Source organism: Lepidochelys olivacea (genome assembly GCF_965140295.1).
Source record: "Lepidochelys olivacea isolate rLepOli2 genome assembly, chromosome: 11".
NCBI lineage: Eukaryota > Metazoa > Chordata > Testudines > Cheloniidae > Lepidochelys > Lepidochelys olivacea.
Genome location: NC_140421.1, coordinates 14,510,674 through 14,582,762, shown reverse-complemented (window position 1 = coordinate 14,582,762; position 72,089 = coordinate 14,510,674).

The following is a 72,089-nucleotide window of genomic DNA, read 5'->3' as shown; positions in this document are numbered from 1 at the left end:
ATGCAGGCATGTCTGTTCCTTCCATAGGGAAATTTGCTCAGCTCAGGAATGCCTACTCAAGCTGCTGTCACACCCAGTGATTGCAGTATAGACATACCCTTTGAGGGTGTTGTAGGATCTGCTCCCAATGGTAGTAATGATTTGAATAAGACCTTAATTAACAGCAGTGGGAGAAAACCAGCATCATAATGCTATGCAATGGGCATGTAAAAGTTTATCGGTAAGAATCCAGAATGCTTGGTATTTATTCTTTGGCTTACTGCTTCGGGTTGGTGCATCTGTACCAATCTATTTTCTTCAGCCTTAGTGCTGGTCACTGTGTACTTAAACTCTCTTTTCAAATAACTGGCTTACATCGCTACATATCTGAAGTAACGGATTTTTTTTTCTATTATTACTTTCTCTTAGGCTGGAACAAAGCTGTATGTTTTTCCTGTCTCTCCACGCCATAGTATGGGTGGTTTTACCATCTAGGCTAGTGTGTACATGTTCTCAAACAAAAATAACAATAGGCAACCCCCTCTTCATTCCTACATACATTGTGTATGTGTGTGTGTATATGTGTATTATATTTAGACAGGTGTATGTGTATTTAAATCAGAAAGGGCAATGTATTTGCCTCCATCAGACATCTGCGTGTGCGTAAATGTATTTATAAAACATAGTGCTTTCCAGTAACTGGTTACACCATGGGACAGAAATCAAGACGACATCTGCGAAAATAATGTTTTTGCCTACAGAGCCTGCTGTGGTTGCTATTTCAGCTGTTCATTAAAGTTATATAGCTTCCTTTATCTCTTGTGCTCATGGAATACAAGCACCTCCATAACGAGCTTAAATCACCATAAGCTAAGAATAGAAACTTGCTTTCAGATCTTGGGAGGTTGAGCTACTGGTGGTGTATGGGTAATCAAGCAATATTAGCTGTATAATGGTGCCAGGACACCCAAGGGCAGGGGTGCTGGAATGCTTTTATGGCAAGAAAGCATGGAAAATATCTGCTTCCCTTTTTTTAATTCTCTCTCCCCCTTGTTTGTACCTTTTGTAAAAGATACTCACTGTTGCCAAATGATCATTTATTTGCCCTTTGTGGAGCTGTCATTACCATGAACAGCACTACGTATTGTTCTAAGGATGTAACAATTAGAGAAGTTAGAGATGGAAAAAGATCGACTGCATCACCTCACCCAATTACTGCTGGACAGAGCCCTATGTTCTAGTGTGGTGTCCCATTCTGTTTTTACTGTCTTGCATGTGGAGGTGACATCACATCACATGTAGAAATGTACAGAAAGCCAGTAGCACCCTCCTCTTGGCATACTATACAAAGGCCAGGCATGAACATAATTCATTTCTCTCTCCACAGCATGATGTTAGTGCCCAAAGTATTGCTACCTTCCTCGAAGGAGCAGGGCCTTAGCTCTTGTCCTGCTTTCACCCTGGCCTGGTGCAAACAAAGCACTCATGCCCTGAAATAGGAGGGCACAGGGGTCATGTTTACCTGAGAAGTGACGCCTTCCCAGAAGTCCCTTCGCTACTCCTGGGGGAATTCTGCGCCACTGTGCATGCAGAATTTGTGCAGAAATTAATGGGTTTTTGCACAGAATTTCTTTTTTCTCCACAGAAATAGGCTGCAAAGCTGCTGGCTGCCACTAGAGGCCACTGGACCCGGCAGAACTCAGCTCGCAAGTAGAAGACCCTGCCAGAGAGAGGGAGCTGGAGGGTTCCTGGCAGCTGCAGTTCTCAGTATGCCCCGAAGGAAAGAGGCAGCAACACATAGGAATTTCCACACAAGCCCAGGACCCAGCAACAGACTTTTTCTCTCTCTGGATCCCTGGGCTCTGAGGGGGAGGGGCTGTGAGTGTCTGGACTGGGGGGGCCTGCAGCTGGGGTCTAGGGTGTGTGTCTGGGATAGGCGGCATCCTGTGACTGGGCTCTGGGGGATGGGGGGTAGGGGGTGTGAGTTTCTGGACTTGGAGGGGGCCCCACAGCTGGCCTCTGGTGGGGAGGGGGTGAGTGTCTGTCTGGGGGGCCATGCCTGGGCTCTGGGGAGGGGGGAGGGAGTGTGTGCCAGTGTCTGGGCTGGGGGACGCCTTGCAGCTGAGCTATGGGAGAAGGGTATGTGAGTGTCTGGCCTGCCTACTGGGCTCTGCTGGGAGGGGCCAGAGAATCAGGAACTGGATTATCAAAGGGGTTTCCTTAACTCTATACTCCTGGAGGAATTTTTTTGTGTGTTTGTATTGTTACAGACATAGTTGCTGATAGTTATTTTTGTAATTTATTTTAAAATAATTGAAACTAGCGTCGTTATATAGGATTATTTTGACAAATAAAATATGCAGATTTTTGCAGAATTTTACAATATTGTGCACAGAATTTTTAATTTCTTTTGTGCAAAATCCTTCCAGGAGTAAGAGTCTTCTCAGATCCTATCACAGGCCAGTGCCCTCTGGCCCCAAGATAATCCATGGTGAAATTACAGCAGTATGTGATTAGATGGCAGGATATTTTATGTGGGTCCATCCTGACGCTCCTGGGGGTTGGATGCAAAGCCCAGTTCTAATGGCAAAATGTTATGGGAGTAGCTGCTTTGCTCTGCTCCGGGGGTGGGAGGAACTCCTGGCCTCAGTGAAAACAATGGCAGTGCTGTCACTGAAACCAGGATTTCACCCTCTAGCTTCTGCACAAGATTCTCTTCGAAAGTTTCAGAAGAGGTTAAACCTACCCTTATACTCAGCTGACTCTTTTTTCCACAATTGCACAATCAACACAAGTTCAACTTTGAGCAGTGAATGCCTCCCTCCCCCCCCCCCAAAAAAAAAAAAGAGACATCAGTGAATGCAGCAGCTAGATAAACACTTCACAGTGCATACAGCTAATCTGCTTCAGTCCACCGGAGGACTGGTATAAAATATGCAGTCTGAGGTGGGAGATTTGCTTACTAACCCTTCAAGGTCAAGTGGAACACTACATAAATACATGCTTCAGCACTCCAAGTGATCTCTCACACCTAAACTGGCCTGTGGACCTCATGTAAACACACCATCCATGAAAATAGTCCTCTGTAGCATTTTGTTCAGAGAAATCCATATATATTTGTACCAAATGACTTCAGATATTTTTCCCCAGACTGTGTACTCTCTCATCTCTCCATGAAGTTGCAGTTCACATTTGTCTTGGAACACCTTCCTTTAAACTCTTTCTAAGGAGTTAAATCCTATCATCTAAGCATGCCTGAAACCTCCTTTATGAAGCAGGCATTAACCAAAGGCTGTTCCAAATGTGGTCCTGAGGATTTGCCACCTATCATAAAGGCCTGAAGTTTCCTTCCCCTGTATGCTTTGACTTCTAGGCACAATCAGTAATATAGCATTTGTTCACGGGACTCACACACATGGTTACATTTATATGTGACATTAGTGCCTCTCAAGGGAAGTGGTACTTGAGATTCTCCACCCGTCTCCTCCTGGATAAGTTCCATCAGTCTAAGCAATGAGAAAGTCTTAGGCTGTTTAAACACGTGTCTTCTGTGCCATAGCATTCACTGCAGCTGCCAAACTGACATGTAAACCCCCAACCTCTTCTTGAATTATTCAGCTGCTTTTTTTTTTCAGCTAATTACCATATCTTGCTTTTAAACCTGCAAAAATAAATAAATTAAAATAGTAACGTCTAGTCAAGACTACATTGCTCAGTTTTTGGCAAGTTTTAAAGACTGTTTGCATAAATATGAGCATTCTATTTGTCCAAAAGGAAGGCAAATTTATTCACACCAAAGTATGGGCCAAATTGTCTCCTGGCATAACTCAATTGACTTTAGTGGAGTGACACCAGTAGAAAATTTGGCCCTAGTTTTGCAAAACTTGTAGCCAATTAATTGAAGAGCCCAATCATAAGTCAAAAAAGAGGAGGTCAAAAGAAGCCATGTCTATTGACAAACTTTGAGATAAAAAGAGCAAAATCAATAGTGAAAGTAGCTAGAAGTCAAGAGGCAGGTTCTCTGCTAGCATACCTCTACTAACATAAATACATCTATGGCAATTAACCCCAGGAGAGATTGTGTCCCAGTATATTTTCCCTCATTCTTGCTATTAGCCTGCATCTAACCAGGTTCCTGAGTAAAATTTTAGTTTGCCGTGCATGCCCTTTGAAGGATATTTATACCACTGAAAGTAAGTTCTGGCATCACGAAGGTGCAGGTCTCCATTAAAAGCTTCAAAGGTGATGGAGGAATCAACAACCTTCTGAGACCACACACAAGGAATAGAGGGAAGAAGCACTACCTTGAAGAAACTGAGAAAAGAACTCCCTTTCCAGTTAACTCTTAGGTTATGTCTACACTACCAGTTATGTCAATATAATTTATGTCGCTCAAGGGTGTGAATTAACCAAAGGGACTAATCACAGAGGAAACTACTACTCATCATGGATCATGTTGGTAGAATTGGGCCTATATTGATTAGACGTTCCAGTTCAATTGTAAGTCATTAAGAGATCTCATTAGCATACATCTAAAAGGGGTCATTGTCCGATATCATCATTAGTAGAGCATCATTAGCAGGTTTAGCAAAAATATGGAGAGAGGGTGAGGGCAGAATGGCAGAGTATAATTTATTCATAACTGATTCAGACAAGGTTGGATTTCTGTCCGTGGGTGTCAAAGCTGACTCGTGGTAACCCAAGAAGGAATCTTGGTATCTTTGATAATGGAAGACCAGAAAAAGTAAAGGATGCCTCCTTAATTATGGGAACTGAATTTTGGCACTTAGTTCAGGTATCTCAAAAATAATCATGAAAGCCAGATTCAGGATACTAAAGAAACATTCATGTTGATCAATATAGGTCCTAGTATACCTGGATATACAGGTACAGTATACTGGTACACTGAAGCCTTCAGTGTAAAAGACAACTTTTCTGTTAATACATTGCCCAATAATCACTGTATTGGGATAGTTTCCTGACAGCCTAGGTCAGTCTCCACTGGTCTTCTTTTGCGACTGCCTCAAAGCTGATGACAAATAACCTTGGTTGGGATTTTCATAGCAGTCTGAGGGAGTTAGGTGCCCAGCTCTCACTGTATTTCTATAGAATATGGATGCCAACTACCATAGGATCCTTTGAAATTCCTTGTATTCTTGTTTAACCTTATTTGTTCTTTTACGGTTTGCTAAGGAAAAGGAACAATTTGGTCATGGTTTCAAAGGGGGCTACTCAAGACCGGTTGGTTTTCATTCCACGGAAACCATGATCAAATTACTTCCTTTTAGAAATTTTCCAGTGGAATGTTTTTTCCATCAGAAAATGCCAATTCATCGAAAGCAAAACATGTTGTGAAAATATGTCTCCTTAGACAAAAATTCATTTAGAAATGAAAATTGAAAGAAAGCTTTTCAATAAGGTTGAAATGTTTGATTTCAAAGTTTTTTGGAATGGAACATTTTGATTTTTCCACTTCAAAATGAACTTGTTTCAATTTTTATTTTACCTTATAAAATGAAAGAATCAAAATCAGAACAAAATATTTCAGGATGTTGAACCCAAACATTTTACTGAACCAAAAAAAATTTGTTTTTGTTTATGGGGAAAATTAAGTTTTTTGTTTTGTTTTGTTCCATTCTGGGATGGAAGAAATTCCAAAATCTCAAAATTGCCCCTCAGAATGATAACTCCAATCCCTGCTGCTTGTGCATTGCAAATTGTAAAAGAGCTGTATAGTCAGAGAAGCTATTGGCAAGTAGCTTGGAGGCTGTGCATCTTACATCTGGTTATGCTTGCCAGATCTGCTCTCCTTTCAGAATTGCTGATGACTGCATTTGACTTCTTCCTGGTGGGGAAGTTCACTTAGATGCGATATGGAGAGATCAGATTTTCACTAATATTTATTAACTTTTTAAATGAAGATTGGCTATTAGCAAATAGCATAGTTCAGTTGTGCAATGGAACAGATGGGAATAGGATAAAATCACTTGTTATCTTGGTATGTTTTATCCATGTTTGATCTGTAACATTCATTATAACTATAGGCTCAGTCCAGAAGCACTGCAGGACGAAGTGTTTATTGCTGTGAGTAAAGCAATTTATAGCAATGGGATTGCTCAGAAGTGTGTACTATGCTTGGGAGTGGTTGTGGGGTTGGGTCATAGTTTTGTTGCAAATTATTAGGAGCCTACTTTTATCATAGGATAGCAGACTAAAGGGCCCAGCTTTTCAGAGTTGTCTCACATGAAGACCCAACTTCTCTGCTGGTATAAATGTTCCTTTAGCTTCAGGATGGCTGTGCCCACTTAAGCCAGCAGAGAATGTGGCTCCAATGAGGCACAGGGAGACCTGGTTTCATGCATGAAGTCTGCAGTAGAGCAGGAAATTGAATCTGGGTCTTCAGCTAGCGTCCTAGTCCCTGACTCATCTTTCCTCGCTGCAAGACTGTGAAAGTTAGACTTTGAGCAGAGGTGGAGCTGGCTTGTATCACATTCAGTTTCACATTCAGCCAACAAAGCCCTAAGATCAAGATCTTCTATGTGAAGGATTTTGAAGCACTGGACAATCCTTCCTCACCAGCATGTGTCTAAATGCTTTCCTGAACTGAGGCCTTAATTTAGAAAATTGTTAATGGAAAATGTAACAAATAAGGGTTTGTTTACACATCCTATTTCTGACAGCTGTTTGAAGTGCCTCTCATGAAATAGGCTTTTACTCATATTAGTCTTCCTAATAAGGTAAAAAACATTAAAACTAAATAACTGTACAGTGTCTGATCATGCAGTTGACACAAGAAACTGCCCACTCTAGTCAGTGGGCGCCTCCCTGAGTAGGGAGTGCAGGATTGGTCCCTAGAAGACAAATGAACAAAGTAGACCTTTTCAAAGTGATTTTCTAAATGAAACACAGTAAATTCCTCTGTAACATGATTCATGAGAACAGGAGATCAAAGCATTACAAGAGATTTATCAAAAATAAATCATACTTACATGTAGTATACGGTAACATCAGATAATGTCATGTTTTTCTAATGATCATATGAAAATGATAAAAGAATGGTGCTTGAAAAAAAATTCTGAATCCGTCAAAAATTTAAGAGGAAAAGATGGCATCAGGAATCAATTTGCTCTTTTCTCATGTTTTCCTTAACATTTCAATGCTGATGCCTTCCTGTTAATTCTACACACTTAGTTATACTCTGCATATGAATGTGTATGTAATTCTACTATAAACACTCAAATTTCAAATCGTCTGCCCTATAAATCTGGGAAAACTCAGTGAAGTGTGAATCTGATAGCTGTGATTAGTACTGATCAGTGGCAAGCCTGAGTTGTGACTGATTAGTCTGACATGCTGAGCATTTCGTTATACATGGCTAAAAGATCACATTCGCATGGTGAAGAATTTATGTTCGTGTTTGTGACTCACTCCTTTCACATCTGGTCCATGGTGACCCTCTGGGAATGACATGGGTAAAGAAAAGGAGGGAAATGTGATTTTTTTTTTCAGCAAAAGCCAAGGCAGAACAAAGACAAGATTTTCTACTCTCTGTACAGCTAGATAGGAACTAGGTTGTCATTATAGAAGAAGCAGAAGGTCAGTAATTACAATCTGGCAATCTATTTATTTATTTTGCAAGGGAATGCCATTTTCTCTTTCACGTATTTTCTCTGTTTTTCTCCATACAGCACTTATTACAGTAGATAGCTGTTAAGATGCTTTATATCGGGTCTTGAAGAGATGGAAATATTGTCCCATTTCTTTTTGCCTTGTCATTGCAAGAACCCTCCTGCTTGTCATCCTCCTAAGCATCCCACTGGACCTAAAGACACAATATAAGAGAAGAGGAACTGAAAAGACGATTGCTTAGAGAGAGAAGAGACAGGAAGTTACAGAGGAAATGTTTATTTTGATGTTCAAAGAATTAATGTTGGCAATGGTGCAATATCAAACCAGTAGAAAATCTTTGGGTAGCGCATACTGTAATATTTTGCAATTAGTCCTCTTTTAATAATTTAAGGCCTACATAACACCACGGGCCATGTTAATGCCTAATACAAAGCACTTAAAATCTATGGCGATACCTCCGGACTGAACTTCACCCAATATATAAATGTTGTATACGTAGTCTGATAGGGAGCCATGTAAATGTGCATGTAATGTATGTACATGTGCTTGAATTCTCTTGCATTTTCAGTCCTCTGCTTTCAGTTTAATATTTCAGTTTGGCCCTGTAGAAATGGGGTGCATGATGCTGGGGAGGACAGCCAAATTCAGCTCAGATGTTAGTGGAAGTAACTTCCTGGAAGAAAACAGAGTTATAGCCATTACTTCTGATGATTTATCTGGCATAGGGGCATTCAGTGTGAAAGGAACCACAGGTATAGTCTTCAGAACTAGAATTTTTAAGAAAGGGGCCTCTATGTGATATGACCTTTTCTTTTTGCCTCTTCTCTCTGAAAAGTTATATGAAACAAAGGAAGGTGGTGGGGAATAAAAGTGCCTTCCTGAACCAAGTGGTAACTTCAAAGCTGGTGAAAGTCTTCGGAGCTTGGAGTGGTTTTACTTCCTTGAAGTATGTTGGCTCTTCGTCCTGATTTTTCTTCACCTTGATGACTGAATCTTCCTTGCTTTGAAGAGCTTGCAATATAATCCTGAATCACAATTCAAGAAGTGTGTGCAATAAATAAACAATAGCAAGGGATGCAGGACAGAGGAGCTGGTAATTAGACCATCCAATGATATGGGCTAGTTATATACACAACTAGATGGTTCAAGAGTTTAATAATAATAGAATCCCCAAATGTTGCTCAGAGTAATCATCATTAGTTGTCTATTTTTTTTTATTTTACCACAATGTAGTTTTAGTTTAAATATTATTTTCTTTTTTCCCTAGGTACCGTATTTAATGCAAACAATCTCCACATGTTTCTATTTCATATAATCAGAGAGTCCAGTATGTCAGATTTCCAGCAGAATCAAGGCTGCCCTGAAATTAAAAGTGGTAGCAGAGATAATGATGTTCTGGGTTGCACCTATGTAGATCAGATACATTCTCCCCACTGGAGAGGAATGTGCAAGGCACATGGGCTACTTCAGGATGTAGTAGTTGCAACAGAATACCCTGGAGTTGGGGAGAAACTCTTCATTTCTGGGAAGATATCCAGTGCACAGCACAGTCACCCAGGCTGGATCCAGGATTTGGCCATCTGTGAGTGAATGGGTGTGTATGATCAGCAAGGCTGATGACCCCAGAAGATGTTAATTTCAAACATATCATGATTACTGAAGCAGATGGAATCAGATCCTGTTGAACCAGCTTGTGGCTATGTTCAATACTGAGAAAATTCACAGCTAGAAAATAGGGTTTATACAATTCCTGACCTGTTGAGGATAGCTGACAAAGGTGGGGATGCCCAACCAGCCAGTGTGGTCACTCCCCAGCTGACAGCAAAGATGTAGATTTGGCTTTTATTGGTTATAGGCTTAGCTTTTATCATCAGTTGTAATTTGCTATATTTTAGGACTATCAATTTATCGCAGTTAACTCAAGCAATAATAGAATCATCATTATCATCATGTTCTTATTATGCCTCTGCCATTTAGAGCCATGACGAAGCTCCTCCACTCCTGTCTGTTTCTGGCAAGTCTTTCAATGGTTCCTCAGCTGTGCCCCAGGTTTTTCAGCTCAGCATCCATAGCTCTTCGCCATGTTGTTTTCGGGCGGCCTTGTTTTCGCTTCCTTTCAGGTGTCCATCTTATTGCTACTCTGGTGATGGAATCAGTTTCCATCCGAAGCACATGACCGATCCATCTCCATCGCCTCCTGGCAATGATGGTGCTCAGATCCTCTTTGATGCACTGTGTCAATAGATCTTGGTTTGAGATTGTTCTGAGCCAAAAGATACAGAGGATTTTTCTGAGGCAGGTTGTATGTAGTGAAGACAGTTTGGACATGTCATACTTTCTCATTCCCCAGCATTCTGCCTACAAAACAGTATTGAAAGTACGCAGCTCTGATGAATCTTGAGTTTGGTCTTGTTGTTGTATTTTGATGATTTCCAGACTATATTTAAGCTCCTGAAGGTGTTCCTGGCTTTATTGATTTTGTTCTGGATGTCCTGGCTTGTTCCACCATCCTGGCTGATGGTGCTGCCCAAGTATGTGAATGTTTCTACGTTGGTGAGAACATAATTCTCTATCCATCTGGTGATGGCGAGGCAATATTAAAGGTCACGAGATATGTCTTATTGCGGTTGATTTTCAGTCCAATTTGCTGGCTGAATGCACTGAGTCGAGTTGTTTTTTCTTGTATATGGTGCTGGATATGTGATAGGAGAGTGACATGACCTGCGAAGTCCAGGTCTTCAGGGGATGAGAAGAGTGTCCATTTAATGCCTCTTGTCTTCCAGTTTAAATTTATTATAAATATTTTTTGATGTTTCCCTAAATTTTAAAATATATTGATTGCAATTGCAACACAGAATACAAAGTGTACAGTGCTCATTTTATAGTATTATTTTATTACAAATATTTGTACTGTAAAATTGATAAAAATACTATTTCTTTTCTTTAATTCACCTCATACAAGTACTGTTGTGCAATCTCTTTATTGTGAAGTGCAACTTACAAATGTAGATTTTTTGTTGTTGTTACGTAACTGCATTCAAAAATAAAACAATGTAAAACTTTAGAGCTTACAAGTCCACTCTGTCCTACTTCTTGTTCAGCCAATTGCTAATTTGTTAACAGTTATGGGAGATAATGCTGCCCGCTTCTTATTTAAAATGTCACCCAAAAGTGAGAACAGGCATTCACATGGCACTGTTGTGAGAAAATGTCAGAGGGAAAGAAACAGGACTCTTCCTTCTGAGGAGATTAAGGAGTTGAGTAATGACCCGAGTACCTAGTAGTGGGGGCAACAGAAGTGACAATTTCTATTCCCAGTGTGAAAATGGTGGTGGCATGGGGTCAGTATGGTTCTGGGGAGAAGGGGTATGGCCATGGTATTGTTACCAGTATCTGTTTGTTTATATTGGGCTAGCAGTTCAGAAGACACACTCCCTTCCCCAAAGAGCTCACAATGTCAATAGCTGTCATAAAAATGCAATAAGGGGGATGGAATGCAATAAAAGAAGTGATCAAATGGTGAAGTCAAGCACTGATCATGTCTGGTTTTGGATGTTTTGTGCTCATGATTTTCAGGCATCGGCACCCCACGTTCCTGTGGATAGAACTAGGGTTCAGAAACCTTTTGGAAGAATATCATTGTTTAAGAGGGTCTTGAAGGAGGAGTAAGGGGAGCGAACCATTTGTGATCCTCATATAACCTTGGTATTGCTGCATTAATGTGTCAGGTTACTAGATGGTAGATGGCATTCAGATGTACTGCCAAAATAGCTTTTGTTTTACTCTGTTGTACCGTTTGGAAGTGCCAGTCTTGTTGTGAAGCAGATGTACACTTCAAAGCTGTGTCATTATCTAATAAGACTCTCCTTTAGGGCTTAACTCCGATTCATACTATAGATAAGAATTCCTCCTAAGAACTCCTCCTTTGTAAGTTGATTCCTTAACTATCTGTGTGTGTGTGTTATGTTTGAAACAGTCACAATTTTCATTTGCTTTGCTTCCATGTGTTGGTAACTAGACCTTGTGATTTCCAGCTTCTAGCCCATGTGGCATGGCAAATGTAGAGATCAAATTACACAAACCATTAACCGAGGACTTATCACTCATTGCCTATTCTCCCTGTGTTCTTAATACACATCTCAATTCTCGTTCTCTCAGTTCTTCCTGTGCCTTGAAACAATTCCATTAGTTAGGGAGGTCATCCAAGATAGCCTTGTAACTACCCATCTTCTGGCAATAAAGGTGAGATCTTCCCGTACAAATTGTCTGGCACCTAGAGTAGCAAGAAAAAATAACTTGAACATGAACAATTTACACCATCTCTGGTGTAATTGTTGCACCCAAATCCCTTCAGTTGCAATCTTGTCCAATCTTACAAGGTAAGCAGAGCTTTTTTCTCATCAGTATAAAGATGGGAGACTTTCAAGGAAAACAAGTAAGTCATTTTTTTCTCAACGGTTGCACTGTACTATCTGAACTGGTACTGCATCAAGGCCAGTATACTGTTAGAGGTCTATGGCCTTTGTGTTCTTTAAAAACCATATCACATTTTGCACAGAAGTTTGGTGTCCAGCTCGAATTACAATTTAGTTAAATTGGCTTTTCCCTCCCAGAATTTCCGTTGCAGCTTCCTCTGGATATGCCATTCATCTCTATTTCCTATCTGATACAGCTGGTTTAAAAATATGAACTTCAACCATTTCTCATTGATGTTTCAAATCTTGATGGAAATAAAAGGATGACATTTCATTCTGTTTTTCAATTTTGCTATTTGAGGCCCTGATGCTACAAGGGATTCTCCTGAATGGATCATTACACATGGAGTTCCATTGGTTTAATTGACACTCCATACAGGACCATAAGAAGTCTGTGAGGACAAAATTGGCACATGTTTGTTCTGCAGAATTGGAACTCAATCTGTTGTGTAGTGTAACTGCATTCATCAGAAGTTGCTCTAGCCCAGCCCAGAGATGGTTGCAGTTCAGTCATGGAGGAAGTGCAGAAAAGACAGAGAAAAAAAAAAGAAATCTGATGAGGTTCAATAAGGATAAGTGCAGGGTCCTGCACTTAGGACGGAAGAACCCAATGCACAGCTACAGACTAGGGACTGAATGGCTAGGCAGCAGTTCTGCGGAAAAGGACCTAGGGGTGACAGTGGACGAGAAGCTGGATATGAGTCAGCAGTGTGCCCTTGTTGCCAAGAAGGCCAATGGCATTTTGGGATGTATAAGTAGGGGCATAGCGAGCAGATCGAGGGACGTGATCGTCCCCGTCTATTCGACACTGGTGAGGCCTCATCTGGAGTACTGTGTCCAGTTTTGGGCCCCACACTACAAGAAGGATGTGGATAAATTGGAGAGAGTCCAGCGAAGGGCAGCAAAAATTATTAGGGGTCTGGAACACATGAGTTATGAGGAGAGGCTGAGGGAACTGGGATTGTTTAGTCTGCAGAAGAGAAGAATGAGGGGGGATTTGATAGCTGCTTTCAACTACCTGAGAGGTGGTTCCAGAGAGGATGGTTCTAGACTATTTTCAGTGGTAGAAGAGGACAGGACAAGGAGTAATGGTCTCAAGTTGCAGTGGGGGAGGTTTAGGTTGGATATTAGGAAAAACTTTTTCACTAAGAGGGTGGTGAAACACTGGAATGCGTTACCTAGGGAGGTGATAGAATCTCCTTCCTTAGAAGTTTTTAAGGTCAGGCTTGACAAAGCCCTGGCTGGGATGATTTAATTGGGGATTGGTCCTGCTTTGAGCAGGGGGTTGAACTAGATGACCTCCTGAGGTCCCTTCCAACCCTGATATTCTATGATTCTATGATTCTAAGTGATTTGTGTACATGAATATAGAATTTTAAAGGTACATCTTCGTATCCTTTGAGATCTCATACATCTAAAGTGGAGCTAGTTGAAAAATGGAATTTCTTTCCTAAGGAAATTGAGAGATTACAAAATTGGGTTTCATCCCAAATTGGGACAAAAAGTCAAAATCTTGGATCTTTCTGTGAAACAAAATGTTCTGAAAATATTTTGTTTTGACCTTAGCCAAACTGTCAGATTTTATATTTATACAAGTTGAAATGACAAGATCAAAATGTTTTATTTTGACTTTATCAAAACTCTTTGTTTCAATAATTTCCTGTAAATATGATACGTTGCTGCAAAACATTCTGATTTTTGTGGAATCAGCAGTTTTTGACAGAAATTGTTCCATGGGAAAATTTTCAACCAGCTCTAATTAAAATTATTTTTTAAAAAACTCTAGAAAGAATAACTGAAATTATCTAATTAAGAGAAAACCATTGGGCTCTGACTCTGACTTTTGCTGAAATATGATTCACAGAGCTCTCTGAAAGGTTCATACTAAACTTGCAGCCCCATCAGAGTTGATCCTTGCATTCTAGGTTTGATGCATTTAAGACCTTCAGTCCATATTTGCAAAAGTTAAGTAAACACAACTGAGGTCGCTAATAAATCCCCCTTCTTTCCACTGAGTCATTCTTCTGTTCTCCCCCATTAATTGTGACCTCTTCTCCCCAAGACTAGGATGTACCTAAGACAATATGTACCACTAGCAATTACCTAAGGTGTGTGGATGTTGAGTGGAGAAAGGTTGTAAGCTGGGAAGCTGGTTGGACAAAAGAGTAAGCAGTGGGAGAGAGGAGCCATTTCTAAGATTTTTGGTTGGAGCTTTGTGTTCAGCAAAGCTAAGCCTCCAAGTAAGACTGTGAGGTCTTGTTCCTATCCAACCATTTCAAAATGAAATGAAGCTTGCAAGCCAAACAACAGGGTCATTTTGCTTTGTGAACTCTTTTGCAAACCAAATCTTGATGATTTCACACAGCCCTAATTCTACACCCATGTGTATGGCAAACTTTGGAGCAGGTTTCAGAGTAGCAGCCGTGTTAGTCTGTATTCACAAAAAGAAAAGGAGTACTTGTGGCACCCTAGAGACTAACAAATTTATTTGAGCATAAGCTTTCGTGAGCTACAGCTCACAAAAGCTTATGCTCAAATAAATTTGTTAGTCTCTAAGGTGCCACAAGTCCTCCTTTTCTCTTTGGAACAGGAATCCTAGAACTAGTAGCTGAGCTTAACCCTATTAATGCAGAAAACTCAGATGAGATGAAAAAAAGTTACCGGTATATATTTTTCTACTGCTTAAGAAATAACAATCAAAAAGAAAATCAGATGTCATAGCAATGAGGTGAAAACTACAGCAGATTCAAATACTCTTGTATCGTTGACTTTGATCCTCCTGAGACAAATCACTCGGAGAAAAATACTGTTTGATTTATCGTCAAACCCTGTGTATAAATAGCTACCTAGCAGGAACAGTGTTTAAGGAACACTTCCTTGCATTCTTAGAGAATAGTGTCTCAATGGACTCAAGATTGATGGGCAAGCTTCTCCAAACACAGAAAGGAAACCTGTTTGACACAGACAACTATTAGGATTAAAGCTTCGATAGTATTAATAGTAATGGAAAAGAGCAGAACTCTGTGTGTAAGTCCAGGTGAGTATAAAATAATTGAACTGAGCAATATGTCATGTGTACCCGTTTCAACTTGAATGTAGCTATTAGTTATGCAGCACTCATCACAACCCGCTTTATCTAAGCATTCACTGTCTACCCTGCACTTTTGTCAGTAAAACATTGCTCGGTCAGCGCTGCGAAAAAAACCACACCCCTGACTGACAAAAGTTTTACTGACGAAAAGCACCAGCATGGACAGCGCTTTGTTGGTGGGAGACCCTCTCCCGCCAACAAAGCTATCACTGCTCGTTGGGGGTGGTTTTATTTTGCTGGCAGGAGAGCTCTCTCAAAGAATGGGAGACCTTATAGGGGCACATCTGTGCTGCTGTAAGGTATGCAGTGTAGACATAGCCTAAATTGTCCTCTCCACTGATGATTCCTGGAGCTGCAGGTGGTCTGACTTGCCAATGGATAAATAGAAGAGTATTGGATAGATAACATGAAGATACAGCAAGGCCAGAAAAAGGACTCCAAAGCCTATAAAACAATAGGGAAGGGGAGGGTGGGGAATTATGAAGATGATCAAGGAAGCAAATTGGCTGAAGATTTAAAGGACACTGATGTTGTGCCGTACATTTTGTTATTTGGTAAGACATTCGTCTAGACATTAGTTGTGCCAAATACAGATGGACCTAAATCAAAATTTGAACCTGTTCCTTCCCTACCATGAAATTTGGGATGAACCTTGAGTTAGGATTTGGATCCAAGTTTTATGGCTTGGGACCATCTCTAATGCCAATAAACACTTGCAACAGCTCGCTCTTCTATTGCTGCCTTGAAGATTTTTACTGAGTGATGCCACAAGACAACAGAGAAGTGGATTTTCAGAGCTCGCTTGGCCCTGACCAATGAGCCGAGCATATCTTCTTCATTTTAGAATGAAGTTGAATCAAAGGTGGGCCTTGATTTTCTAATTGTTTACTCCTGTCTGGCATCGCAGTTGAGAATTTTTCAACATCTCTGAGAATTCCACAGATATCTGGGCTCCCTTATAACGTCCCTGCTTCAGTAGAACGTGTCTGACAAAGACAAAACTCTGTCAAGAAAGAAGTGTGCCCAGTAGTGATCATTATGGACTAGCACAAGCTTGAGTCCTTTCGTGACTGTCTGGACCAAGTATTCTAATAACTTTATTCACACATTTTTGTTACCTCTTTTTGAGAGAAAGGGTGGGGGTGATTAGTGCAATAAGGATGAACGTCACAAAACATGGCTTAACATATATAACATGATAAGAAGAGGGTTGTGTGGAAACCATCCTTCTAGCTTGGTGTATTTTTGCACGTCTTTGAAAGAATTTGCAAAATTGTCCATGGTGAAATCCAACCTGGAACGAATTACAAGGGACCAGAATCTCAGCTGGGGCGTAAATCAAAGAAGCTCTATAGATTGCAATGGAGCTATGTGTCAAATTAGCCTCCTGATTTCTTTGGCACATTTGAAAATGTACCACTTTCCCAGATAAATATCTCCCCACTGGAAACCATTTCTAAGGCTGCTGCAGTCAGTTTTTGTAGAAAGTAATAAAAAGAAAATATCTTCTACAAAACCAGCTGCACAAATTGGTTTACACAGCTCTAATAAGTATGAGCTGATATCTGTAAGGGTACACGCAAGGCTTTGTTGGAATACCACGGTTTCCAATGAGGGGGACCTATCTGGGGTGCTTTATTATGGCTGCATCATCAAAGTGCTTAAGGGGAAAAAAATCTGAAAAATCTCTTGTTCTCATTTACTGAGCCTGACTGTTGACTTGCTTTACTATCTTATTGGATTAGTCACTGCTACAGACCAAGCTTTGCCTCTCTTATGACAATGATGATGATCATAAACTGGTTAAGCACCACTTCTGAATATTACCAGTGTTTACCATGTGCTGGGTAATGACATGAGAGGACTCCATGGTTTTAAAACTAAACTGCCTCTTTATAGACAGAACTATTTACAGAGATGCCGAACTGCAGCTAGCATTCTAGCCATGTGTAAACAGACTGATTCCCTGGTGCCTGCTTCCTCCATCTCCCGCTCCCCCCCACCTCCATCTCTGCTTTTCCATCCAAGTTCTATATGCAGCTATATGTAGGTTGTTACAACCAATAACTCAAAATTAAGTTGGAGAAGTAGTCTACCTCCAGGAGACCCACATAAAATAACAGGGCTACCATTATCAAAATAGGATCTGTTTTCTTGGATATTGTAAATGAAAACATTTACCATTTTAAAGTAGCAGATTAAAAAATTGCAATAGCAGTATAGCATGTGCTCATCCTATTGGATTCAGCTGGAACCATTCATCTTGGTGTCATAGACCCTATAGTGCTGAAAGGAGATTCTCATTTAGCTCAAGGACTAGGGGCCTGTGTTTTTAGAATAAGAGTTCTGAGTTCTAAACTTTCTGTTGCTGTGAAATATAGGTACTAGAGTGAAGATTTTTTGATGGCCACAGATATACTACAATATAGCAATAGTGCCTTTTTCCAGGTTACTTATATTGTGCGTGTGCATAATGTAGACATTTGTGCTTCAAATACCTTAATGCAGCCGGAGGCTGAAAGGTCTAGCCCATTGAAAAGCTCAGAAATGTATTTTCAAACCCACTCCCTGTATGGCAGAAAGGGGAAATGCATGGGCCCCCATCTCTTAGGCAGGCTCCTTCAACCACTGTCACAGATCTTCTTGCCTTGATCATGGTGTCACAGCTCAGAGCAACTGCACCAGTATTTCTCCTCTGTGGTCCCTCCAGAGCACGCACTTTAGGCTCCTGGTTCCTCAGCCATCACCTTGCTTGGGCAGAGACCCACATTTCTCTCCCCCATGACTAGGATTTTCCAAGCTGTGCATTTTCATGCCCACACTGTGTTATTCTCAGCAAGCCAGACTGTCCTAGACCTTTAACTGATGTGATAATCCCCTGCCAACTAACTATTGATAGCTAGGTGGTGTAGTGAGGCAGAGTGGCCTCCCTCCAAGGCTGACCAGGAGGAACCACTTGACGCCACTACAGGGCTATAAACAGTGTAATTACCAGACAGCTTTTTCTAAGCAAGCACATTTATTCTTAAGTGAAAGCATTACAGAGAAAACGTACTAAAAACAATAAAAGACCTGCATGCATGCTAATATGCTCTCCAACGGTCATCCTCTTCTCTCAGCTCCAGCAGAATCTCTAGTAGGAATCTGTCCTTGTTGCACCAAGGGTGTTTCTGTGGTTGCAAGTTCATAACAGCTTTAGCTCAGAACAAGCACGCCCATTACTGGGTTAAGTCTTTTCTTTACACAGCTTGCACCTTTGATCTTCAAATTCTGGGAACAGGTAACCAGTAGACAATGGTCCTCTCCTCAGGGTGTAGCTTCAAAAGGCTGTGTGTTTGCATAACCAGAGGGGGGCATTTGCATTCACCTCCCCTAGAGATTCTTCAGGAAAAGTCCTTGACACAGTCCAAAGGTCCATTCTTGTCTGGCTTATTGTTCAACATATTCCTCTGAAGTTCATAACGCTTCCCAAGGCTCACAGTAACACAATCTTTGCATTGAATACAACAGGTTCCAAAGATACTTAAAATTAATTCAGTAAGGATTTTCAGGATATTGCAGGAAATTGCCACATCTGTCGCACACAGAACTAGGATATTGCCCTTTATCCTAATTGCCATTTGGTTTTGAAGAAGCAGAAGGGTAAAACTCTTCAGACTGATGAGCCCCTCTTGTGCTCCCCGACTGCACTCCAGAATGAGGCTGCTAAATGGCCTTCAGAACACATGTCACCTTTTAATAGGCTTCCTTGGCTGATTTAAAAGGTAGTCATAAACACTTACTAAATTGCAGTTGATGCTCCACATTAGGGATGTCAGAACCTGCATGCACAGTGCTCCCTCTGGCATTGTTTCCGAGAGCTAAACTGACAGCCCAAATGGGCAGTACCTGTGAGTCTGCCCTTGGGAAGGAGGTAGTGTTTGATGGGTGTGGAAGCATCCCAGGACTAGCACTGAGGTGGAGACGGTTCACTTAAAACTGGGAGTGGTCACAGCAGTTAATTGGTTCTGGAAGTGGTGCATAGATGCTAGCACAGTTCACTACTAATACATAAATCTAAAAATGGAGCTATATTTTGCTTACCCTTTTTCACCATTGATTTTATTCACCACTACTAATCTACATACATTAGTAAATAAGAATTCCATTTTTTGCTTAACGTTTGGAAAATGAAAGACTATCTACAGCACCCATTATCCTTCTCCTAAATCCCTCTCATGGAAAACGCCACAAGTATTGCACAGACCCCGACCACTGCACTATCATTTTGAAATCCTTTCATTGGAAGATGACACATGGGGTTAGATCCTCAGCTGGTAACTCCAGTGAAGTCAAATGGTGCAATATGGATTCACACCAGCTGAGATGCTCATAAGTCCACTGTTTATAAATAGCTAAAAAAAAGAGGTGTTCCACTGTCTTTTAGAAAGAGGCTAGTTCTGTGAAGTTAAGGTTGGGGGAAAGCAGAGATTTCTGTTGAATTGGGTAGTACATCTTCTATTTTTGGACCTCCATAGGGTGTGTAAGTGTTTATAAAATAGAGATTTTTGTTAGGTGTAATTAATTTAATTTGCAAGGAAGTTACTAATTTCACTGAAAAGTAAAGATCCTCCAAGCACATGATTCATCATAACTCCACCTCAGCTTTAGGCCACAGGGATAACTAACTCCTTTGGTGAGAAGATAATTTTATTTTAATTCTCATGCAATCACAGAACAACTTCAAGACAAATGCCAGCTATCAATCTTTGAGTAAATTATTGTTCTTACTATTAGGGTGTGGTGGAATAAAGGTTGTCATACTTTAGTACCTATAAAGCTTTTTGGATATAATTTTGTGCATAAGCCATAATAAAGATAAAAATCATATTTTATGACTTACATGAACAATATGTTTCAGAAGACCAAAATTAGAGACTTTGAAAAGTACAGAAGATTTTTTCTGATTTAAAAAAAAATTATTTTTCCTGGCACCTCAATTGCAATTAATAACAGTATATTTTCTGTCCTTTTAGCTATTTTCCTGTTTTTGCAAGTTAGTCTTTTTGATCCCTCCATTCCTATCTTCCTGGTAGCAATCACAGAAGATAAAAAAAATAGAGAGAGAGAGAGAGATCAGGTTTCGTAATTTGTATTTCATGTTTTAATGAATTGATATAGGCAGCTTCAAAGATACTGGGGACTTCAGTGGGAGTACTGAGTGTGAAAGGAATGAAGGATTAGACAGCAAAGTGTACAGTCTTAACTGCATAGTAGTTTGGTGTCATAGTTTTTTAAAAGTGTATAGGAACATTTATTGCAGTTAATCCACTTAACATCTTCCCAACATTAATGCTCTCTTAACAAAATATTTTGTGTGGGAATCATATGACTGATCCTTCAAATCTTAACTCTTTCAAGTAGTCTTTAATCACACTTGTAGTCCCAGAGAAATCAATATGTATATTTGTCTGAGGATTAGTGTGAATAAAAATAAAATAATGGACTTTTTGTTCTGGGTTAATTCCTGAAATTCTTCATTATTCAACACTCTTATTGACTATATCTAAATTTAAGCATATCATGTATGTTTGTGAGTTTCATTTTGTAGATATCTTCTGGAGTGTCTTAGGGATAGTTTCCAGGTTTAAGTGATGTGCAGCAACAAAACCATAATTTGCTTATTTTTCTAATCTTTTTGCTTGGGAGCTATGATGTTGGCCAGCCATCGTGTATCAATGATTCTAGATGAACACTGCAAAAAATTTTACTCAAATAACCAACTGACTTTTAAAACAAGTTTGCTTTGGCTATGTTTCCATCCCATTGTTTACTTTGTGTGAGTGTTACAGAGAAAAAGGTTTATTAGTGCAAATATACATGAAAAGTGATTTTTAAGGTAGAAAGCTTGGAAGAGTGCTGAGAGCCAGCACAACACAAATTGTGAATGTTCAATTGCACATGCTATATTTGAATGTGACACTGAATTTATGCTGTGGTTCATCAGTTATGTCGGGCAGCTAACCAAGGAATGCAAACAATAGCACATGACTATGACATTAGCTAACTAACAAAACCTGCATTCCTCTTGTATTTTGAATATTCATGACAAACTGATAAAAGGTGAGCTGCAGACCAAGAGTCTTTTGCTAACAAAGCTTGCTGATAATTTCAAATAATAAATACACCAGACAATTCCACAATTTTTCAGATAACTTGCTAACAGAAGAAGATGAGAAACTCGTATAGATTGTTTGTTACACATTATTTGTCCAGTTCTAGTTCTGAGATACATTCCTGGTGTCTTAATAGTTTACTGTCATTTAATATATGGGAACTTTTTGTTACCAAGGTCCAGGTTTTCAATTGGTATAAACTGACATCATTCATGTAGGCTAATGGGGCTGCAGTGATTTACACTGATCTGGCCCAAGGGGTCTCAGATTGGCTACTCCAAAAGTGAAAGAGACAAAATTAATCAATACTTCTGAAAACACTGTCCTTAAACTCCAACTACTCTCATTCTTATTGCAAATGCAGGGACTGGAGCTGAAAGAGGCTGCACATGGTCCCTGCTCCAGGCTAGATCCCTAGAGTTGGGGGTTGTTGGACAATCAGCACCCCTTCTCCACTAACTGGCCAATGCCAGAGACTCCAAGGGTGAAGGGGAGGGAGGAGCTATCAGGTGTCCATCAGCAAATGTCTCACTCCCTCCTCATGGGGCTGGCCCCTTTCACCGCTGGCCCAATCAAGTTCCCCCACCCACTGAGGTGGGTGTTTGGCACTGTTGTCCTTATTTACAGATATAGATAGTGGCTGTCTTTTCTTTTAAATGCTCAGTATTGTAGGAAGAGCTTCCCCCCACCCGCCCAGTTAAATCCTTGAATCTTAAAAATTCCAACTTGAAAAGACTTATGCTACATACTTTCCTTACCACTTTTACTGAGACTGCCATTTAGCCACATGTGCACCTTGGTGTTTCTTTGCATTTGCTTTTTTATTTAACAAGCATTTTGTACCATATTGTTCATTCTTTGTCTCTGGCTTTATATGATTACAGGTGGCCTTTCTGATAGGTGATGGTAGCTTGACAAATAAAATTATATATAGCCATGGGACAAACTCACACTTCGTGTAAGGACATACAACTGCACCCACAGAATGAAGTTCAATGGGGCTATGACCCTTCACACCAGCTGAGGCTCTGGCCCCATATTTGTATTTGGCCCTAATTATCCAAAAGGTGCATATGAATTCATTGTTCACCACTATTTTAAAACCCTGTCAGCACTTGAACAAAATAAGAGACAGATTCTGATATCCTTACTCACAGTATCTTCCTCCACAAATAGTCCCAACAAAATCAATAGGACTATTTCAGTTTTAAGGTGCTAGTCAGTATATGTAAGATTATCAGCAATTAGCCCCAAATGAACAGATAATTCCTTTTAATTTTCAAGATTCAATTTCATTGCTTTTTCACTTAATTAAGAAAATATTTTAATAAATATGAACCACGGAGGTAGGAATGAGCACTGTGAAAAATGTGAGCCAGATCTCAAATGCGTGAAACTGAGCACTCTTCATATTTCATATTAAACACCCTGCAATTTTTTTAAAAGAAAAAGTAATATTTCAGACAAACTAAGCATAATGCTTATACCACAGATTCTGTAAAAAATGAACTGCATACACTATTAGCAACTGTATGCGTCATAAACACCTTAAGCTAGAAAATCAGATTCTCATGCCAAATGCAGCTCGGCTCCATCAGTCTACATGGAGCTATACTTCTGCAATTTTATAAGATAAATGTCCGTGCTGTTTTATATGATGAAACTACAGCTAGGGCGAATCTTCCTATTTTTCACCAGTGATTTAATAATGGCAAGCTCAGTGTAAATATTGAAAGGCCACTAGTATTGAAAATATTTTTTTCTCTGGTAGCTGAAATATCTGAGAGCTTTCTTTTTTATATATTGATCATGCACAAAAAAGCTAAGATTTGTCTACACAGAACGTGGGAATATTTAGTAAATAGTGGACTCTAAACATTTCATATCACATATTACGCTTTATGTAGCATTTGCAGAGGAAAGCTTTGTTGAGCTATGCTTTATCTCAGCTACTGGGAACCTCAAAGGCCACTTTAATCTCAGATGAAACAGCCAGTGAATGCAAAACTCCTATCACTTGTTAGAGACTATAGAGTAAAAAAAGGAAGAAATGTTGCGAACTGTACTCCACTGCACATATTTTCATGACACAAATGCCTGTGGTAACACAACAGAGGACCTGCATTTAATTAATTTTTTCCAGAATTCATAAGCTAAAATACATAGGTTATTTATAAATCCCCATTTGCTCTCTCTAATCCACAAGACACTGGAAGATACAGTACATAGAGCAGTGTCTATTGTAAGTGACCCAGGATGCCACTTGAAAAGATTTGCCTGGATCTGAACCTTTACTAGAATACAAGACTAAGCATTAATTTAATCATTAAAAGCACTAAGAAGATAAAGAGTGATGAAAATGTAATCAATATAGCCAGTTAACACTTAAAGAAGTTTCCTTTTTATGACAGTTTAAAATATCTCCTGATCTGCCCTTCCCTGTGTTTCAGAAGTAAACCTACTTTAATTATTTCCTGTTAGAACTTTCCTGTTGCCTTGGTTTTAGTAGGAGTTTACCTAGCAAAAACCAATGCTGTTCATTTCCTCAATGGATTAACTGGGCAATGATGAAACAGAAGCTTCTGTCTGCTTCATTCTTTACACAACCTGGTGTTAAAGAGTGACCTTTCACCCTCAGAGGTTTTAAGGATTAAGGATACTTTTAAATCTCGGTCTGGTTACTAATCCACCACTTTCACTTGATGTTAAATAAGCACTTCCTGATTTACCCTTTAAATCCTGTAAACATAATAAAACCGAGTTTAACCTTTACCTTAGGATTTTACCACTATCTTATGCTCTGTCAAATAAACCTTTATAACAAGCAGGGAAGAGAAAGCTAATAAGCGATATCCTGAATTTTTTTACCTTGGGATATGTAACAAAACATTACAATATTTTTAATATACTCAGGTCAAACACTTGTCAGGAAGCATCAAGGCCTTACGCTGTGCAAATAATGGAATTTTTAAAAAGCATTATAAGCTATCTGAGATAAAGAAATAGATGTTTCATCCACATTCAAACTGCTGTGAGAAAATGAGATTGGAACGAATCAAAATGGATGTATATTGAGACAGATTTCATAAACCAAGGCTTCACAATTTCCAGTGATTGTCCTCCAGTGATTCCTTTGTAAGGCCAGGCCTTCATCTGGTGTAAATGGCATGACTCCACTGAAATTAATGAAACTATGTTGATTTACACCAGTTAAGCATGTGGCCCTGTATATTTTACTTCTCTTACTTTTTTCTTAGATTAAGGAACATATTATTTGTATTGAGAATATTCAGTTCCGCTTATTTCTTGTATCTATACCTGATAAATACCCCCATTTATAGGCACAAAGTTATTAACAGTCTTCCTCAGAACATTTCTTCCAATGTCATGTTCAGAGAGAATATGGGTTTCTCCTTATATGAGTTTTCTATAATCAACTTCAATAGAGTGACCACGATTTAGGGTTTGAGCCAATGCCCATCGGAGTCAATAGAAAGCCTGACAATTAACTTAGTGTGTTTCGGTTCAGGTCCTTACACTGAGATAAATGAGTGGAGAACCAGGCCTGATATGTCTCCAATGAGTGAATTTTTAATTTCTTGAGAAGAGAGATACAGCTGTAAATTGAAATGGACATTAGATTAATGAACCACCATTATATTAAATTTGCTTATGGAAAATGTCACCTATTATTCGGATCTACTGATTTAAGATCTAGATATTATTATTCTATAGTAATAGTCTAAACCACTGCAGCTTTCTATAGTGTTACTGAAGTAATTAATGACAGGTTTCAGAGTAACAGCCGTGTTAGTCTGTATTCGCAAAAAGAAGAGGAGTACTTGTGGCACCTTAGAGACTAACCAATTTATTTGAGCATAAGCTTTCGTGAGCTTGAGCATAAGCTTTCGTGAGCTACAGCTAAGCTGTAGCTCACGAAAGCTTATGCTCAAATAAATTGGTTAGTCTCTAAGGTGCCACAAGTACTCCTTTTCTTTTTGAAGTAATTAATGTAATTAGTATAGGGTACTCCAGTATATTTTTACAAGTTTTATTTTTAGTGAATTTCCAAAATAACTTTTTTTTAGAAATTTTACGCTCTGCACTATGAGATAAATCTTTATATCTCATCCTCATTTTTCATTACTTACCACTCTGCAGTTAACTAGGATAAGAAGTTAATTCCCTCTGTAGGGATCCTAAATCATGGGCCTTATTATCAAAGGAATAGAGTTGTCTTATTTTGATGAGGAACCTGCTCGGCTTTTGGTGTCTATTTTGGAATATTTTATTTTTATTGAATATTTAACATGTACCTTACAAATATTTGCTCGTCTTTGTATCAACTACTGCAGAAGAGGAAATATAGATGGGATAATCACTTATACTTGTGACTGTCTTAATATGATCAGCAGTCCTTTGTCTTCTGCCTTAACAATTTGAAGTAGTCTCTGCTTCTTCTGTGCTTTGATAACGCCATCCACAGTGGTGTGAATGATTCAAGTGCAGTCATTTATCAGGAAGTTTGAGTGAACTTCCATCTGAGCCTTAGAAGTCATCTTGTCCAAACAAATTAGGGAGTTTAATACTCTCTCCATAAATTTGGTTGTAGTGGGGGCAGCTGATTTGCTTGGGGTCTGTTGCGGAAAAACAGAATATAGCTAAATTTTAAAAAGCATATTGGAATTATGGAGCAAGGATTATTCTCAACTTCCTTTCAAAAATATTGAGTTTAATGAATAGGGCCACTTTTGAGAGGCTAATAGTCCCAAAATAGCATATTGTTATAAAAAGACCCATATATAATTCCTTCACTACGAATTGTGCCAGAGTGTGTCAATGTATATAAACAGAGCATGTCATGAGACTTGGGTGGGGGGAAGAGGAGGAATTGCAATAAGGGAAACTTAATTTCTTTTTCTCATTGAAATTTAATTTTTTGTTGAAGATTATCCATTCAACTCGGACACTAAGAAAGCCTGGTCCACAGGCTCTCATGCAAAGGCAGTTGTCTTGGAGAGAAAGTGTCAGCAAGCAGCAAACTGAAACACAAAGAACTAAGAACATGTACTTGAAAAATAGGGAATCAATTGAAATTATATAACCTTGAGTAGTCAACAAGAAAATAAATAATAATCATTCCTTCACATGAAACAAACATGTGGCCAAATTAAATGTGAAGCCAAATTAATCTCTGGCATGACCCATTTAATTTCAATGGAGCTACCCCAGTGATGAATTTGGCCTATTAGTCCAGTGTTTTGTTTTTTAACAGTGAAACAATCCCTGATTATGTTTGTTACTGGAAAATTTAAGAGCAGAAAAGATTGTCTGCCTTCACCTTCATCACCTTTAGAACCTAAATCTTGCTATGGAGAGTTCATCTGCTGGGATAGAATGAAACTGATAACAGAGGAGTTGAAACTAGCTCCCAAAATCTTGTTGACTTGATTAGATTGTGAGCAGGCCAGAAGTTTGGAGTCATCTTGGTATACTGCTTGAAAATCTGATGGCAGAATGAAGTACAGACTGGCATTTATCATAAAGGGAAACTTATGTCTTTAAGCTGAGCTGGCTTTGTAGTAGTGGCAGCCTGCCTCCAGGATCCCTCTCCTACAAGTCAAGACAACTGTTCTTTCTGACCCTGAATCAGTAATACCCCATGGCTGAGGTCACCTTCCATGGGCATGCAGGTGAGGCATGATGTCTTGCTCTGTGCTCATCAGCAGGCACTTCCAAAATCCGAAACTGGAACTCTGCAGGAGCAGTGCATTTACCTGTGCTTCCTTTGAGTCAATGTTTGTCACCCCAGGAGCAAAGCCATGGAAATCCTTAAGAGACGATATAGTTCAAGCTCCAGATATGCACTAGATAGACCGTACTTCTTCCCCATAATTATTGTCTTGTGTAAAATACCCTATGAATTAGCGCCATTAGATATGTGTTGAAAGCTCTTGACAGTCTCTCATTTTCACTCTAAAAATACCTAGAACTTTATTCTAAGTCTCCAAGTATCTGAAGCCGTATACTTTCATTTCGGATGACCACAAACAAGGGGAAAAGCCACCTTTTTACCAAATTCTGATTGACAGCCACAGTTCCAGATGTGCAGGCCCAGTTTGGCTTACATCTGCTCATACACTACTATGAATCGGTTTCTGCTCTCCTTACTCAGTGAGGTTACTCTCTGGGCTGTTGACTATATTCTCTCTGGTTCAGGGTGGGAGAATCTAGTGCTATGAATTCTGGAATTTCTGCAGATCTGTGTGGTTTATAATGGTGAAGAGGGAGAAAGTGGATTAGGGATTTTAAAGTAAATATATGGGTTAGGCATTTGCTTGCTTGCTTTCTTCACTTTCCTGTTCTTCTTTTACTGTTGTTAATGCTTTGAAAAACAGTGCATGTCAGCCACACATTGTTCAATTGCTTTGGCATATTTCACACTTTGTCATTTCCTGCTGCCATCCTACGAATGAACATCGGCATCCAACTTCTTAGAGGGACAAGTGGCGTTCAGCCACCCGAGGTTGAGCAATTACTAGAAATGAGTTTCTCTGTGTTCTAGAACAATGTAAAGTAGTTCAGGTCTGTTAATCTGTAGCAAGTTTGTTGCCAAAGCTTCATACTTGGTGAGGGAACTCCCTGCCCCCTTTGGGCTTATGCTTAATTAATGATAAGGTCATAGTACCTACCTCTTATACAGCAATTTTCATCATTAGATCTCTAAGTGCTTTAAAAGGAAGTCAGTGTGATTATCCCCATTTTTACAGATGGGGAAACTCAGGCACAGAGGTGAGGCAAATTGTTTAAAGTCTCCCAGCAAAGAGTGGTAGAGCTGGGAATAGAATCCAGGTCTCCTGGTCTATTGCTCTAGCCATTATTTCTCACTGCCTCCATTAATTAGGATGCACAAACCAGTTTGTTTTAAGAAAAAAATAAAGAAGCCTGAATCTTGAAGGAGCCCTAGTCCAAAACTGCACCAAATTTAGCCTTTTTAATAGTCTGAGACAGGTTCCCTTTCTACTGGTCCATAACAGGACCTGGCCACATGCTTACTGAGCTCCTTTCTTCTACATGACCTCCTAATTGCCTCTTGGTTCTTTTATCCTCTGCATAAGCCTGCAATAGTGGAACAGGGAGCCAGATTTGTTGCTGGTATATCTCCATTGACAAAAATGGATTTATGCCAGCAGAGAATTTGGCCCAGGAAGTTTTATAAGGTTCATTTAATTTCCTATCTTGCACCATTGAAGTCAATGAGAGTTTTGCCATTGAGTTCAATAGGAACAGGATCAGTCTTTTCTTTTGTGTATGTTGGGCCTACCTATCCTCTCACTTACACCAGTGTAATTCCATTGACTTCAAGGGGGTTACTCCTGACTTACACCAGGTCAAGTAAGATGAGAATCAGACCCTTCTGGTTTAAACATCCAGATTTGAACCAACCCTCTGAATCAGTCGAAGGTTTTCCCATCAATCAAACACAAATCCCAAAAAATAATCACAAAAAAAAAGAACTAAAAGAGAAATGAAAACTGTATTAAACAAGACACGTACAGTACATTTTAATTTAACAATACCCTTGCCTGACACAACTACCATTATACAGTGTTAATTAACATCATTTTTTAAAAAACAAAACGTCTTTTATTGAGTGGTTAGCATTCAGACAGGTTATGACATTTGTAGAGTAATTAGCAACTGTAAATTATGACTAACCAAATCATTATTTTAACTAAAAAATAGGCGCCTGCATTCTTATGTATGAAACAATGTTTATAAGCTGTACATGACCAAGGAATATTTTATGACAGATCCCAAGAGACTGAAAATACTAACAAAGATTTAAGATATCTGTAGTTATAAGCTTGTAAATATTCTTGTCTGTTCAGAATTAAATTAATGCCTTACAACCAAACTGGTGATGCAATGCTGCCAGTGGGTAGGCTGCAAACTTTAAAAAAAGAAGTTAAGAAAATCCACTTGAGAATGGGTTTGTTCCACTCTTCCTTATACCAGAGTGTAATTTTAAATGGCTAGTTCCTTTGCAAATTCCAAACACCAGCATTATCTGCTTCTGTGTATTTCCCCTCCAGCACCAGTCATGGCAGCTTTCCTCCCCTCCTTACCAGGACACCAGGGTCATTCACCTGGTTGCATATCAAACCCAGAAATGTTTAAATAATTTTAATGCGAAACCACCAGACTGTGTCCAGGTCCCTCCAATTGCTCCTGAAATTCAGAGAAGCTGCTGATAAACTGAGTGTCAAGTCAGCAAGGTGTGAGAAACTTGTGATTTTGTGGTTCACAAAACTGTAGTTGTGAGGCTCAATTAATTGACCTTCATAAGGAGCTTTGAAAGCCTCAGATGAAAGACTCTGCAATGGTCACCACTTGTACTCCTGTACACCACTTGTATACTTTACCGCTCTTTTGTAACATCCTGTTGGCTTCGTTTCTTTTATGTTCATGAAGTGTAGAGCCTTGTAACTCGTGCACATACTAAACATTTCTCAAGCTACTGGTTTAAAAAAAATACGGTTAAGTATCAGTGCAACTTTGCCTGCAGCCATATTACCCCAAGCTGTGATCTTGTCAGACTTCATAAGTTAAAGAAGTTTGGTCTCTGGGAATGCAAAGATGGGAAAACACAAGAAAACTACATGCAGTGATGCTGGCAATTAAGAAAATAACACCCTCTGAGTCAGAGGTTCTCTCAGCAACAATGCTCTTGCAGGGCATTAGGGGGCCCTGTGCTCCTGGAAGTGACATCTCTCAAACAGGCTAAAGCTCGGGTCTTGCCTCGTTGTCATTTAGAATCTCATAACACTTTGTGCAAGAATATTATTAATTAAGTATAGCACCCAAAAGTGTGATTAGGACTTCACAGCAGACAAAGAAATCTACCCCAGAGAGCATTCAAACTGAATATTAAATGCGACACAATGCATGTGGCTGAAGAACAGTAGGCAGAGTTTGGAACAATGAATGCTGCTGAAGTACAATTACAAGACTACTCAGTTTAGATATGCCTGACATTTTCCCCCAGTATCTCATGCATTTTTTTGGCCCAGGTTTTTTCAGCAGTGGTAGATTTTCACAACTCCCTGTTTTGCAGGCAGATCCTTTTCTTCAGCCACTCAAGCACAGGATGGTTTTAATTCATAGGGTGATTTCCACAAGACAATAATTATGGGGCAGTAGCATGGTCTATCTAGTGCATAACACTCTATGCTGGGAGTCAGGACACTTGAGTTCTTTCTGTTCCTAGCTCTGCCATTGACTTGCTGAGTGACGCTGGGAAGTCACTTAAATCTCTCTGTGGCTATGTATACACAAGAATTGGCAGGGTGTTTACCAGCACTGGTAGAAAGATATGCACGAGTTAGTGTGTGCCTGTCTTCCTGTGTTGAGGAAGCACCCTCCCCACTGCTGTGCAGACACACCCTGAGCATCCAAATTCCCATTTGCAGGAGGAGGATAATACTTCCTGTCTTCCACCTTTTGTGTGTACTCTCTACTCAGAGTGTAAACTCTATGGGGCAAGGATTGACTATTATACTTTTGTCCAGAGCCTGGCCTAATCCTGACTGAGACCTGTAGGTGTTAGTGGAATACAAATAATAATCATTTAGAAACACTGGGTGTTAGTCTGGATCTCTACAAGGTAGCCAGTGCGGAAATATATTAATGACACATTAAATGTAGAGATTAATGCTGAGGTACCAAGTTCCCAAGCTGAGGCTTCATGCTGATCTTGCAACTGATGACCGATATTTGCATTTAAGACTTGTAGTGGTGAGTAACTGGAGAGTTGCAGTGGATCAGGGTGCTGGAGGGAATAGGGGAAGGGAGCACTGGGGGAATAGGTGGAAATAGAGGTGGTGTTTAGCTGTCAGGATTGCGAAGTGATAGTCCAAAGAATCATTGCTCATATGCTCACAAGAACTTACAGACCACTGCAAATTATGGAAATCCACAGCTAAAGTGCACTATACAGTAGAGCTAGTGGGGAATTTTTCGACAAAATGTTTTTTATTGGAAATAGCTGATTTGTCCAAATCAAAACTTTTTGCAGAAACACACCTGTTTCGATGGAACGTTGATTAGGAAGGTTTCTTAGCTCTAGGATGAAATTTAGATAAAGCAAATAAGATCCTGTCAATAGTGCCGTACTTAGGCCACTCACCTGAAATGTAGGTGACCCAGGATCTCCTGCATCTCATATGAGTGCCCTAATTTCCAGGCTATTGGCTATTCTGGAGTCAATCTGACTTGCCACACACACACACCTTTTTTCATGAAAAATGTTGACAGGTTCCAGTGCAGAACAAAAACAAATTCTGAAATCTAATTTTTTTTTTCAAAAAGGAATTCTTGTTTGCTAACCAAGTCTCACCCCACGCTTAGCACACCATTAATTAACACGCACCCACATAAAAGAATTCTGTCCATGCAACACCCAAATGACCCTCTCCCTGTACTGACACTACCCTTTGATCTTCCTGTACTAACTTCTTTCTGACCTAGGGACATCCCAACACCTCTGGAATAAGTGATTTAAGCTGGCTGGAGCATATGTAAGCATAACTTTTGCTGCTGATATACTAGAGTGATGGGTGCCAGAGAGAATGCTAAGGTCACTGGGGAATGGGGACTGATTCAGAGAGTCTGGACTTGGACTGGGGCTGTCATTCTCAGTGTGAGGCGACATACCTGTGCTAGCTCTGATTGATCGAGCATGCTAAAAATAGAGTGTGACTGCAGTCGTGGAGGGAAGCTAGTCACCCCAAGTGAGTGCCCCACTGAGCTGCTAGACACATACTGGGGATAGCGACCTTCTCCCTTCTTGTGTCTTGCATCACTGTGGCTATACTCTGTTTCTAGCATGGCAGCTCAATCAGAGCTAGCGCGACTAGGTCTTCTCAGGCTGGGAATTACACCCCCAGCTCGAAGGGTAGGAAATCCTCAGTTAGTCCATTCCTGTGCTCAGGGCAGAAGGGCAGGGACAGAGGAGGAAAAATGGCTTTAAACCTTCCATGTGCTCCCTACAGACTGGGGAAGATGAGAGCTAGGCAGGCCCCAGGCTAGGTCTCTTCTAATTTACACTCTGCTTCCCATGTCCTCCCGCTGACCCATAGAGCAGTGCTTCTGTCATCCCCCTTACTCAGTCCTTGCTCGCTGCTCCCTATCCCATCCCATCCCAAATACACTCCCTACAGCGCTGGTTGGGAACCATTTCAGTAGTTCAATGCCAGATGGGGAGGCCCCCTACACCTAGGTTATTTACATTTCCACTCCCTCTAAGCTCCCCTCACACAAAAGAGTCTCATGTCCATGGACTCTTTAATAAAGGAAGGTGAATGAAGACCGTCTGTACACAAGAACATCCAGGATGTTGTGAAACAGCCAATAATTGACAGAAAACAAATATACTAAAGCAGTAATAGTCCACAAGGGAGCTTTGAGAACCACAGAGCTTTCCCCATGGCATTCAAAGGTGTGAACCTCTGTTCTAGACTCCAAGATGAAACCAACTGATTCTTTGCATATTGTAGCTGGGCTTACCTAGCCTTCCACAGCCTTACTCTGAGAATAATAATAATTATAGAAGGTCAGAAAATTGGGGTGTTTTTTCCTGATGGAAAATCTTTTAATTTTCATGGGACCCTCTCCATAAAAACTGGGGAGGTTTCTGATTAAAATTTAAAATTTAGTGAAGAAAGTAGACACTCTTCATGATTATTTTTGTTTCATTTCATTTTCAACCAGCTCTAATAATAACATATTTATATGATTTCTCCATAGATTTTCTTCACATGCCATACTCACAAAAGAACTTTAATTGTGAATATCACTTGTTTGAGTTTCTTATCAGTTTAACCCCTTAATTCCAGATTTCCTGGCTTCTCAATGGTTAACTATTTTGGGTCTGGGAATTTTTGGAGAACCATCAATTTCTTTTTAAATTATGGTTTAACTGTATATTGCTGTAGAATTACCATCACATCACAATGCCCAGGCACTACACTCCTGAGGCTTAGTGGATCCAGTTGGACTTAGAGTTGGTCAGGAATTTTTTACAAAAAGTTTTTTCATTGGAAAATGCTGACTCAGGTTTCAAAACTGAAACTTTTGGCAGAAATGTATCCTTTTCAAAGAAATCTTTGTCAAAAAGGTCCAGGATGGAACTTGTGGTCAAAATGAGTTCAACCCCACAACAACCAGTAACTTGGTGGTTTGAGCACTCCCATGGGATGTGGGACACTCAAGTTCAAGTCCTTGCTCTGAGTCGGGAAGAGCAAGGACTTAAACCTGGGTCTTCCACATCTCTCATGAGTGCTCTAATCATTAAAATGTAGTGTCTCTCTCTTTTGCCCAAAGACTTAATTTACTATACAAAGTAGAACAGCTCCAACTGGAGAGCTTGAGAGACACCCATTCCAGAATACCTAGGGAATTAGGGCACTCACCTGGGATGTTGGAGACTTAAATTCAAGTGCCTGCTCCAAATCTGGCAGAGTAAAGACTTGAACCCAGGTTTTGCACAACCCAGATGAGTGTCCTAACCTCTGCATTACTTTCACTCATCCCCCAGTGTGGAATAAAACCAAATGCCCAAACACACAAATTTTTGGTGAAACAGAATTCTTATTTCCTGACCAGTCCTAAGTAGGAGAGATGTCAAGATTGTATCACCTATGTAGCTTTCACTTCCTTCTAGAAGAAAGTTCAGTACGAAGTTAAACTTACTTCATTTTAATTAAACAATGTTGTCTCAAGGCCAAGTAGCTCAAATGTTCATTTTGATCAAACAGTAATTTCGTTCACACTTTCAAAATATACTTTGTCCAAAGGTCTCATGAAAAGAAATTTCCATTTCTTTTATTAATGTATTTATTTAATTATTTATCCCTCCTCATAAAACAAGTGTGGTATTTGAAAGATTTTGGTATTTGAGATGGAAATGATCCAGTAGAATTTCCATGGTGTTGAGAATATAGCCCAATTGCTTCTTAAAGGAAATGAAATAACTTCTTTAACAACATTAGTTTTTATATATTAATAAGCAGTCATTTTCGCTATCAATAAAATAAAGAAAGTAGGCTACATGTAAACATGAGTAACAAGTTATTGCCTTATGAAAATAGGTTTGGGCAAGTAGCATTTGGTCAGGTATACACAGGTTAAACACTTTAAGTTTGTAGCAATCTCATAAAAATCAAGTCAATTATTGTATGGAAAAGTACAGTACTGTAGAATTTATAATACGTCAGTATAGTTGGAAGTCTAGTCTGTATATCAAAAGACATAAAACAGGCACTGATATTTAAGAAGCGGTGAGTAAGTGCTTGACAGAACACAGTGGTTCTGAAATTTAAGGTGAAATAGTGATTCTTGCCTACAGTTATACAGTTTTGTTTAGTGATCATGTGAATCAGTAGCACACAAATATTTTATGATTGCATTTATTCTTCATAACAATATGAATGTGCCACTGAATAATAGCAAAATCCCTGGTGAGCACGGAAGAAGGGTGATTAAATTATAATCACACTGGATTAATTAATCTATAATATTTGCTCTTTATATGAAAGAGGAAAATCAGCCTTCAACATAAAGGTTATGTACTCTTGAGGTCTGTGTCTTAATAAAGAAAAGGCTTTGGGAAAAGCTTGACAAGCCCCGCAGATATGATATGTTGTAAATGTAGACAGAAGGTTATTACTGATATAAAATACATTCAATGTAATTATCAGCCACAACAAATAATCAGAAAGATGATAATGAATAATTAACATTTTTGTATTTCTGTAGTAATGTGTCTAACAGATAAGTGCACAACATTGAATTAATTTATTATGCTATAGCATTTTAGTAATGAAAACTGTATCATCAAAATATCTCTTCCATGGTAGTGCAAGATATTGGCTTAAATAACTGATAAGGTTTATTTCTTTGGTTTTTTCATCTAATTGTAGTGGAGATGCACTGAATGTGTGTAACTAGCAACAAGAGCCATAGTAAGCTTGAGACTAAACTATATCGCACATTAAAGGTAAAAGATGGCAAGCATAGAACCCAAATGCTGAAAGTCCCTGCTCAGGCAAAATTCCCACTGAAGCCATAACGAGTTGTGTTTGAATAAAAACTCCTGGATTAAGTCTGACATGAATCCCACTTTATGCTTAGGCATACTTATAAGAAATCTAGAGATTTCAGACACCTGACTTAAAATATTCTGTATACTGCCTCGAACGGCAGTTTTGGCCAAATCCTTTACTCTTTCCTTATTCAAAACCCTTGTTGAAGTCAACAGTAATCTAGCTTGTGTCCCAGCAGCATCAAAATAAAATAAGGGCTTCAAGATTTGGCCCAACACATACTACCATACATAGAAAATTAAATACATACAATCTATAACAGACATTACCTCTGGGTTCAAGCTTTTAAAAACCTAATAGCAGAGAAAACACTTAAAGGATTTTCACCCAATCATATATTCCTTGAACATTTGCAAATGATAGAGGAAAAACTAAAGCCTACTGCAAAATATATCTGTAGATTTTAAAAACATATGGGAAGATTATTTCAGAGAATTACATAGGACTACCCTTCCTATCTATTTTAAGGATACATATTTAGTGTTGCATGATGGCTCTATGCCACATATTATATTTTTTGTTTTATTTTGTCTTTTAATAGCAGGAGCTATTTGTTGTTTTCAAGTTAAAATCCTTTCAAACCTTTTGGTGACAAGAGAAACCCTAAATATAAATGACAGAACAATGTTAATGCTAGAGAGGACATGAATGAGAACCCCAGTTCAGTATCCCTTTGAACTCTGAGAAAGGTTGAATTCTGCTGCTGAACTTCACAGCTACTGATCCTCTCTCTGTAATGAGCCCCAAATCGCAGTCCAGTACCTGAACACCCCTGAACCTGTGGTTTAGTTCAGGTCCAAGGCCATAGTCCGTAGCTGAGGCCCATTGCTAGCTTAATACTCAGGATTAATCATGAGGCACTTTAAAGGTGATTGATCACTTTATTAATATTGCTTTAATTAAATGCATTTATGGAAAATAAAATATAATAACAAATAGTAACCTGTATGTCAGGTGTGCCTAATGGCCCCAATTATGGATTGCAACACCATTGCTAGGCACTATGCAAACACATTTAAGACTGTCTAGGTTGCAACAACTAAAACTAAGGGGTTGAGCATGAATGTCCTAGACCGAGCTATTGACAATCCCAAAACAATGGCCCCTGCTAAAGGGAGGATATTAGGCAAGAGAGGATACTATTGCAAATCTCATGTTCGGGTTGTGAATCCCTCTTGTCTATGTTACATGTTTTGTCCTTATATGACTTGTAGTATGCTCCCATGGACATCAGTGGAGAGGAGAAGAAGTTGCATGAGTGGAATATGTAGTGGAGATACATACTCTGACTGAAAGGAGAGGAAGATTTTGCCAATAGTTAGTAACAGAGCTCTGGAATCCATTAGGAAGAAAGAGGATATAAATGTGAGATAGTATTAATATCTGTTTTGACATAACCAAATTGTTGTGACTCCAAATCTGTGGGCCAATCTTGCAAGCCATTAGACACATGAATAATCCTTGTTACGGAAACAGTCACACCCTTCAATGGGATTACAAGTGAAAGTTAATACTGCTCATGTGACGAAGGAATTGCATGATCCAGTCCCTTAAAAAGAACATAAGAATGGCCATACTGTGTCAGACCAATGTTCCATCTAGCACAGTATCCTGTCTTTTGACAGAGGCCAGGGCAAGATGCTTCAGAGGGAATGAACAGAACAAGGCAATTATTGAATGATCCATCCCCTGTGGTCCAGTCCCAGCTTGAGGTAGTTAGAGTCTTAGGACACCCAGAAAATTGGGTTGCATCCATGACCATCTTGGCTAATAGCCATTGATGTACCTACCCTCCATGAAGTTATCTAATTCTTTTTTGAACCCAGTTATATTTTGGCCTTCACAACATCCCCTTGCAATGAGTTCCACAGGTGTACTGTGCGTTGTATGAAGAAGTACCTCTTTCTGTTTGTTTTAAACCTGTTGCCTTTTAATTTCATTGGGTGACCCCTGATTCTTGTGATATGTGAAGGGGTAAATAACACTTCCTTATTCACTTTCTCCACGCCATTCATGATTTTATAGACCTCCAGCTTATCCCCTCTTAGTCATCTCTTGTCCAAGATGAAAAGTCCCAGTCTTTTTAATTTGTCCTCATATGGAAGCTGTTGCCCATTTTTGTTGCCTTTCTCTGCACTGTTTCTAAGTCTAATATATCTTTTTGAGATAGGACAACCAGAACTGCACGCAGTATTCAAGGTGTGGGTGTACCATGGATTTATACAGTGGCATTATTATCTATCTCTTTCATAATGGTTCCTAATATTCTGTTAGGTTTTCCTCATATGGAAGCTATTCCATACCCTTTATCATTTTTGTTGATCATCTCTGTACTTTTTCCAATACACTTTTTTTGAGATGGACTGACCAGAACTGAACCAATATTGAAGGTGTGGGCATATCACGGATTTATAGAGTGGAATTATATATTTTCTGTCTTATTATCTGTCCCTTTCCCACTGGTTCCTAACTTTGTTAGCTTTTCTAACTGTTTCTGCACATGGAGCCGATGTTTTCAAAGAACTATACACAGTGACTCCAAGATCTGTTTCTTAGATAGTAACAGCTAATTTAGCCGGCATCATTTTGTCTATATAATTGGGATTATGTTTTCCAGTGTGCATTATTTAGCATTTATCAACACTGAATTTCATCTGCCATTTTGCTGCCCAGTCACCCAGTTTTGTGGGAACCCTTTATAACTCCTCTCAGGCTACTTCGGGGTTAACGCTCTTGAGTAATTTTGTATCATCTGCAAATTGTGCCAACTCTTTACCCTTTTCCAGATCAGTTATAAACAGCACTGGTGCCAGTACAGGTCCCTGGGTGAACTGCTAGTAACTCTCCCCATTGTGAAAACTGACCATTTAATTCTACCCTTTGTTTCTTGTCTTTTAATCAGTTACTGATCCATGAGAGGACCTTCCCTCTTTTCTGCTTGCTTTGCTTAAGAGCCTTTGGCGAGGGATCTTGTCAAAGGCTTTCTGAAAGTCCAAGTACACTATAACCACTGGATCATCCTTGTCCACATTTGTTGACCTCCTCAAAAAATTATAAAAGATTGGTGAGGCAGGCTACTTTGCTACCCTGCTACCTAAATTAATAGTGGTGTTCATGTTAAAAAATAAAATTACACAGCAGGAGTAATGGAACAAACTTATCTTTTCTTATATTTAAGTTACAGCTTTCCTCAGAGGTGGGTCACAACTGAAATATTGACTGCCAGGGGCTTGGCATAGGCATTCTCTCAGAAATGTACACCATCGGCGGGACTCACAACACAGCTTTCATTCCCAGAGGAAACTGGCCAGTTCCAAAAGAAGTGTCAAAAATATCAAAAGTCAGGGAATTGGGAAGTTAGGAAATACTTCGCTTATAAGGGAGAATTTAAGGGCCTTCATCTTTGGAATTGCCTGCTATTTGTCTGAACCAGGTCAGCCCATGTTAAGAAAGACCTACTGTCTTCTGTCTGTGTCATTCTTTAGATTTCCCAGGCTGATTCTTCCTGAACAGCTCCATCGGTTTCTTTTTCAGAGCAATATTTTAGCATTTCTGTTTCTCTGTCTCTCCTTCTATTCTTATTCTCCAAGGTCTACTTATTAAATTATTATATAACCATGATACTAAATCTTATCTTTCAACTATAATGCTAATATGCGAACAGAGAAGCAGCTAAGACTTGGGGGAAACCATTCATCTATCAGTGGACCCTGAGAAACAGGAGAAAGCGAAGATGAGGAAGATGATGGTGTTGATGAATATATGTAGCTGAGTGAGATGGTGCAGTAAATAAAGATTTATTTTTCTCTTTTTAGTATTGGAATGTGCTTGGATATCTAAAAGGGAAAGTCTTTTACAAGCCTCTAAATCAAATCTGAAGTAAAAAAGAATTTATAACTCTGCCTCCAGCAAGTAACCTATTCCCTGCTACCTAAATTAATCTCTTGTTTACTTTATTGAGTACAGTATAGTCCTTAGTTAGGGAAAATCTTCAGTCTTCTTATTAAGCCACATCATCAGCAACAGCCCAAGGTAGTTTGAAGAAAGTGATTTTATGTCTTTCTTCCTCACTATTTGTTTGGATGCACGTATCTAGGAGACTGTTTACAAGGCTGCGTGCCCAACGCTCATGGAAGATGAGGGCAGATACTGAAGATTCATAAAAAAGCTACTTTTAAAATCTGTAATTTCTTCAAAAGCTACAAAATAAATAAAATAAAATCCTGGACAAAGTTTCATATTTCATAAAATGCGGAAGCTCTGTACACTGCTGTCTAAGCTAAAATAAAAATAATAATAACAAATCTTAGGGTCTCCTGATAGTGATCTAATGGTACAGTGTTTTATACCCCCACTAATCCTCTATATTTAATATTGATCAGCTAGTAAAATACCTAATTATATTCATAGGGGAGATGGGGCTTTTTCAAGGTGTGATTCATTAGCTCTTGTGAGTGCTGACATCTCAGTCTTCTTAGATGTCCAATAAACAAATATTATTGATCATTCTCCAATATTAGACAAGGATAATAAATATTACAGTTTGGGGCTTCAATGTCACGTGCAAGGAAAGAATTTTCGTAACCCTCCTGTAATGAGATTATAATCTCTGACCCCTCACTAATGCCAGATGTGTTCAGTTTTCAGTCATTACTGAGCTCTCTGTCATATCAGAATTAGAAAATCCAAGGGATCGTCACAATTTACAACTTGAAGGTCCAAAGGAAAATCTTAACTGCGCCAACAATGACTACATTCAAACTACCCAGGTCTACAGAAAACAAAATTCATAAAGAAAACAAAAGTATTTTAGCAGTGGGGAAAAATTAAGAAACAAAAATACTAGGAATACAGAGATGCAGGGTAATCTATCATAAGCACAAGCATAAGAAAAACCCTTGTGAGAATTCAAGAGGGTACTGCCATGTTAATTCTCCATGTCTACATGTGACTAAATGGTAAACAAGTGGCTGTTAGCTCAGTGTAGCTATCTAACACCTGACCATCTATAGATAGTACATTAAATAAGGCAGGGTTCTAAAAAACCTGGTGTTGCCTACTAGCTGCAAGATAGTTATTGAGCTGTATATCCATGAGTACCGAATGTAAGGATTTAGGATACCTAGTAGGAAACCTACGGGGCACAGTTAAGATTTGTCCTCTTGGTATTTATTCTGTCCATGCTCTTTCAATTCTCTCATCATTATTTCGGTGGTACATAATCTCTGTATTACAGTGGCTGTGCTAAATCAGCCCGGATTCAAAATGCTTCATGTGTGTTAAAAAGAAGCTATTTGGAAAATGCAATCCGCTAGCCCTTCTGTCTCTAGTAATACAGCATCGCTCCAGTCTCAATCAGCTTTCCAAAACACCTTGCCTCAATAAACGGTCTTGTGAATGTTTTCTTCTGGGGATTAGCGGATTTGCCTGCAGCCTGCTTTCTTGGCTGAAATGACAGACTTTCCAGTACAAACACTGCATCTAGTTATCTCCATATCCTCACCACCCCTTATGTGTTGTGTGTTTCATAAAAATCTGCCGCAAATAGTACTGGAGATTAATGCCACTAGCCTTTAATCTCTAGTTTGAAAGCTGTCCTAGGTCACCAATGAAATGTTTATGGCATTACAGGCTCTAGCAGGCCTTTGTTTGTGTGACACAAAGCCCACCATCAAGTTCAGCACGCTCTGGCGCAGTTGGCAGTCTACGCTCAGGAGAGGTCTAGTCCTCGATGAACACCAGGAGTGCAGTAAGGCAGGGCTGAGGTACGTGAGCGGAGCGGTGCCTGGGTAGCGCCTGCTCACACAACGCCTGGCACCAACCAGTGCTATTTTCTCTCTTGCTGAACCAGCAGGATCACCAGATTCAATGTTCCCTTCCCACCCCGCGCTCCTCTACAAGTACCTTTTAACATTTCTTCTCTATTCTGTTTCAGTTGGGTTTTTCAGACTGTGCCTCTCACCATGGTATCTGAGCACCTAGTAGTTTGCCATATAGATACTGGGCCAAACACGGCACCAACTTACACTCAATGTCTTCATCGCCTCTTTTCATCGCTGCAACTTCCTGCTCTTCTCTAGCCTACACATCAACCCTCTCCAACCGATATATAATGTAGCCACTAATATCCTCTTTCCACATCAACGCACTTCCTTCAAATCTCTTCAGTGACTCTTCCCACTTGTCCACCACATTAAGGTTAAACTATTTACCTGAGAGTTTCACAAGTGACTAATAATTTTTGTGTACCCATTTGTGACACCTTAAAGGAGTCTGCTTTTTGAATGGTGAATGTTCAGCTCAGCTGTCTCTGAAAAATCAGACACCCTTTGGGTGCTTAAAGTTGGGTCCCCCAAAACAAGACACCTAAATCACCAGTCATTTTGAAAATATTGGCTGTTGTCCTTGCCTTTAAGACTGTCTATGTAATTCAACACTTATTTGACTTCGATTGACTCTTATCAGGGCACATGCCCCTCTTTTGTCCCAGCCACCCCAGAACCTCATCTTCGTTGCAACAAACCCCTCTCTGGCTTAGACTCTCTCAAGCTGCTTTTCCTTTTTATTTGGATTTGGCATTTCAAAGGCAAACTGTGATCAAAAAGTGGGTTATCCTCTCCCTAATTACATATATAGCTATAGATATATTCAAAAACAAAACAGCATTGGAATATGCCTACACATTTCCCAGTTGCTAGAGCTGTTCAGAGAAAAGGTAATTCCATTTTGCAGAGGATTTCCATATTCTGAAATTTGGTTTTGCTCCAATTCGCAATGAAAATTCAGTGAAAGGGAATGGAGCCTCGGTAATGGGGCAGGCTGCCCCAGAGCCACAGACCCTGGAAGAGCTACAGAGCTTGGGAGCTGTCACTCTTAGGGTTTCCAGGCCTCTGGCTCCCTGTCAAACCATGTGATAGGTTGCAGGGTAACCAGGATCCTGGGAAACCTGGGAACCTACTCCGGAGCAACTTGCCAGGTAAGCTATGGAGTAGCCTGGGAGCTTTATGTTTAAGGCAGATAACCCAAGTTCCCACTATCACTTTGAGAAAAGCTAACATACTGACCACTAAGTTGTTGCTAAACATGTGACACCATTTTAATATCATTATGCATCATTGGAAGAATGATCTATTCCATAAGCACTAGAATGAGTATTAAGAGATGTGGGTTCAATGCCCATCTCAACCAGAGAATGCCTGTGTGACCTTGGGCAAATCACTTAATCTACCTTGTGTCTCAGTTCCCATCTCTACAGAGGAGATGGTACTTTTCTACTTTTCAAGAGTGTTGTGAGGACAAAACCCATTAATGATTGTGATGAGGGTGGTATAAGTATCTGCCTAGGCAATGATAGTGAAATGGGAACACAATGGCTCCTTTGAGGCATACAGTTGACACATACATAGAAGATTGTCTTAAGGCAGCCCTGAAAGACAATAGGTTAGATCCTCAGTTGATGTACAAGTTGGCACAGCTGCACTGAAGTCAATGGAACTACTTGCACCAACCAAACATCTGGGACCACAATTTTTTTCTTTTTTGGCTCTGATATTATTTTCCAGCTCTGATGCTATTTGTGTGCCCCCTGCTCCACATCTGATTTACAAAATATAGATCAGTACAAACAATACAGATCTGCATGGATAAAATAAAGTACTTCAAAAGGCCCTGGCCTGTCAGCTTTTGCCCACATCCTGCCAGCTCACACACTTTCTGGGAAAAAAATTGCACAACTTTTATTCTCTTGTTCACTGTGAAGTTTTGCCAATCTGACAGGGAAGTGCAGTGCAAAGATTTTCCCCCTGTCATGAAAACTACCTGGATCTAATTTATTGTGCCCTTTAAATTGCATGAATGTGAAGGTAACTGTGCCAATGGCAAATTCACATAAGTATAGGCAAGACCACCACTGGAAGGGGAGGCCACTGAGGGCTTATCTGCATGGGGAAATTGACTAGTATATCTTTAGTGGAATAAGCTGTTTTGCTGTAACTGTTGTGGAATAGCTTCCTATTTGGACACTCTATTCTGGAATAAAAGTAACTTTTATTCCAGAATAAGTACTCCGCTAAGTTATGTTGGTCAATTTCCCCATGTAGGTAAGCCCTTAGGGAGCAGGCTTTGTCCTGAGGTCAAAGAGCAGGACTGGGAATTAGAAGATCAGGTTACTTTTCCTGGCTCTGCACTGACTTGCTGTATGACCTTGAACAAGTGACTAATTTTCACAAGTGCTGGGTACTCACAGCTGCAGTTGAAGTCAATGGGCGATACAGATGCAGAACCTCTGAAAAATCAGGCCCTGAGAATTTTTTCCGTGCCTCAGTTTACCCATCTGCAATATCTATTTCACAAAGGGCATCATGAGGTTTAAATAACATTTGTAAAGTGCTTTGAGGTAACCCAGGGAGAAGGATCTTTGTTAAACAACTGGGGAACACGACATGTCCTCTTATCTGAACAGTGTCTTTTTTTACTATCAATAGAAAGGAAAACTACCTAAAGGGATTCACATCTTAAACACCAATGCAGTGCCTCAAACTATACATTTAGATACCAGCTTTTCAAATAATTTTCCTTTCTGTCTAGATTCACTGTGGATGTTACCAGGTGCAGTTCCATTTTTCCTGCTTAGTTCAGCATGTGAACTTGGATCTCTGACAGTGAAAGCAGAGGGTGTGTTACCATTGGGTCCTTAAGGCTCTTTATTAAAGATGTTTAGATATGAAATACCTGACTACCTGTTGTAACTAATGACCGCAGGTGTGAACAAGGAGCGTCAAGTAGCTAACGAAACATCATTCCACCCCCAAAGTTATTGAACGGTTTTGAAGACGGAACATGGAATAGCCACTAGCCCTACAGCAGCAGCTACCTTCTTGAGCTCCTGCCAAAGTCTTCCATCCTTCCCTGAACAAAACTCTATGTTTTGTAAATATTGTTTGAAAATTAGTGCAGAGTCTGAATGAAGCAACATGATGGAACATGCATTGAAGATGCAACAGACGATGCATGTCAGCTTGATAGAGTTGGAAATGGGTGTTAATTTTGTGAGCTCCTTGAGATATTATCATCTTTTACCTACAACTCAACCACGCCCAAATATTTAAGTCTAAAAGGGATTTTTAACTTGACCAAAGGTGGAATAGCAGCTATATTATTTCATTTCATTCTTTTTTAAACCGTCACTCCCCCCCACACATAGGCACGCCACGCACTAAGCACCTGAAAAATACTGAATGAAATCTATGCTTTTCTAGAACTTCACAGTTTTCATACTGCAGTATACCAAAGCTTCATCGTGTAAGTGGGGATAGGACCCCCTACCTTCCTGCTCCCACAGCCTGAATCGTGAATTTTGCATCCTTAGGGTTATCGATACTGGGAACTTTTATTTTAGATTCATGTGGCTAATTTTAGACCTCCAGCCTTTTCTGAGCCTCAGTTTGACCATATTTTAAATGGAGATGAGTACTGTGCGGATTTATTCATTAATGTCAGAGAATTATGTAGCGGAGTTAAGCTGTGTCTGTCAGCAAAGAGAAGCTAATATACACCTTGAAAAGACAGGTATTTATCATAAGACTAGACCTCCCAACAGTCCTGGGTTTTGCAGGACTGTCCTGCTTTGACCTCCAAAACCCCTTGTTTGTTGAAGGGAACAGTTCCCACATTTAGGGACATCGGGACGGGGGGGGCAGTTTAAGAGGTCCCCCAAACCAAGAGCAATCTGGTCCATGGGGTCACAGCATCTCTCAGGTCTGGCCCGGCCACCTCTCTGTCCTCTCCATCTCCATCTACGGAGGGGAGAACAGGCCAAGCTTGGATGGCATTGTGACCCCATGTGCTGGGTCACAACACCAATCAAATTTGGCCCGTCTGCCCCTCCATCTCCATCTATGACGTTATGGATGGGCCAAACCTGAGTGGCACTGTGTCATGCTTTAGCCGTTGAAATGTTGGGCTGTATGTAAGACTGAAGTGTGTGTTCTAATGGACGTGCTTTCGATATTTAACAAAGGTAAGTGTGGATGTGTGTGGCCGGGGAGGGAGGATTTTGGCACAGATAGAATTCAGCAGGAATTCATAATAATTATTGACTGCTGTGGTGCTAAGAAATCAGTTGGCTTGCAAATGGTGCTACCAGGGTGCTTGCTATATCAGAAAGGCAGATATAGCAGTTCTTTTTCTCTTTGAGGAAAATGCATAGCACCCATATTTGGTTTTTGTTCACAGAAATGTCTGAGAGATGATGATTTGTTGTATGGACACATATTTACTTACACTATCCATATTGGTTATTCTTCTGTTCTAAAAATGTTCAGTCCAATCAGGGAACAGAAAAAAAACCCATATGACCAATCACATATGAGAAATTAAGGAGTAGTTGAAAACCCATATGCTGGAAGTTCATTTGCATAAACTGTTCATTGAACAGCTGTGCATAAAAGAGTAGATTTGTGAAAATCAAATGCAAGGGTAATTCACAAACAGAAAGGAAGTCTACATTTCCTGGATAAATTATTATTAATGAATAATTCAATCAGTGCTACTGATTCTACAAGGAGAATGTGTCGTCTATAAAACTTATATTTGACAAGGTTTAGGAAATAAATATATAGGAAAAAAACTGATCACAATGTAATGAATTTTTGTGAAATATTGCTGTATTGTGTGCACAGAGAAGCGGCTTTTTTGGCCCAAAAAACTGAAGCTTAGAAAATGGCCTGAACCATAGCTTCAGATATGAATGAACTCAAATTCAGGGAACGCTTGGATCCAGACGCCAACCTTGCATTTTGACCCAATCTCAGATTAAAATATTGGAGGTTTTAGACCTAAAAAATCACCATATGGAATAATTCCTGCTCTTGTATGTGTCTAAGGAAGAAGTTTAATGAACTACAAAGGCCAGGCCAAGTCAGATTAAACAGATTACAGTATTTATGAATGAAGCACTTAATCCTTTGCATCGGGCTGGTACATACATCTGTTATACAAATTGTCAACTGGTGTAAACTTGCATTGCGCCATTGACTACAATAAGGCTATACCAATTTATGGCAATCTGGTCCAAACACTTAAGATTCAAATATAACCTAAACCCTTCTAATTCCCCTGTTCAGCAGCAACCCAAAAGGAATATCTCCATAGAGTGAACCTGTGTTTCTCTACATTTGGTCTTACACTGTATTCGCTGACTTGACAGGCCGTTATGCTATTGGGAAGGGGTGTATATTTACTTCTGTCCTTTGGCATTCAAGGCAAAGGTACCTGTGGCCAGGGCACTAATTCTACAGATGCTTTAAAGTCTGGACAATTTGGGGAGCAACTGATTGAGACTAGAGGAGACAGAATGAGATAAAATCAAGAGTAGAAGTCCCATCTTCTGTTTAAAAGCTATGTTCCCACATCTCACATGATTGCAACTGGCCAATGCTCTGAAACAGGTAAATGTCCTTGGGAGTGGGTTGTGCATCTTGCACTGCCAAACACAAAGCCAATTTAACTGGTCAAAGAGCTACTGACTTATCCTAAGTGTTATCCAATTCTCTTCAAAATGAGAGAGAATATATTGCATAGATGACCTGGTATGTCTTCTGCTGAATAATGCCTATAACTTACATGAAAATATCCGGTTTCAGAGTAGCAGCCGTGTTAGTCTGTATCCGCAAAAAGAAAAGGAGTACTTGTGGCACCTTGAAGACTAACCAATTTAAGCTTTCGTGAGCTACAGCTCCTTATGTTAATACTGGCATGTGTCTAACGACCATACTGTCATTACCATATCAATAGTCATCAGCAAAAGTCAACTTTTGCCTAGAGACTCCACTGCTAACTCTGATTATTTCCTATTCTAAGTGCAGGGGAAAACTGTGGTCTCTCAAGGGCAACTGCTGGCAAATGCTGAGGTTTTCATGGCAACCACTGTATATCCAAACTGGAAGATCCTCCAGCTATAACAATATTAGCATACAGGTTTCAGAGTAGCAGCCGTGTTAGTCTGTATTCGCAAAAAGACAAGGAGGACTTGTGGCACCTTAGAGACTAACCAATTTATTAGAGCATAAGCTTTCGTGAGCTACAGCTCACTTCATCGGATGCATTCAGTAGAAAATATTAGCATACATTTCTTAAAGTCCAACCCTGGAAGTCATAACTTCAAGGCTTGGAAATAGTTACACGTCAAATATTAGATTCAGGCTGTTAACTTTTAACAAACCAAACAGCTTTTTTTGATTGAATTTGGGAATTTTACATTCTAAAAGCCTCCAGTGCTGCAATGCTAAGCCACAAAGAGATGATTTCCTTTTTATTTTATACACCATATGCAAGTCTGCAAAACTAAGGACATAGTGGAGTGAAGATGATTTTGTCTCTTATTGAGAAAATAACTAAAAAATGAATCATACCCATAGGAAATAACCCAATGGAAAGATTCTCAGCAGATGTAAATCAGTGCAACCAGATCCTCAGCTGGGGTAAGTCTGTATACACCAGTTGAGGATCTGGATCATTGTTTCTGCTTATGAAGAACAAAATTAAATTTCTAAATAAGTACTGTTGCTTTAAGGCACACACTTTCACTTTCTGTTCCACCTTTTTCCTCCCCCACCTTGCATTTCATTTGTGAGAAACCCCCATCTAGCTTATTTACATGTGAAAACACTTGGAGCATCATGTGGTGAGGTTCCAGGGCAGACACTGAATCCTATTCAATTCTCATTTCCTCCCTGACAGTCACCGTTGAATCAATCATGTTTTCCATGCCCTCTTTATGACCACCTAGGAGATCCCAAATCACTTTTCATCTAGTGTGTCAATCACACTCAGACCATGTCCACTTTTCATTACTAACCACTATCATGTGACCAGCTAATCTGTCACTTTCTGACAGCGGTTAGTGTGCCAATTGATTTAATTAGCAATCAATTAGCTTGTTACTATTGGAAGTAATTACCTTTTATAGAGAAAAGAGTGCAGCTGGCCACAGCCATAAAACTGCACTAATAAAACTGCATTTACCGCCCCTTCTCTCCATGCAAAGTCACTAGCACTCAAGGGCTAGCAGAATTATTAGTGACATACACATGCCTTGAAGAGTCCTAGGGGACTTTTTTTTCTCCTTCTTATACTGAAAGACTCTTTCATGAAGAGGCCACCTTATTTATACTTTCAGAAAAAGATATGATTAAGGATAGTGTTAACATTTACATTATTTACTTCAACAGTGGCTTCAGTCACGAATGTTTGCTAATTAAAACGTACCTTAAGGCATGTATATTTTGAAATATGTCTGCATTTCGAATGGCAATTTAATTTTAAAAGTTCTCAATTACTCCCGTAAAAACATGTGATGTATGTGTATACCAATAAGTATTGTTTTTTGCTAGGTGGGTGTATATGAATGTATAAAATATACACAAAATTTTAGTTTCTTTTGGAATCAAATCCAATCCTAATCTTTGGAAATTCTGGAAGGATAGAGGGAAAGTGCTATCATGCTGTTTTCTGTTTACAGTTGGACTTAAAATAGTTATTTTCTCTTTGATATGTACACTACCACATCCATATATTTAAAATCTATGATTTTGCCATTTCAAACACTAGGGCTGTAGTACATATCAAACACTTGTGCCATTAAATTCAACCTGCAAAATACTCCCAAGGCAGACAATGACGCGCTACATTAGTTCTGTGGTGAACAGAAGAGTCAGTAATGAGATGAGTAAGTAGACTTGTACTCCATTCATCATCCTGTTTGCTTCAATATAAGTGTTCTTTTATCAGCAGTATTGGTACTGATGTCATCACATGAGGCATAAATCACAGCACAAGTGACAGTGTCCTATTACGGGTCATGGTCTAAAATCATTATTGACAAATTAAAGACCACAGTTAGCCATTTTCCCAGTGTACCCTCATTTGTGATATAGTTTGTACCTTGAGAATAGGCTGCAGAATAAATAGTCATTGAAAGTTCTAAATAGTTGTGTATATTAAGGTACCAACCACACAACAATTTTTAAAAATGGTAAGGAGCCATGCAAAGGCAAGGACATTACAAGTTAAACTGATCCCAGTCAGAAACTCATTTTTTGGGCCTCATTATTAAGGATAATAGAGAACACACCATCTTGTGCCAATCTGTAATAAGCATTAGTTAGTAATGCTAGTAACGTCTACAGTAGATGGGATACATTCATCCTTGGCTTAAATAGGTACAGCCCCCACTGAAGTGGATGTGAGTTGCACCAAGTGATGCCAAGGCTGCATTTGGTCTGTTGGTCTGGATGGCATTGCTCCTAGTTTATACCAGTGTGAAAGGAGAAACAGCTTTTTGAAGTATGTTGTCTGTGCTTTTCCTTTCCATAACATGGTTCATTATTCTATAGTGTACTTCACAACTAGTATCAAAAAATGTCTTACAGAGAAAAAGCTAGAGCTCATGGTGCATTATCAACTCTAACCCCTACACCAGGGGGCTGCCCTGTCCCATTGGAGTGGTCTCTGTGTCCTCTTTAAAAAGGTGTAGCATGAACTCCAATGCCCAGATGATAGCGCCTGCTGGTGCAGAAGTAGGGTTATGGTGGTGGTCTGACCCCATCTCTTTGAGGAGAAGGCTGGGGGTGGTGGTCTGGCCCCTTCTCTTCGAGAAGAAGGCTGGGGTTTGTGCTGCCTGCTGAGATTACCAGTTGTGGTGCTGGCTTTTTGTGATACAGATACCAGTCTACTACGAACTAGCTTGAGGTCACCAAATCATTTCCTATAGGCCTCTGGAACAATCCTAGGATGGTAACAAATTGTGGTCACTAACTGTCTGAGCTAGATTTGCACTGGTGACCAAGAGGTGAAAGATTCCATTATATACTTACGGTAAATGAGTCATCCACTTCCAGGCACCACTGGACCAGTTAAAAAGGAAATATCATGGCCCTTGGTTCAACTTCGCACCTAAAACCCCAAAGTGCCGACTTTCATACATACAGGGATAATTAGTTGACATAACTTCCTCTGATTTCATCCATTTTAGGTTTGGCTGTTGAGCCTGAAACTCCCCCCCAATTTCCCAAGGATTAAGCAAACTTTGAGATTTCAATGAGCTACAAACCCTACCCAGCCGCTCTCCTTATCTCCAGTTACTGGGGAAAAATCCTAAGGGACAAACCAATGCCTGGCCTTGGAAGGATTCTGAGACTAGTTTTGCCTGTATGCCTTTCACCACCCCCTCTCGTTCCAAGGGAGAAGGCATCTGAGCAAGGAGTATGTTTCCCATCTATCAGTTATAAAATCTTGAGGTCAAAGTCACCCTGGTTTAAGCAAGTTCCAACCTCATTAACTGCAATGCAATCATGCTCGTCTATGCCAGGCCTGAATTTTGCCTTGGCTATAGAAATTTTGCGGATTAAGATGTGAAAGGGTATTAATGTATGCTGCCAAACATAGTTCTGGCCTTCCACCGTCCACTAATGATGTAATGACTGTCTAGCTGGGGTGTGGCAGGAAAAGAATGGGATGGTTAATGATAGGCTCTGTGTTACAACATTCTCTCTGTGAGGCCACTCTTGGCTCTTAAATACATTCAGCTCTGTAATCACGCTTATTATACAGTGTAACTCTTTATAATGCTTAAAATGCTTGCCAAGTGCGGTGTTATAACGAAGGCGGAGTGAACACTGTTATTGATAGGCACTGATTTAAAGAAAGCTTACCTTTTGTGTGTGTCTTGATTTGGAAAAATTTTCACAGCTCTACCACAAACTTTAATACATTTATCCTCACAACTCCCCTGTGAGGTAGGAAAGTAATATTCTCTCTCAATTTACAGATGGGAAACTGAGGCACAGAGAGATGACAGGTATGGTTACACGAGAAACACTACCATTGCACAGCTGCAGACACTTACTACAGCAACAGACGGGGTTCTTCTGTAGCTATAGTAAATCCACCACTCCAAGAGGCAGTAATTAGGTTGATGGAAGAATTCTTCCATCAACCTAGCAGTGACTACACCAGGGCTTAGGTCACCTTAACTACGTTGCATGGAGTGTGAAATCTTTCACAGCCCTGAGTGATGTAGTTGAGCTTACCTAGAGCAAGGACTTGAACCAGATGTCCCAAGTTACTGCCCTAACCACTAAACCATACTTCTTGGTTTCAAATCTACTTATGGTTGCAAAATAGTTATGGTTACAAAACAATTTCCATTATAATTCTTTTTTTTTTAAGTTCATAACTATATTAACCTTTGGAACTGAAAATTGAAGATGTTGAAGAAGCTTGAGTTAAAAACATAGAATTAAATCCCCATGAACATTTTTGAGTTTGAAGGAAAGTGTATTTCTTCGCTCCTTATTTAAATGGGATCTTCAAAGGAAGAAAAAGGAGAATGTACCATTTCTGTTTCTCTGTCGTGATGACTTTGTCTTGATTTATTACTTTATTGATGGTGCTGCTGGGGTTGTGTTATCTGCAGATAATTGAGGGAGTCTGTTTATTTTATTATTTGTATTTTTAAGAGTTTGCCACAGATTTTGTTCTGTGTTTGTGCATCATGTAGCACCTGAGTCTGCGACTAGGGCTCCTAAGAGCTATTGCAATTATTATTATTTAATAATAACTAACAATAATAAATATTAAATAATAACTATTTAATAATGAATAATTATTATTATTTACTATTAATAAAGGTGGACATAGAGTGGGGTGGATTTTTAATGTAATTTTTAACAAGTATTTTTATTGCATTTATTTATTTTTCATTTTTTTTCAAGGTCTTATTTTCTCCTTTAGAAATCCCTATCCTGTCTAGCCCGGAAATTTCTATGCTAACCAGAGAACGAGACAAATAATGACAAGAGAGTGAATGCTGAGCAAATGAGCAGGGAAGGGATTTACAGGAAGACTGTTTCAGGCAGACTATTTTAATTTTTTGTTAGGTTTTTTTTTTAACCACCTATTGAACTTGAATGACTAATGAACATTGTGGATAACTGACACTTTTGTTAAAGGTTTAAAAATAATTCATTGGTGGCGTATGGTGTGTATTCTGACACTGAAACCACACCAACCATCCCAAAAGTACAATCCCCTGCCACTCTATACTAAAGAAGCCATCCAAGACACTGTAAATAAATCATATGGATTTAGGATAGAGGGTCTGCATTCAAGATTCAGGTAGTGCTAAGATTTCAACTGGACAGTGCACAAATCTTGTAAGCTGTTCTTATATTTCAACCCCAAAGGTAGAAACTCCTGGAAGATTAGCTGATTTCACCAGACTTCCACCAACTTGGTTAAAATGTCATGATGGAGATTCTTCTTGTGATATTTCTTCTGCATCTGAACTGGAAAATAGGTCCTTTTTCATTTCTGGATCCAACCTAAAACTCAGACCATAGACACGGTGTGGGATCTGGGAATTTCACATGCGGTTCCACCTCTGCTTCCTCAAAAAACCAAAATCAAAGGGGCTTAGAAATGAAGTTCCATTTTTGTCCCATCTATAAAGTGCACACTGTGCCACGTCTTACTTTTAAACTTGAGTCCGTCAGTTTCAAAGCACATTTGTGGCTGACAAACTACAATCACCACCACCACCAAACAACCAGCAAAAATACTTAGATAAAAAATTATGTTCCGCTACAGAATGATTTGCCTAAAATGATGAAAATCTCCTTAAATAATGATATTGTCAGTTTCCAGCTCCAACTTTCTCCATTATTGATAGCTTAAAATGCAACTTTTTAAGATTAAAAATCATAGTGGAAAACTCTTATGAGTCTAAAGCATGGCTAGCAAATCTGCTTATCACTGCATGCATACATCTATATTTAAAATGTGCTAGAAATTATAAAAATGTATGGTATTTGGAGCTTGGAACAACTTGTAAGACTATCTGATTTTTCAAATGATGGAAATAATTTGCTCATATTGAAGATGCTTTTAAAAGAAGTCTATTGTTTGTTTAATAATCTTCATAGATCATTTTTTTAACTTCTTTTAAGCCTGTATTACAGTAATCAAGAATTCGACACTTAAAATAATTGGCAGAGAACAGAGAAAAAAAGTAGTATACAGGGTTACTAATACACACCAGGGTTTAAGCTGACATGAATTTTTATCTTAATTATCGGACAAATTTGTACTCCCACTATTTAATTCAATTTGCATGCATCGGTAGACACTTATTAAAGGTAATATTACATCTGTCATTTTAAGACTGGTGAGAATTTTATCATATGAGCTGCACAAAACAGCCACTCTATTATGTAAAGAACTCCTTTATAAAGCTTAAAATAACTAGTATTGCATCCTGATTAACTAATTTGGGGGGGGGAATATTATTTGTGGCATTATTATATATATTTCCTACTGGCATGTAGATATTTGTCCAGTGTAAGCTGTTTCAAAGCAGAACCTATGTTCAAAGATGCTACACAGTCCTTAATGCCTTACGCTTAAAAAAAAAAGGGAATAAATGTAAACTGATCCCAAATTAAATTATTGTAGAGGTGTATATGTTGAGCCAATATTTTAAAGATTTTTCACATGAATTGTACTGTCCTGTATCTACAAAATATACCTGTCAAGTCAGCCTGGGCTAAAAGGACGTAATTCATTGTTTTTCCTTGGGACAAAGTCTTAGTATATTGTACAAAACAAGGAGGTAGGTAGATTTCCACACTACTGTAAGTCTGCCGTTCAAGTAAAAAACAACAACACAGTAGTTACCATGGCACCAGCCTCATTATCCTGCACATCAGTACAGCGGCTTAAATACATGCAAACACACCCTTTAATGTGAACATCTTTTATGAAGGTTAATTTATAGTTGTTGAAATTAATAAATGGTTTTTGTGGGTTTGTTCTGTGAAAATTATTTTAAGGATTCCGTGGAAAGTTTTAATTTAAAAGTACAGCTGTATTAAAAGAATAAAAAAGATCCTGCTAGGAAGAGAAATGTAAGAATAGGAATAGCTGGTGTGCCTATGTGTTAATTCCTTTTTGTGCCACCACTTTTCAGCTTATGTTACACTATAACAACATTATCTTACCAGCTTGATTATCTTACTTGTGACTTGCAGCAGTTAACCTTCAGATCAGTTGGCCAAAAAAAAAGTGTCTAGTGTTTATTGTGGGACACAATAACAAGGTAATACCTCTGTCTTAGTAAGGAAGTGTAGCTTTTTTAATAAGAATAACCAATGGCTCATAAAGTACAGGTCACAGGCCAAATTATGCTATCAGCGAGACACATGGACAGCTCCCATTGACTTCAATATATTGGAAAACTGACTTAAATGGAAGTTTCACTCATTATTAATTAATTATTGTTATTATTATTTTATTTATTATTTGTGGGGAAGTTGCCTAGGAGCCCTAGTCATGGACCAGGACCCACCTTGTGTTAGGCGCTGTATAAACACAGAACAAAAAGACTCTGCCTACCCCAAAGATGGTAACTTAGGGCAGAACTGAGCTCTCATATGTTTGAAATGTAGTTGTGTGTTAGTGACAGCTGAAAGATTCAGAACATCAACTAGCAAACGAGTGGATCAACATATATCTTACCTGTGGTGTGTTTTCACTAATAGGACTAGTCAGCATATCCCTAGCCACATGCAACTATTGATATATATGCTAGATGTTGATTTTTCTGTAATGATATATACATAAGAGTATCAGATGTTGGTGCATGACATTAATGCAGTAATTCTAGCCTTTGTTTTTTTAGGGGAATTTTCTAAATGGGACTGCATATTTTGCACAAATTAGTTTCCAAAAGTAGGTATGAATTGAATGTGTGTTTCATGACAGCTGGAAGTTAGTACACTTTCAGCTGATGTAAATATTTTTATTTTAACTCGATCAAGAAAGGGAGGGAAAAAATGAACAATTCAGCTCCACTAACAGGAAGTTCTTGGAGACTTCTGTTGAATAATTCTAAACTACGCAAAACAATCCAGGAATTGAAACACTCATTGGATGCTGTGTCAAAGAACAGTCCATCAATCTCAAAAGAATGATAAGAGAACAGGTTTTTCATGCCTGTGCGTTGGTAGGGAGCCAAATGTGTGTTGCCATTTGATGGTAAAATCAGTGTACACCTGTTCCTACCAGCTGGCAACATAACTGATGTCAGAGGGATATGTCATAGCAATGCTAGTCCAAACTGCTCGCTGTGTCTGTATGACAGTCAGAGAAGACAGAAAGAGGAACTTGGGGACCAAAAGAGGCGGAGTTTACAATGCTGTTTCAGGGACACAGATGTGTGAAGAGTGTGATAAAAGAAGGAAACATCTGAGGGAATAAGCTCAAACAAAAAAGCAAATGTCATTTGCATTATGTAATTACGGACAGCCATTGACTGCTTTGTAATAACACTCGGTAGGGCAAAGTTAAACCTACTGTGAGTGCTAAAAAGGCCTCAGCTTGAAAAAAGGTCAGTGTGAATTAGTATATATTTGTGGATTAATTCTGAATGTTCATAAATTGTATAGCCTAATGGTACTGGTGTATAGTGAGAATGACACTGGTGCAATTCAAATAGGATTAATTCAGAAAGGACTAACATCTAGTTTGTCACAATAATTTGTGGTGAGCTAAGGAAAAAAAAATATATATATATGTATACTGTATTTTGCATGTATGTGTAACATGTAACGTGCACGTGTGTCCCACTGTGTTGCATTTATACACAAAATATTTTAAAACAAAATCATAAACCACTTCCTAACTGAAATGGCACTGATTCTGTTATTTGATAAGTAACTGATTTATTCGTTCTGCTATAGTTTTAAAAAAAAAATTATATGCTGCAAAATCCTCAGCTGGTGTAAATGAACTATGCTGATTTACACCAGATGAGGATGGTGTTGCTTAATATATTAAGTAGATGTTTTGTAGTGTGTCTCTATATCCGCATGTAAGTGTAAAAGTGAATAGCTTCTGGACTTCTGTGCTCAATGTCATATTTGATGGCATCTATGAGAAAAATCTTCAGTAGGAGAGGGGCAATAGGGCTTGTGGTCAAGTACTGGACTGGGGCTCAAGATGATCTGGATTTAATTCTCAACTCTCCTACAGACTTCCTGTGCAATCATGGGGCAGTCACTTAATCTTTATGCCCCCAATTCCTCATCTGTAAAATGGTGCTAATAATCCTTTATTTCTCCCATCCTTTGTAGATGTTACTCTTTGGAGCAGGGTCTCTCTCTTACTATGTGTATATACAGCATGTTGCACAATCTACTTTAGATGGTTGTTGACTATTTTTAATTCATTGTACATCAGATTTCCTCCTTATTTTTAGGGGAATAGAAAGATTGGGCACTGTAGATTCCTACAGCAATTAAAGGATTTATCTAGCAGAAACTATCTGCTGAATTCTAGGTTTTGGAGGTCGGCAGTGCTTAATTTGTTCCAGGGCTAGCTGGGGCTAAGCCCTGGCATCTCTAGGCTTGGTAGTTCATAGCCCTGGCACCTCTGGACATGCTGCATCAGTTCTGAATGTAAAAAAAATTCATAGCCCCAGCATCTCTTTCATTACAAATGAACCACTGGACATGGGACAAGGTCTCAAATTCAGGGAGACACAGCCAGGATTGCTGTGTAAGGCCAAACAAAAAACATCCCAACACTGGAGAGCAGTAGATAGAGCTGCTCATGTTTTTCATTCAAAAGGCTGTTTTGTTTTTTTAACAAACATGGCCTTTTCATCAAAATTGACATTTCCACATGATGTGTGTGCTTTTGGCAACTTTATTTTTGTTTGGGGGGTGGGGTGTTGACAAAATCCCAAACCCCCAAAATTAAACATTTTGGGTGTCTTGGCAAATGAAAACCAAAACAATTTAGCTGAAAAACAATTTTTTTCAATTTCTCAACAGAAATCCAAAACCTTTGGAAGAAATTTTTGGATAAAAACAAAAACTCTTTTATCTTCCTCAATATTTTGCAAAAACAAAAACTGTTTCCTGGCCAGCTCTAACGATGATGGAACAGAGGTCTGAGAGCCCACATAAATGAGCTCACTATCTCCTATATGCAGCATCCTTCAATGCAGGAGTCCCTACTCGTCCGTTATCACCAACTCCGTCATGGCATGACCTTATTTTTAGACCTTTAAAAGTATGTTCATGTGAGAGTGAGGATTACACTGCTCAACCCTTCTCTATTGCCCTGATTGCCTGGACTCCCCAGGCTGTCATGAAAGGGAAGAATTCCATTTGTTGTGGCCGGGCTGCAAGAAGAGAGATCTGCAGCCTAATGTGCCCATTTCTGAGCACCAAAGTAGAGCTGTCAAACCAGGGAGACACAATCAGGCCACATGGTAACTTTCCACAATGGAAAGACCCCACCCCAAGTTAAGACATCATCAGTGCATCCTCTGATTTAATCCCCCCGTGTTTCAGCATTATATAGCTGTCACTGCGGGAGAGGGGCAACCTTGGAAGAACTGCTGTGGCTTTCTAATCCAGAAGCCCTATGCTGGTTACTTTAACCAGCAGCTCATATTTTAATCCAGAGGCTGTTTGACCTGTTGTATCTTGTTTTTTGTTTAAGGGCCAAATAAAGCACAATAAATCTTTTCCATCTGGGGCAAGCACAGCGGTTTAAGGAAAGAAGAAATAAAAGGAAGGAATCTGAAAAGGGAGGAACCTAAATTTGCATAATGTGATCTTTATAGCAGCTGTGATTTTATTTGCATTTGGCACTATCTATGGTGACAGGAAGGAGCCTGAGTGCAGAACTGGCAGGAAAATTCTGTATGAGTAAGGAGAGTTGAGGGTTCCTTGATCCAGTGCAGAGGCTTTGTAACCTCCTGTATGCCATGGAGAACAGCTCTGTGAGAGACCTCCAGCTCCTCACCTGTGTGGGTATGTGCGGGCTGAGAGATGCACAGGCAAGGCCAGTGGATCCAGGACACTCTGTCATACACACTTATGCATGCTCTGCTGGAGGACAATTCCTCTTTTCCCCTCATCCTCCATAGAGTATTTCTGTCCCAAGCCTGTCCAGTGGCTTTGGCATGGAGGGGATGATTTGGCTTTGTATACTCTCCTGCGGCTAACACCTTTTGTTCCATTGAGCAAAATGGAGCAATCTGAATACATTGTGAGCTTTAAGCAGGAAATATATGAAGGCCTCATGGTTGATTATTTGATAGCTGCGCAGATGCTGCATGTCACCACTGCAGATCCATGTATTTGCTGAATAAACCTCACTGCAGAATGAAAAAATGTCCATTTTGGATAAAAATGTGATGACAGAGGTTAATTTGTCCTCTTTCCTAAAGTGCTTACCCATTATGTTTTAATTATGCAGTTTCTTAGTGCTATATCCTCCCCTATAGTGTATATAAAAAATGCACAAAGTGAAAAGATGCACTAAAAACTACTGTCCTGCAGAGCAGCACAAAAACATGCTAGGTGACTTTGTGATGAGAACAGCAGCAAATGTGACTTTAGTGAAGCTCTGGATAAGAAGATGCAATGTTTGCCTAGATGTGGTTAAAGCTTGTATATTCCTTGGAGATCCTATACATTGCAGAGCACATGTAACCAGAGCAATCAGATATGGTTTGAGAGAGCCCTGTTGTTCTAGGTAGCAGATGATATCAGTCCAGAGATGCACAAATGTGCTACAAATATAGGACATGATGAGTATAGGATAGCATAAAATGCTGCGTACAATGTTATTAATTGGAAACTATAGTCAGACACATAACATGTCTGTCTTGCAGAAGGCAAATCCAGACTCATACCCACAAGAATAAATTTAATACCGTTCATATGCAAAGCTATAGCAGATAACATCATGTGCAATCTAACAGCTCTTGCAGAAATTTACACTAGCAGTAGTATGGTGGCCTTAAAGAAACACACCATCACCGTAATGGAGGTTAAAATCAAGCTATATTGTGCTGGTAAGAGTCATAGATGTCTAGTATAAACTTGAAATGTGATAGTACTCAATATGACTGAAAGGTTCTGCCATCTGAATTAGCTAGCAACCCCAACTCTCGGAGAGCTCATGTCACTTCAGAGCACAGTATGAAACCAGGAGGCACTTTTTTAGTTCGTGGTGTATTAGTGTGTGTCCAGCCAGAGCCAGCGAGGAGACAGGAGCACTCTGAGTTTGGAACATATTTCCACTGTGTATGATATAGAAGCAAAGGAAAAATGATTTAATATTAACAATCACAAACAATATACAAGGAATGGAAATTCTCTCTGTTAGAGATGAGCCCAATCTTCAAACCCAGATTTAAACCCTAGATTTCACCATAGTTTGGAGGAGAGGAGGCTTAGACTTAGGGTTTTGGTTGACGACTATGTCTAATTATAGGGAAACAGTAGACTCTCTCTGTGTAAAATCCTGGTCTCATTGAAGGCAATGGGAGTTTTGCCCATTTCATCTTCCATACTTGAGGTTTCAAACCAGCCTATAAGTTCCCTATAACTTTGGTTTGGAGAACTGGTTTGGCCTGAATGTTGCGATATTTATTTTCAAAGCAATAGAGTTTTACTATGAAAACCTGAAAAATTCACAATTTTTTTTCATGGAAAATAAAAGATGTTTCTTGGCCAGCTGTAAAAAGAAATAGAGAATGTTTCTGGTAAGATGCTCAGATACCTTGATTGTGTGGGCCATATAAGTATCACAGGAGTTGGAAAAATATTAAATTGTTCTGAAGTTATTGATAAGGCTACATTTTAGTCACGAGTATTTTTAGTAAAAGTCATGGACAGGTCATGGGCAAACAAAAATTCATGGCCTGTGACTTTTACTATATATCCCTGACTAAAACTTGTGGGGGACAACTCGGGGGGGACGGGACGGCCTGGGGGGCACTGTGGGTGCTTGGAGGGGGTGGCCTTGGGGGTGCTGCGAGTGTTGGGGGGGAGAGTTGGCGGGGCTGGGGCAGGCTCCCTACCCGGCTCCTGAGCTCCATGTGTTGCCTCCGCTCTGCCCCAGGCTCTGGTTCTGCAGCTCCCATTGGCTAGGAACTGCGGCCAATGGGAGCTGCGGGGGTGGCGCCTGCCGGCAGAGGCAGCATATGGAGCTAGGAGCTGAGGGAGGAGAGCTCCTGTCGCCCTTCCAGGGCGCCCACCCCAGGTAAGCACCTCCCTGCACACCAACCCCCAGCCCTGAGCCATCCCACATACCCAAACTCCTGCTGCTGGGGTGCAGGGCACGGGGGGGAAAGCCCCTTGGCAGGCCGAGCCGGTTTGTTTACCTGCTGCATCCGCAGTTTGGCCAATCGCAGCTCCCACTGGCAGTGGTTCGCTGCTCCAGGCCAGTGGGGGCTGTGGGAAGTGGCGCGGGCCAAGGGATGTGCTGGCCACTGCTTCCCGCAGCCCCCATTGGACTGGAGTGGTGAACCGCAGCCAGTGGGACCTGCAATCTGCCAAACCTAGAGATGCGGCAGGTAAACAAACTGGCCCGGCCCACCATGGATCTTACCCTGGCAGGCCACATGCCAAAGGTTGCCACTCCCTGACTTAAAGCTTTCCATATAGCGAAACATTCTTGAACCTCACATTTCAGTTGTAGTTGAAGAAAATGAGTTGTAGTTAAGGAAAGTGAGTTACAGTATTTCTTGTGGACAATTTGGAATCCAAGGAATTATGGTCCCAATTTTACTCACATAGGAATGGAAGTTTTTGTCATTGACTTCAATGGGAGCTGGCACTATATGCATGTGTGAACAGATTGCTTATAGAAAAGGAGGACTTGTGGCACCTTAGAGACTAACCAATTTATTTGAGCATAAGCTTTCGTGAGCTACAGCTCACTTCATCGGATGCATAAAGTGGAAAATGCAGTGAGGATTTTTTATACACACAGACCATGAAAAAATGGGTGTTAATCACTTCAAAAGGTTTTCTTTCTTAAACACCCATTTTTTCATGGTCTGCGTGTATAAAAAATCCTCACTGCATTTTCCACTTTATGCATCCGATGAAGTGAGCTGTAGCTCACGAAAGCTTATGCTCAAATAAATTGGTTAGTCTCTAAGGTGCCACAAGTACTCCTTTTCTTTTTGCGAATACAGACTAACACGGCTGCTACTCTGAAACCTGTCAGATTGCTTATGTGAGCTTCCCATTGACTGATCACAGCTTAGAAGGAACATAAAGATATTTCTGTAGGTGACGGTGAACAATGATCTTCCTTTAGTTCAAGAGGTAGAACCCTCTGTGTTTGGAGCTGAGGGAGCAGGATTTATGTTTGTTACAAATAGCATCTGCTTATGTGGGCAGTGTAATGCCCTTAATTATTAATATCCTTGCTTTTAATTTCTTGGATTTTGTAAATGAGGTGTTAGGTAAGAAGACAGTCTAATCTGATCATAATTGCTTTTGTCCTACCCCTTTCTCCATCCTATATATGGAATTTCTATGCCCCCCATTACCTGAGCGCCTCGCAATCTTTAATGTAGTTATCCTCACAACACCCCTATGAGATAAGGAAGTGCTGTTACCTTCAATTTACAGATTGGGAACTAAGGTGCAGAGAGATTTAGGCCCAGATCCTCAAAGGGAGTTAGGTACCTAACTCACACTGATTTTAGTAGTAGATCAATGGGAGTTGGGTACCTGAATTCCTTTGAGGTTCTTGGGCTAAGTGACATGCTGAAGATCACACAGGAAGTCTGCGGTAAAGCAGGGACTCAAATCCAGACCTCTTAAATCCTAGGCTAGCACTCTAACTTCCAGACCATCGTTCCTCTTCCATTGTTACGCTCCTAAATCCTCTTGTTGGACTGGTCTTTCTGTGGATTTTGAGGACTTCTGAGCAGGGAATCTATATAGGTATAAAAAATAACAATAATGGTCACAAGGTAATTCTCCTGGATTTTGCTTTCTGTGTTAATCTGCACGCTCGTTCTGACTGTCCCTTCCATTTCTCCCCCTATTCCACCACCTCTGCCCCCACACATACACTATGGCTTTTTGTTCAAGAAACCTTTACAAAATAAGCAGACCTAGCCTTTGGCGCCCATAACGTCTGTATTAGTGGCCCACTCCCTGATTGTAGGGACTTAAAAATATGAAGGATTCCCTTTGCTTTCATTTTATGGAAGGTAAATTTCTTGTTCTTCCCCATGTGAAAGTAGCATTGGAAATGCAACATGAGTGCTGGCGGTAGAAGTCTGTCACTTTGTCATTTTTCTCTGAAAGTTACAGATCATTCATTGTTCACCCCCAGGACAGGCCTTCGGACATGGATGGACTCAGGCCTTTACATTTTTGTGAATAGCCTGAGACTGATTTTGTAGCTGTGAGCGTCTGATGTTACTAGGGTTGCTCTAAGCTTGTTTTCTGCTGGACAGAAATATGGTCTTTGGCAGTTCATTAGAGTGAGAGGCAACATGGGCTAATTGAATAAGCACAGGTCTGAGAACTATAGGTAGATCCCTGTGCAGATACCAAAATTTGGATCCACATCCGATCCCCATCCGACTCCTGATCCGCACTTCACCTTTCATACATATCTGCATCCACACACACCCCAGTACCCTATCTCACTGTTAGAGCCCTTCATGGATCCAAAAATTTGGATCTGCATCTGATCCATGATCTGCAAAGATGATAAACAATGCACCACGAATATAAAGCAGATGTCTGCAGATTTGCAGGCTGTAGCTTTAGGCTCTTGGAGTGTTCTAATTCTGACTCCTTCTGTGAGCTGAATCAAACCACTCAACCTTTCTGCCTACATGTCCCCATTTATAAAATGGAGGTTCCAATACTGAGATACCCCAGAGGGGTACTTTGATATTTAATTGTCTAATATTTTAAAGAGTTAAAATTACCAGAACAAACCCACACCCCTCCAGGTCTCACAGCTTATGTGGGTAGCTGGCCATTGGAACCCATTTTAAGCAGTGGTCCCCCATCCCTGGACCCCAGCAAAAGCAGATGGGTTCCATTTTGCCTGTGAAAGGAGGCTAGAGCTGATCCCAACTCCCGCTACCACAATCTTTTTCTATACATAACAGTAGTTGTTGTTGCCCTCAAGAATCCTCTTATTTGTATGCCCCAAAGTCGTAAGTCTGGTCCTGAGCATAATGATGTGCATATAGAGGACTGGAGTTCATTATTGTTTGTTAGGAAAGGAATACAGACCATTGTGTTAGAGGCCCATCCAAACATTCCCTATTGGTTCTGGAAATGAAAGAGAGAGAGAGAGAACCCAGTTGTCAACAGCCCCTTGTCCCCTTTGGCTATTTCTTTTAAACAAGCACAGGAGCTTGCTCTGATGTTCCCTATCTTCTTAATACCTCTTTATTTCATCTCCTGCTGAAGGCTCAGCTCTCCTAAGGGATGCCTTTTCACCCTTTATCTGCTCCCAACCTCCGTTGCTTGCATAACACAGTGCTCTGTAATAAAAGAAGAGTTGGTACCCTTGGGGACATTTTCTGTTAAATGCAACTGACTGTACTCGCCGTCCTGATAGTCTATCTCTATCTGAAGCTCTAGTGTCACCTAATTACATTTAGGGGTGCAATTATTATTTGTATCTGGGCAAACCACATGGAGTTTTGTTTTATGTTACTTGTTTGTAACTTAACATGACACTTAATAAAAGAGCTCTTTAAATCACTCAGTATGAATAATCATCACATTAACTGGGAAATTACATGTGCAAAGTATCGGTCAGTGGAATGAGTCTTAATGAAATTCAGGCAGGAGCTGCAGACCCGAGAATGAACAGCGCCCTCTTAGTAGAACAAAGTTCTATTTCTCCTATAAGGGCTCAGAGATTCAAACAATAAAATAGTGATTTAATAGACTTTAAGTCAATCAGGAAGATAAAATAACATTAATTAGCCTTTTGAGTTTAATTCACAACCAATCCTGTTGTCTACTTATTTATGTTCTAAAGTGGCCTTGATGAAATTTTTAATATTTCACCTCAGCTGAAGATTCATTTCCACACTGACTGGTAATTTTCTCTTATATAGCTTGAAATTGTACTCCAGATAATTTTGCACAGTAGTATATCTACATGTCAGGATCATTGGCTGCTATGTTGAATGGCTCTTCAGAGCTGACAACTGGATAATAGCTTTACTTTCAGCCAGCAGAGGAAGTCAAGAGCAAGAGTGTAGAGATAATGTGAATATAATTCATTATTCAAATATGCAAGTGATGAACTGAAAACAAAGAGGGAAGAGTAATAATGGTGTCATTATTTTTATTACTCTTGTTTTGCAAACGTAGCGTGAAACATTAAAGTAGATCTTTGAGAGATTCTGAACTGTACAGTGACAAATTTACTTTCTTGAGAATATTGATAAAAGGAAAGTAGAGCAGACAGGTTTCTGCAGAAGGTATGTTGTGCTGTTAGTTGTGCTATTAAATATTTTCTTGTTGCCTTTTTGCTTTTTAAAATTCACATCATTAGTTACCCCTTAAAAGCCTGATCAGTGACTGGAAAAAAACTGTATTGTTGTTCTTGTGGGTCTTTTTAGTTAAGACAATCTTCAGAGCTTTTAAATCTTTGTAGCATGACTAACAAAGGCCAAATAGGCAGTTTACATAAAGCTTTTCTTGAGAGAGGAGGAATTTGCATGTGATTGCAAAATATCCTCCATGAAAGCCGCATCTGTACAGGTTTTAATGGAATGAGGAGCTGAAGAATGCAAATTTGATATATGAAGTATACTGCTCCCCTTCTGTAATTATATTATATGTTAGCACTCCACCTTTCATAGCATCTACTTTGCTCCACCCATACCTCACTGAAGGTCATTCTAGAAACTGCTGCTGTTGTTTTAAAGATAAATATAACACAGTGAATTTACATACTGTTTTGCAAATATAGATTACACACATTGCATGCTCATCTTATGATTATTTATACTGTAGTAGCACTGGGAGGACACGACCAAGATCAGAGCCCTTTCGTGCTAGGTATTGTACGTACACATAGTAGCAACACATAGTCCCTCACCCAAAAGCTTACAGTCTAAGTAGACAAGACAGGCAAAGTAGGAGAGAAAGGAAGTGTCATAATCCCCATTTTGCGGATGGGGGGACTGAGACACAGAGTGACTGTGTGACTTGCCCCAAGGTCAAACAGGACATCTGTGACAGAGGTAGGAGTTGAACCCAGCTTTCCTCAGTAGCAGTGTGGTGACTTTGCCATAAGACCATCCTCCCTTGGTTTAACAGGCAACCTTTTTACCTCTGAAGTGAAAAGCTTTATAAGAAAGCTATGCTGCCCTCGTATGCATCTTTACATGGTAAACAGTTTAATGAAGAGAAGGAATGCTAAAATGACTTGAAAGAAAAGCTGTCTAATGTTGCCATTGATAGTAGGTCTGATTCTTTTTCCACAAGAGTTTTACACCAATGTAACTCCCCTTGTCTCCTGATTTACAGGAGAGACTCTCCTCCCGTGCACACCCCCCTCCCATGTCCATACTCAGCATGGGGTTTGTAGACCCCATTACAGTTCCTTTATCTGGATGATTTACCTGTAGCAGGGATTGGCAACCTTTGGCACATGGCCCGTCAGGGAAATCCACTGGTGGGCCCGGACGGTTTCTTTACCTGCAATGTCCGCAGATTCGGCCGATTGCAGCTCCCACTGGCTCCGGTTTGCTGTTCCAGGTCTATGGGGGTCTGTGGGAAGCAACGTGGGCCGAGGGACATTGTGTTGTGCTAAACAGCTTCTTATGGATGGTTAGACTAGGGAAAGAAAATGAACGAAAAAATGAGAAAGGAGATAAAGGGACATGGGAGGGTGAAAAATGGCCAAGGAAGTGAGAAGAAGAGTTATAGGAACTAATCTTTTGCTGACTGACATTTTGAGTGAGTTCATTTCTAGAGCTGTGTGAATAACTGATTTGTTTTCAGTTCGCTGGCCAAACTGAAAAATCATGGGGGAGGGGAATTGTTTTGGGTTGACCAAATAATTTTTTTAAAAAATTAATTTTTGAGGTGTTTTACCTTTTTTATTTATATATTGTTTTTTAAACAGAAATAAGAGGAGAGCAGTAAAAAATAAAAAACAAAAACAAAAACAAAACTAAGTAAAGAAAGGCAGGAGGCAGGCAGAGAGGGGAAAGGACAGTGACATCTCTATTTTCATCTGCTAGAAATTAATTGAAGGTTTCTAAAATGTTAAAACAGGTGGGGTTTTTTTCAAATTTGTCTAATTTTTCTCTTGCCTCCTTTACAAATAGTATTGAAGTACAATTCTAAACAACAGCTCATTTCAAATATTTTCAAAACAGAACAGTTTTTTTTCAGAATTTTTCCATCGGTTTTACCTATTTCTGCTCATGACATTCTTGAAGTATGACTATTTTCCAAATTGTCATGCTCTGTTCTATAGAATCCTGATTAGCTTGAGTTACATTGCTCCAGTTGCACACACGGGTGTAGTCAACAGTGTATAGATGCATGGAGAGTGTGATATGTGAGATATTTTCACAAGTACGAGATGACCCCATAACTCACAAGGAGTCTACAGATAGAGATTGTCTACCGCAGACTATGATTGCTTAATTTATTTCTTGAAATGTTCTTCTCACCATCAGCAAGAAGAAAACTAGTTTTATGTGCAAATCCAGTGCTTTTAGTTGCCTGCGGCTGAGGCAAAAGCTGTCTCTTTCCACCTCTTCCTCATGGGATGTGGGAAATTAGTGTTACGCTAATTCTTATATTTTCATGTGGATTATTAATAAGATGTTTGAAGAAGAATGCAATAGGTTTATCATCCTGGTGAATATAATATGAGGGATATTTATTTTTTTAAATATAGAAGTAACAATTCATATTGTAATCATCACAAAACAGTCATAATGTGAATACATTTTTGGCTGTTAATACTTACTCTTTGGTGCATAAACAATCCCATTTGAAATTCTAGCTTCCAATGATGCTAATCTTTCACTGGAAAAACTTATTTGCAAAAGAGGAAGAATGAATGGTAGGTAAGCGGAATGGATTTCATCTGTTGGAAATAACTGCAAAACTATCAGCACTAAGGGTAAAAATACTTAATGAGTATTACACTAGTCAGCACCAAAAACAGTGAGATACAGAATTGCATTTGCTCTGTCATAGAGATGACTGACATTTAATTATTGTCTATTTTTGTGCTGATAATTTTATTCTTATCATTCATTGTTAAATCCTTTAGAACCCCAAGGAAAAAAATGAGATCAAGTGACAAAAATGAGATAATGAAATCATAGGCAATAGAATAAAACCATATCTTGTTGGTAAGAGGTGATTCAGGAGAGCGGGTTATTTTATAGGGCTGTATAAGCTCCATAAGTGAATCTGAATTAAATGTGTTGATCTCACAGAAAACCCCTGGAAAAGGCTTGGTGGTTTTAAGTGAGCTGACTTGTTAGTTGCCATTATACACTACAAACCTCATGCAATGGTATAAGATTTTGCAGACCTCAAAAGATGGTGAACTTAAGTCTTACTGGGGACAAAAAAAATTCTCTTTCCAGCTCACTTCACCTTTCTGCTGTTTGTTCCCTTTCAGCTTTTTGTGAGATTTCTTGGCAGCTAGTTTGTCACAGAGACTGTAAAATCAGAATCTATTTTTATCATTTTTAGCGTCCAGCCAAAAAATGGTTTCCCAGCCTCTTTTGCCAAAAACTATATTGACTACGCTAGCCTGATTCAAGCCTTTGAGCCATTGCATGTTACTCTACAGTGTGCAATATGTGATGGTGCTAACGTGAAAATGTTCCAAACTTACTTTCTAATTGAGATGGTAAAGTTGTTGTAAAAGTTGGAGATGCAAGGAGTGAAGATCAATTCAACATGGATTGGGCTGATCCAAGGCAATTTGCCAAATAGCTTAAAATGACTTCATGGCAGTTTTATGGCAGTGAAAACAATAACTCAGTTTTATCGGCGGTGTAATGAAAACATGATATATACACATAAAAAGGAGAAAGGCTGAAAATAAAGCATACTACATATGCATTTGCTAACTTAGTAAACAAGAACATTACAAGTCTGTGGTGGGGTATACAAACCCCATACTGTGCCTGAAGCGGTTAAAAAGCAATACTGGGCCTATGTAGCCCTGCCCGTACGGGCCTACTGAGCATGCTCCAGCTGCAGCAGTGGGTTAAAAGGTGCTCAAAATATCAGGGAAGGGGTGGTAGGCAGACTGTAGGAAAGAAGGATACCAGCCAGAAGACTACATAGCAGGTCAGGCCCTTGGTAGTGCCTTCTCCACTCACTTTAAGAAGAAGTAGGTCTTGCAGGACCCTGCTCCTTTGGAAGCTATTGGCTATTTGGACAATAAGGGACATGCCCCGGACTGAAGGAGCATAGAGGTAGGAAGCAGCCCAGGGTGGCAGATTTAGGTTCGAGATGGGGAGGAACCTGCTGATTTTACTTCCCAAAGGGTGAAGAGGAAGGGCCTTGGTCCCCCTACCATGTCCCACTTAAGGGCAAAGACCCAGATGCAGGGGGAGGCCCAAAGGCTCCTCGTCTGGGGACACGAACTGGGCACTGCTACTGCACCCCTGTCAGTGAGACAAGCGGTTGGAGGTCAGATGTGCTAACCACTACACCACCTGCCCCTCCAAGCACACTATCACAGAGACTTTGAGTAGATCAGATGGTGACCACTGGCTTAAACATTCCTTTAATACCCTAGCTCTCATATAGCACTCTTCATCAGTAAGTCTTAAAGTGCTTTTCAAAGGAGAGAAGCATCGTTATTTCATTTTCAGATGGGCAGAGGTAGGGGAAATGAGGCACAGGGAGGTGAAGTGACTTTGCCCAAAGTCACCTAGAAGGCTAGTGGCCAAGCCAAGAACAGAACTGACGTCTCATGAGTCCCCGGTTAGTGCTCTATCTGCTAGGCCACGTTGCCTCCCATATTTATTAGCTTACAAAAAACAATTCTCCCTCCCGCCCCACACACCCTGTTGGGATAGCTGTGATCTAATGAAATGAGCACCGTCTTGGGAAATGGGACACCTGGGTTCTAGTCCCAGCTCTGCTACTGACTCTCTATGACCTTAGGAAGTCTCCTCAATACTCTATATCAGTGGTGGGCAACCTGCGGGCCGCAGGTTGCCCACCACTGCTCTATACATCTTCCACATCTATTAAATGATGCTACTCAGCTTTGTAAAGCACTTGGGGATCTATGGATGAAAGTACGGTGTACGTTCGAAGAACTATTATCATCATTATTCTGCTGCAGATCGTTATTATAATACAGCTGCCCATCTAGAGAGTCATAGGATACAGTTATGTCCTACTGCTGTGCTGGACTTTTTAACAGTGGCATGGTAGGTTTAATGAAAGTCATGTGTGCACAGAGTGTTCTGCTTAAGCCTCACCTTCTTGTGAGAGGGGCAAGGGAATTGTGTCTTCAAAATCTGAGAAACAACAACTGAATTCAATGCATGGAAAAACCTCTCCAGTACCTAGTTCTCCCCCTTCTCCCCCCCAGTAAAACCTCTTCTTGCTGAACTGGAAACTTAAGCAAATAAGTGGTTGCCATCCAACCTAGGACTATGCCACATACCTAACTGTTGGAATAAAGAAAAACAGACAGGAGCATTATTACTTACATCCCCACTCAAGGCATATGCTAGTGCCTGTCTGTCTTATTGTGTGGAATATTAGGCTAGATATTTTTATGTATAACCTAAGGCTGTAAGTCTATTTATTATCCTAAGATTTTTGTACAGTACCCATCACTGTACTATCTAAGCATTTTCCAGGTAAACTAGCTCTCCATAGCCTAGTGGACTTCATGGAGCCAACTGTTCTTACACTCTTCTGACCTGCTTGGGATGGATATACATTTGGGTGTGGGGGTTTTGGTTATGCAAAAAGGTGGAAATCCTGGTGAAACCAGGATAGTACTTCAGGCCACCATGGCAGAGAACCACTTTGGGGACCAACTTTGCACTCAAATAATGAATGGATATAGTCTCTTGGGCTCAAATCATACATCCCATCTTCCCAAAGTGCCCACATGGTAATTATTGCCAGAAAGGAGAGGTAATGGAAAAAATAAATAGGAATGTGATGGGAGCAAGAGCTCTAAAATCAAAGGGTTAGATGTGTAAGGAGTCAAGCCAGCAAAGCAAAGAAGGTCGCTGTATCTAGGATAAGGTTCTCTTTGTTTACGGCTTCATTTTCACTAAGTGAAAGGATGGTTAATTCCAGAGCTCCTCTCACTGATAGTGGAGGACTTCAGAAACCCAGAGTAAACCTTTAAGAAAGCTAATTGTCTTAGGTGAAGCAAAGAAACCTCAAAAAATCTGTCAACAGGCTGCACCTTATTAGGCTCATTAGTGAATCAACAGACAGTTGTATGTAATAGACTAGGCTATTTAATTTTCATTTGTTCCTAAATCATAAAGTGATGTGCACTTCGCTATTCATACTGTACTTGCTGGAGCCCAGAGATATGCTAATGAATATACAGAACAGGAGATCCCACCCCACTAATTGCATATGTGCATGAACAACCCTCTCTTGGTCTCTTAGAAAAATCCACTGAAGAGCTTTTGGCTTGTATATGTATCAAACTGGTGTGGAGTCAGAGAGCTCCATGGGCATCTTTTTCATCCTTAGCTTTAAAATATACAGCAGCAAGTGGAGGGAAGGTGGATGCATAGCTCAGAATTGTCAATCAGATGGATGTTTTAATTAAGGAAATTCAAAGACTCATTGAAACACAGTCATAAGCAATTTGGAAATTTCCAATTAAGGACAAACATTCTAGGGACACTCAACGTTTGTGCTGTTACATGAAAAAGGACCTTTGTCCTTAGCTGGATCCATACTATGATGAATGTTCTTCCTCTTTTGCAAACAAACTTTGCATTCATGTGTCCTTTATGTTGTCAAAATCATAGTTTTAAGTGTTTTTGTTTGTTTAAAACCTAGTGTTTGTTTAAAACTTAGTGTAAGTCCACAATGCTAACATGTCACCCTCAGGCAGTTTAAACTTTCTAACCTATTGACATTTGCAAATTTGCCCACATCAGCTGGAGTTTTTGACAGGGGCTTCCTCCCCCCTGTCTTTAGGAATTAAGTCTGTTAATTTACTCCCATGGTTTAGTCCTCTGAGGTCTCATAAATATATTATTAACTTTTTAAAACTAAAAAATCGAGAGAAATTGAATTGAAACAAACATTGCTCTGGCATTTGCAATGTTTTAAAATGGATTTTTCACTGGTAACTGAATCCATAAGCCTCATTGCTGGGAAGAGGAGGGGAATGAATCTTTGTCTTCTTATTCTATGGCAAATAGCTTCTGGGCCTGCTTCTCCACTTTGCTACCCCAGGATTGCACCAGTGTTACTTAACCAAGTTACACTAGTTTATACCACTGTAACAGCGTGGGGAATCGGACCTATTGTGGATGCTTTTCCTCATGTGATAGTTACAGATGAATGCGACCCAAACAACATGTGAAGCTCAATTCCAAGGTTTAAAAGTACTTCCATACATTTTTTCCCATACAGTTTTTTTTACAGTAACAATGTTACTAGACTTTTGTATAATCCTAGAGCAAATGACTATTCCGATTTTTCCAAAAAAGAAAGAGGCTAAGACCCAC